General features: G+C 45.6%; 1 protein-coding gene across 1 annotated transcript; it reads right to left on the bottom strand.

The window, feature by feature from the left end:
* Positions 1–13,340: 13,340 nt before the first annotated feature.
* On the bottom strand, positions 13,341–40,455 carry LOC137525817 (intelectin-1-like). The gene is made up of 8 exons (XM_068247026.1): positions 40,421–40,455; positions 40,275–40,338; positions 33,964–34,125; positions 28,138–28,385; positions 20,581–20,745; positions 16,678–16,798; positions 16,421–16,524; positions 13,341–13,717 (listed from the first exon to the last, which is right to left on the bottom strand). The coding sequence occupies exons 2-8, from the start codon at positions 40,333–40,335 to the stop codon at positions 13,565–13,567; spliced, it is 1,014 nt and encodes a 337-aa protein (XP_068103127.1). The 5' UTR covers positions 40,336–40,338; positions 40,421–40,455; the 3' UTR covers positions 13,341–13,564.
* Between the last annotated feature and the right edge of the window lie 30,448 nt (positions 40,456–70,903).

The following is a 70,903-nucleotide window of genomic DNA, read 5'->3' as shown; positions in this document are numbered from 1 at the left end:
GATGTAATTAATGCACTGGTGAATTGATAAGGGGGGGGTCAGAGGGCAATCTGAGCGTGTGGGCGGGTGATTGGGTGCCCGCAAGGGGCAGATTAGGGTCTGATCTGATAGGTAAAAGTGACAGGTGGTGATAGGGGGTGATTGATGGGTGATTGATGGGTAATTAGTGGGTGTTTAGAGGAGAGAATAGATGTAAACAATGGATTTGGGAGGTGATCTGATGTCGGATCTGCGGGCGATCTATTGGTGTGGGGGGGGGGGTGATCAGATTGCCCGCAAGGGGCAGGTTAGGGGCTGGCTGATGGGTGGCAGTGACAGGGGGTGATTGACGGGTGATTGATGGGTGATTGACAGGTGATTGACAGGTGATTGACAGGTGATCAGGGGGATAGATGCATACAGTAAACAGGGGGGGTGGTCTGGGGGGGGGTCTGGGGAGAATCTGAGGGGTGGGGGGTGATCAGGAGGGGGCAGGGAGCAGGGTGGGGGATAAAAAAAAAATAGCGTTGACAGATAGTGACAGGGAGTGATTGATGGGTGATTAGGGGGGTGATTGGGTGCAAACAGGGGTCTGGGGGGTGGGCAGGGGGGGGTCTGATGGGTGCTGTGGGCGATCTGGGGCAGGGGGGGAGAAATCAGTGTGCTTTGGTGCAGACTAGGGTGGCTGCAGCCTGCCCTGGTGGTCCCTCGGACACTGGGACCACCAGGGCAGGAGGCAGCCTGTATAATACACTTTGTAAACATTACAAAGTGTATTATACACTTTGTATGCGGCGATCGCGGGGTTAACATCCCGCCGGCGCTTCCGTATAGCCGGCGGGATGTTGCGGCGGGTGAGCTGCGCCAGGCGGAGGCGGAGGATCGCGTCACGGATGACGCGATCGCTCCGCCCATGCCCATACAAGGACCGCCGCCAATTGTCAATACGGCGGTCCTTGCGGCGTCCACTTCCCGGCCGCCAATTGTATATACGGCGGTCGGGAAGTGGTTAAATAAAACAATATTTTTTTCTAAAATATTAAGCTCAGTCCTAATACCTTTATTTTCTCTTGCTTTCCTATTTAAATATTTTTTTTGCTTGTGTTACCCACCAGCAAATCCTGTATCTTTTATCTTCTAACAATTTAAAATTGTTGGGTTTTTACAACCAATTAAGTTGATAATTCTTAGATCAGGTCTTAATTTGTTTCAAGTAAACCATCCTTGATTATTAGCAGGGGTAATTTGTCGTTGTTTCCAAGCATGACTAGTGGAGAAATGCCTGTTCTTTAATTAAAATAGTCTACAGTTTGGGCCAGTGTTTTCAATGTGTATTTAGCCAGAGGGTGACAGGAATCCTTATATAATTTCCAGATGTTTTTGGGGATCCAGGAAAAGACCATATCCAAATTAACTTCCTCACTTTCTAAAATTGCTCATAATCGTCCTGAGTATTTTTGTGTTTCTAGCATTTGCCATTCCATAACCCTGGTGAGGTTTATACGAGGTTTGTAATGTGTACACAGGTTAGGAGGAGCAGCCAATCCTCCATTTCTTTTCCCTCTACTGAGGGTGCTATATTTAATTCTCCTTTTGGATCTTTAATCAAATAGGTAGCACTGGGAATAGTAAGTATTTAATTATATAAGTCTTTAATAAATCTCATAAAAGGTATATAAATACAATTACAGACACCAAAGCTGATTCAGCATAAAATCGTGTACATATTGATAATTTTAGCAACCATAATAAAACTCATATCACTCAGCATTAGTACATTCCTGTGGTTATTAAACACAACATTCAATCAACCATGCAATAGATCATCCTGCGTGTCCCTAAAAAAGAATATATCCACTGAAAAAGTATATAAATTAATAAAAATAAAAGTTAGCAAAAAAAACGGAAAAGACACAAGATGTCTGCTCCCATGGCTATTGTCCAAACAAGAAGACCTTGTAAAGTTATACTATATTGACCCACCACATCCAACACCCCTGAAATAGTAGGGTGTTGGGGGATAAGACCTCCACTAGCATTAATGAAGCTAATTTATACTTATGAGGACTCCGCAGAGGCGTTTTACATATACCCCTTTCCAAACATTGTTTTTTATACAAACAAGTTATTCACTTGTATATACTTACCTATAGGGCTTGTCTGTACAAAACCAACAGGTGGCAGACAGGATTTCCCTGTACATCATATCCAGCATATACATTCAGCCATGCTCGGTGTGCATAATGAACAGTTTATGGATAATGGCTTGGTATCTCACCCAATCCATTGCAGCTAGTCTCTGTGGTGCCTCACCAGATGTACTCACAGTGTCGCTTGTTCAAGCAAGATCAGTTACATTAGAGCGCAATTTGCCCACTATGTGTGGATGCTCCAGCTGGGGATACGGAGAATGCTGAGACCAGCGAGATGGTGATACTGTCTTGCCAGCCACCGAACGGGTGGCAGATGGTACGTGTTTCAGCGAGCTGTCTCCGTGTTGTGCTGGAATGTGGCGGTGTGGCGTCCTATGAAAGAGAGTGGCTCCCTACCACAGTTTCGCTGGCTTCCAGCTTCGTCAGAGGGGCGTTCCAATGACGTCACCACCCTCTTAGCATCTTCTATCTAGGTATAGGGAGAACAGGCAGGCACTCGGGGTTCACTGGATTAATAAATACTGTGCTTCACCATCCAGGTATGAGAACTATGTGCTCAAGACTAAAGCAAAACATTGCGATAAAGTCCATAGGAGGGAAAGAAGGAAGTCTGGCACTATAGTTTATTACAGCAGATTAAAATGCGGAGACTTATACAAAACATTGCTGTGCAAAAAAACAATATGCAATGCAAACTGGCGTACATAGGAGAATCATATATAAAATAGATCCAATTGCTGTACCTGGGTGGTGGGAGGTGGCAGCTGTGGGTGCCGCTGGTGCACGGCCTTACGACCATTTCGCTAGGCTAAATGCCAAGCTTCTTCTGAGGTGGGGTGTGCACATCGTGACTAGAACGGCGGCGGGATTAAATGCAGACCGGTGGCTGCTCTTCCGGGTCGCCGCAAGAGGGAACGCCCCTCCCAGATGGTTGGCCCAAAGTGTCAAATCCTGTGTTAGGAGTGGGGGAGTGCGTGGCCGGCCAGAAAGGTCATCCGAGCGCGTCATTAATGACGCTACGATCAGATGATCTCCGGCCGAGTTCCCGCCCCCAACGTCTACGTAGTAGGTTCTATTGTAAGGTTGCCATATCAACCCAGGAAAGCTCCGTGCAGTGAAATAAATATACACGCACAGAGCAATGAGAACCTCTTGAACGTGGAGATATTCTCACACGGGTTGGCAAATTCGCCTAGAGTTAATGTATTAGTAACACGGGCATTGACAAAGGGGAGAGGGGGGCGGGGGCGGAGGGGAGGGGAGGTGTTAGTGTGACCCAAGTGAAAAGGAGAGGTGAAAGTGGGAAAAGTGGCTGGGAAAGAAAAAGTGAGGAAAAAAGGGGGAGAGTGGCAGGGACGGATCTAGACCAAGTTGCCCCAAGTTGCGCCTGGGGCAAGGTCAGGTTTTGGCGCCTAAACTGCCATTCCCCATCCACATTTTGCCGCCTTTTTAAGAATTCAACAAACTGCGCCTGGGGCAAGAGACCCGCTTGCCTCCCCCTAGATCCGTCCCTGGAGAGTGGATGAAATTGGGTACTCCAACCAAGATATGCAAAAGAAAATAGTGATGGAATCTAAAAGGAAACCCTCACCGTACAAGAAGAGAGGTATTAGAAAAAGATATTCATCTGGTTCTCCCTATGGCAGGAACAAAAATGTCTTAAAGAGACGTGCAGATAATGTTATGTAATAGCTTTATTAGAAGAATATACATAAAATAGTTCCTATAGGAAAAAAAAAATCACTTTCATAGGAAAGAGGTCCTTATAAAAAAGAAGAAATCCTGCCAGAATGGGGGCCAGAAGAAGAGGGGCAACAGCCGGTAACCAAAGGGAGAAAGGGAAGAGAAGCCAGGAGTTGCTAGGGATCTAAGAAACAAGCAAGATCGATATAATCGTTGAGACCCAAAGCACCCATCGCGTTAGTGCGTTAGATCCAATGTGCTTCCTGTCTGAGTAGGAGTTTCTTCCTATCACCCCCGCGTCGGGGGGTATTACAGATGTCAATGCATGCAAATGAAAACAGGTTAGGGTCACTCTGGTGGACTGTGGACATGTGTTCGACTATCCGTGGGCAACCTTTGCCCTTGGGCAGTAGACGCACATGCTCGAGAATACGTTCTTTGATCATTCTTGTCGTCTTGCCAATGTAAAACCTTTGGCAAGGACACCAGAGCGCATACACGACGTACTTGGTTCTACAAGTGGCAAAAAACATTGTGTTGCGCGATATAGGACCAAGTTGAAAAAGCCTACCTGTTTTCATTAAATGACAGGCTTTGCAAAAGCCACAGCGATGATTACCAGTGGAGAAAAACTTACTCAACCAGGTGCGCTGTGGGCTTTCACGGAAATCACTGTGTACCAAAGAATCACCAATAGTGGGTGCTCAACTCTAGGCGAATTCGCCAACCCGTGTGAGAATATCTCCACGTTCAAGAGGTTCTCATTGCTCTGTGCGTGTATATTTATTTCACTGCACGGAGCTTTCCTGGGTTGATATGGCAACCTTACAATAGAACCTACTACGTAGACGTTGGGGGCGGGAACTCGGCCGGAGATCATCTGATCGTAGCGTCATTAATGACGCGCTCGGATGACCTTTCTGGCCGGCCACGCACTCCCCCACTCCTAACACAGGATTTGACACTTTGGGCCAACCATCTGGGAGGGGCGTTCCCTCTTGCGGCGACCCGGAAGTGCAGCCACCGGTCTGCATTTAATCCCGCCGCCGTTCTAGTCACGATGTGCACACCCCACCTCAGAAGAAGCTTGGCATTTAGCCTAGCGAAACGGTCGTAAGGCCGTGCACCAGCGGCGCCCACAGCTGCCACCTCCCACCACCCAGGTACAGCAATTGGATCTATTTTATATATGATTCTCCTATGCACGCCAGTTTGCATTGCATATTGTTTTTTTGCACAGCAATGTTTTGTATAAGCCTCCGCATTTTAATCTGCTGTAATAAACTATAGTGCCAGACTTCCTTCTTTCCCTCCTATGGACTTTATCACATCTTCTATCTACCAGGCTGCCGCTGTATTGCGGATAAACGGCTGCAGTTCCAGTAGGCTTTGTGCAACGGGGTGTGCTGGGCTGACGTGTTTCAGAGGGCACAGCCGCCTTCATCAAAGCCTTTAGACTGCTTTGGATTCTTTTGGATTTTGATCATCTAAAATTCTGGAACGTCTTGTGGAAATTAGAAAACCATGTGTTTGGTAACCTGATTGGTAAACATTGCATCATGAAGATTATCTTGGGGAGAATAGCCATTTTGATTATGGCAATCCTGCCCATTTGATTAAAAATCGGACGATCCCAGTTATTCAACTTTTTCTTACATTCTGTAAACACTGATTTAAAGTTAGTTATGAAAAGTTTTCCTGGATCCCGACAGAGGTTGATCCCCAAATATTTTATTGAATTTCTCCACAAATATCCACATGCTGATGTGATTTCTTCTTTTGTGTTCGCCGAGCACCACAAATCCAGAATATCAGTTTTAGAATCACTAAAGAAATACTGTAGGGGTCGGGGGAAAATGAGTTGAACTTACCCGGAGCTTCTAATAGTCCCCTGCAAATGTCCCGTGCCCGTGCAACCACTCACCGATGCTCCAGGACCCGCCTCCGGTTCACTTTTGGAATTTCAGACTTTAAAGTCTGAAAACCACTGCACCTGCGTTGCCATGTCCTCGCTCCCACTGATGTCACCAAGAGCGTACTGCGCAGACACAGACCATACTGGGCCTGCGCAGTACGCTTCTGGTGACATCAGCGGGAGTGAGGACATGGCAACACAGGCACAGTGGTTTTCAGACTTTAAAGTCTGAAATTCTAGAAGTGAACCGGAGGCGGGGCCGGAGCATCGGTGAGTGGCTGTGCGGGCACAGGATGTCTGCAGGGGACCATTAGAAGCCCCGGGTAAGTTCAATTCATTTTCCCCCGGCCCCCCTACAGTATTCCTTTAACTTTAAAATTGAAACTCTAAATTTCTTCATTATCTCTCTGCAACTATTTTAAAGTGGACCCAAACCAAACATTTTTTAAATTCAAAATATTTAGTTGCACCACTCTTACACATACAAAGATAAATAAACACTCCTTTAAGCCTATGAGCATTTCAGTGTATGCTTTTCACCCTTCTCTTTTCATAACGAGGGTTATACAGGTGGCAGCCATTACTTCTGAGCTTAGTAGGAGGTTTTAGATCATGGGTGTGTTTGTCATCAGCTACCCTCCCTCACAGGGGCATCGTCTATATGAAATCTCACACAAGCTGAGATCACCTTCTCTGTGACATTATCAGTAGCAGCCTGTGTTTTGTTTTTGGTTTTTATCTCCTCCACCAGTTTGCCGGAAAAATCCCGGCAATTTGAAAGGAAGGGAGGGGTTCTTCCAATAAATGTAAAATATTTTATATTTGTCATCATGCAGCTGAAAAAATGCTGCTATTTATCATTATAATTTAGAAAATAGATTTTATTTCTGAAATCTTGTATTTTTGATTTGGGTCCACTTTAAGTGTTTTTAGGATATGCTAAGGTTAACAGCAGATCATCTGCATATGCCATAATTTTAAGGAAAATTCCTCTAGACTGAATGCCCCTGACCCTCTCCAAACTCTGTATAGCAATAATAAATGTCTCTATGTATAAATTAAATAGAATCGGTGATAAGGGGCAACCCTGTCAGACCCCATTAGATATAGAATTTTTTTCAGCCATTGTTCCATTGACCATCACCTGGGCTGTTTGATTTTTGTCATCATCATCATTGGCCACCACATCTTTTTCAGATGATTGTTACTACGTCTGTGGGTATCATTTGTTCGTATTGCCACATCTTCGCTTGTGGCAAATCAAGCCGATAGCAGCACAGCATTTCTTGCCACATTTGTCACAGATAAAATGTGAATCAGCTAGTGCGACCGAAGGGATGCAAAGTCTTTTCTGCTTTAGATTTTCGACCCAGACTTCTTCATGTCATTTAGTGCCGGTACTTAGGTCTTGGCGCCATAAGGATCTAATTTTAGCACGTTTCTCCCAACCTCTGGTATTAATGCCAAAGCAATCCATATCACGCTTGCAAGAGTCTTTGATTCAAAGCATAGGTCGTCTCATTGGTTTTTTTGCATGTGCATTATGACTCAACAGAACTTGTCGAGGTAATCTTTCCGGGTCCATTCTACATACGTGACCCATCCAGCGGAGTCTTCTCTGTTTGAGGATTGCCATGATACTGGTACCGTATGTCTTCGAGAGAACAGCCTCATTGCTCATTTTGTCCTTCCATGTGACTCCCAAAATAGATCTTAGACAGCACATGTGGAAAGCATTTAGTTGGTGTTCTTGTTTGGCGTATGTTGTCCACATCAGGGCCAGGGCGTCGCTAGCCCTATTTTGGCGGGGCACGTGCCCCCAATCTGTCCTGGGGTGCCACGGATCTCCGCCCGGCCGCCCCCTCTGGCAGCGGCTCCCTCCAGCCGCCGCCGCCACCACGTCACTCAGACCTCAGGATCAGGCGGCGAGCCGGCGAACAATCGTGCGGGCGCTAGGACCCAGCGCCCGCACTGATATGCGGAAGTGACATCACTTCCGCATATCGAGCGGGTGCGTACGGCGCCCGCTCTTACTGGTCGGGTCGCCGCTGATCCTGAGGTCTGCTACGAGGTAAGGGGGGTGGGGGAGCGGAGGCGGATGGAGGGGGGGCCTCCCTGGCACTCACTCACTCCCTAAAGGGGCTCCCTGGCACTCACTCACTCCCTAAAGGGGCTCCCTGGCACTCACTCACTCCCTAAAGGGGCTCCCTGGCACTCACTCACTCCCTAAAGGGGCTCCCCCTGGCACTCACTCCCTAAAGGGGCTCCCTGGCACTCACTCACTCCCTAAAGGGGCTCCCTGGCACTCACTCCCTAAAGGGGCTCCCTGGCACTCACTCACTCCCTAAAGGGGCTCCCCCTGGCACTCACTCACTCCCTAAAGGGGCTCCCTGGCACTCACTCACTCCCTAAAGGGGCTCCCTGGCACTCACTCACTCCCTAAAGGGGCTCCCTGGCACTCACTCACTCCCTAAAGGGGCTCCCTGGCACTCACTCACTCCCTAAAGGGGCTCCCTGGCACTCACTCACTCCCTAAAGGGGCTCCCTGGCACTCACCCCCTAAAGGGGCTCCCTGGCACTCACCCCCTAAAGGGCCTCCCTGTCACTCACTCACTCACTCACTCACTCACTCCCTAAAGGGGCTCCCTGTCACTCACTCACTGCCTAAGGAGCTCCCTGTCACTCACTCACTGCCTAAAGGGGCTCCCTGGCACTCACTCACTACCTAAAGGGCCTCCCTGTCACTCACTCACTGCCTGAAGGGGCTCCCTGGCACTCACTCACTGCCTGAAGGGGCTCCCTGGCACTTACTCACTGCCTAAAGGGGCTCCCTGGCACTCACTCACTGCCTGAAGGGGCTCCCTGGCACTCACTCACTGCCTGAAGGGGCTCCCTGGCACTCACTCACTGCCTAAAGGGGCTCCCTGGCACTCACTCACTGCCTAAAGGGGCTCCCTGGCACTCACTCACTGCCTGAAGGGGCTCCCTGGCACTCACTTACTGCCTGAAGGGGCTCCCTGGCACTCACTCACTACCTAAAGGGGCTCCCTGGCACTCATTCACTACCTAAAGGGGCTCCCTGGCACTCACTCACTACCTAAAGGGGCTCCCTGTCACTCACTATCGGGGTCCCTGTCACTCACTACCTAACTGGAGGCGCCTGTCACTCACTAGCTAACCTGGGGTTCCCTGTCACTCACTACCTAACTTGGGGGGGCTACCATATTAAGGGGGCATTCTGTCTATTTATGTGAAATGCTGTCTATTTATGTGCCGCATGACTGCTGAATTTGTCTTGTTGGGAGCCTTATGATTTGTTGGGGGCCTCAAGATTGCTGAATTTGTCTTGTTGGGGGTCTCATGATTTGTTGGGGGTCTCATGATTGCTGAATTTGTCTTGTTGGGAGCCTCATGATTTGGTGGAGGCCTCATGATTGCTGAATTTGTCTTGTTGGGGGCCTCATGATCTGTTGGGGGCCTCATGATTGCTGAATTTGTCTTGTTGGGGGTCACATGATTGCTAACTGCGAATCTATGGGAAAAGCTGAATCCTTATCATATGAGACAATAGCATTAAACCTACTTTTTTAGCTTTTTAAAACAGAAAATAAAACTGGGAGGTTCTAAAAAATTGAATACATTTTTCAGGAGTAGGATGGATGAAATTGTTTATCTTCACAGTTTATTTTCAACTTGGATTTTCCATAATGTTCATGTATGAGTTAAAACGTTTGTACAGTATTTAGTTTAAATTGCGGTTGCCACTTTGCGATAGATAAGTGACTTTTGGATTGCAGTTTGGGCACTCGGCCTCCAAAAGGTTCGCCACCACTGTCATAATCTAATGTCCCACCATTGCTAGGTTCATGTAAATTTGTCTCCACCCGGCCGTTACCACACCTATATTCTGGTCCATAGCCCACCCATTTTTCGATGCGGCACGATAAGCACGCCGCACAACGTGATCCTCATATTTTTGGCACGCTAGCTGCAGTGTGCTGAATTCTGCTGCCTACAGTATGTACAGTATACGCTGTTCTCTAGTGCCTGCACTGTGTGCTGATTTACCTCCAGTGTGTACAGTGTAAGGTGTTACTCTGTGCCTTTACTTATTGTAAACCAGCTATATTGTATGCTGATCCCTGCTACTTTCAGTATATACAATATTAGCTGTAAAGCCTGGTACACACATACAATTTTGATTAGCCAATTTTAGCTCTGTTCATAAAATTCATTGTCTGTTGGCCCACTTACTGCACGGGGGTGGTAAAATTGGGGGTCAGTGATTGACCAATCAAAATTGTATGTGCGTATACATCTTTGATCTATGCCTATACTGATTGTAAATTATCCAAATAAAGGACAGGGGGCTCCATCCACTATTTCGATGGGCAGGCCCGTTATCTGTAGCTTACACCGCTGCTAAGTTCATGTACATTTGGCCCCACCCATGACCACGCCCACTCACCGCATGGCCACGCCCATTTTTTTTGCCGCGCGCCGCATTTACCTCCCCGCCTGGTGCCCACAGGTGCCCCCGATCTCCAAGGACCCTAGAAACGCCCCTGGTCCACATCTTTGATGCATACAAAAGAGTGCTCAGGATGCAAGTCTGGTACACAAGGACTTTGCTGGCAATGGTAAGTTTTTTGTTTCTCCAAACGCAAGCATAAAGCCTTCCAAAGGTTGTTGATGCTTTGCTTAATCTCTTTATTCTATTTAGTATTTGTTCTCCCATTGTTAGTATTATTCTATTTAGTATTTGTTCTCCCATGTTAAAATGTTTAGTTGTATCAAATAAGAAGGATCTGGCTATTCTATCAAATGCTTTTTCGGCGTTGATCATAACCAATATTGCCTCTTTTTTATTTTTATTACAGTTGTTTATAAAATGTATAGCCGTACATACAGTATATTATCGTTAACTTGTCTATTTTGCCTAAAACTACTTTTATCCAGAGGAAAGTGAAAAACCCTTACAAGGCATGGTCCAATTAGCCCCAAAAGAGAAAAAAATCCTTCCCTACTCCAGATGGCAATCAGATAAAATCCCTGGATCAACACCACTGGGCATTACCTAGTAATTATAGCCATGGATGTCTTTCAATGCAAGGAAAGCATCTAAGCCTCCTTTAAAGAGAACCAAAGAGGAATAAAATAACATATTTATACATACCTGGGGCTTCCTCCAGCCCCATCAGCCTGGATCGCTCCCACGCCGCCTTTCTCTGCTGCCTCTGTCCGCTGGTACCAGGTCCCGTCATTTCGGCCAGTCGAGCAAGTTGACGCAAGCGCAGTGCGCTCCCTCCGAAACTGCACAGGCACATGCGTACAGAGCCAGAGGGAGTCCCTGTGCATGCGGAAGACTGTTCGCATCCGGTGGAAGTGACGGGACCCGGTACCGGCTATAGAGGCAGAGAAGGACGGCGGTGTGGGAGCCATCCAAGCTTATGGGGTTGGAGGAAGCCCCAGGTATGTATAACATCTTTTTTTTCATTTTTGGAATACGTTCATCTCTGGTTCCCTTTAAATGCAGATATAGAATTTGCCATAGCTACTTCCTGTGGCAATGCATTCCACATCTTAATCACTCCTACTGTAAAGAACACTATCCTAAATAAACGGCTAAAACGTTTTTCCTCCATGTGCAGATCATGTCCTCTAGCCCTTTGTGAAAGCCTAAGGAAAAAAAAGCTCATCCGCCAAACCTTTATATTGCCCTCTGATGTATTTATACATGTTAATTAGATCCCCTCTAAGACGTCTTTTTTCTAGACTAAATAAACCCAATTTATCTAACCTTTCTTGGTAAGTGAGACCTTCCATCCCTCGTATCAATTTTGCTGCTTGTCTTTGCACCTGCTCTAAAACTGCAATATCTTTCCTGTAATGTGTTGCCCATATTCCAAGTGTGGCCTTGCAAGAGAGTTAAACAGTGGCAATATTATGCTAGCATCTCGAGTTTTTTTTTTGCTATTATTGCATCCCAAAATAGGATTATTTAATTTGTTGTGGATGAGTACGCCTAAGTCCTTCTAAAAGTATAATATCCCTATCTGTATCCAGTTTATTTTGTATGGTGCTAGACCAGGCATGGGCAAACTTGGCTCTCCAGCTGTTGAGGAACTACAAGTCCCACAATGCATTGCAGGAGTCTGACAGCCACAATCATGACTCAAAAAGGCAAATGCATTGTGGGATTTGTAGTTCTTTAACAGCCCTATCCATGCACACAGACTCTTCCCCAGTCCTTGCATCCTTAACTTTTGCACCAGACTTTTGTGGGGAACAGCGTCGAAGGCCTTTGCTAAGTCCAAGTATATCACATCTACAGCATTCCCAGTATCCACATCAGCGTTCACTACCTCATAAAAACTAAGCATGTTAGTCAAACAGGACCTGTCTTTAGTAAACCCATGTTGTTGCTGAGATACAAGGTTATTTTCTACTATGAAGTCTTGTATAGAATCTCTTAGTAACCCCTCAAATAGTTTGCACACAACTGATGTTAAGTTTACAGGTCTATCATTTCCTGGATCAGATTTTTTGCCCTTCTTAAATAATGGGAAAACGTGGGCTGTACGCCAATCTGCTGGAACTCTGCCACTTAATTTATCAGATATTTTTTTCTAATCTTGTGGCTAGTATCCTTGCATAAATTTTGACATCGTTATCAATCAGAGAGATTGGCTTGAAATGTGAACATTCTGTAGCCTCTTTTTTAGCCTTTGGAATCATGGTAATTACTGCATTGTTATTATCATTGGAAAAGGTGGTCTCTCCTTCTCCATTCACTAGTTTACAAACTAAATGGGTAAGTTCTTTTCAGAATGCCTTGTAAAATTCTATTCCATATTCATCTGGTCCGGGACATTTCCCCCTCCCCCCCGCATGCCTCTCCTCCCTCCATCATGTGTCTCTGCCCCTCCCCCGTCTAAACAGCAGCTTACCTCATCCATCATGCCCGCAGCAACTGAAGACATCCGGCTTCTATGTGCGGTGTCCTCTTGTGTCAGCTTCTAATGACGCATCATTAGGAGCTGCCCCTAGAGGACGCTGCACATAGAAGTCGGATGTCTTCAATCGCCGCGGACATGATGGATGAGGTAAGCCGCTGCTTCTGATCACACGGGAGGCACAGAAATACATGGGGGAGAGAGGAGAGGCATGCGGCGGGAAGCCAGGTACAGCAGGGGACAAGGCAGGGAATCCCCGATGGCAGAAGGGTCAGCGGTTCGTATCGGCAGGCGCTCAGAAGTCGGGGATTCCCTGCCTTTGCCGTATAAGACGCAGGAACTTTTTCTCCCCATTTTTCTCCCCAAAAGTGCATCTTATACGGCAAAAAATACGGTACTGATATTGAACTATTGGGCACTGGCAAATACCAACAGTAGAATATTGGTCATTTTTACACTCAAGTCTGACTGGATTAGCTGCATGCTTGTTTCATGAGTGAAATTCAGACACTATTGACCGGAATGATCAGCAGGACAGCCAAGCAACCGGTAATGTAGCAGAAAATAAATAAGGCTTCCTCCATATGTTTCTCATTTCAGGTTTCTTGTAACTTTAGTAGCAAAAACTACAAGATCTTTTTTAAAACATGTCAATGTTGCACTGCATCAACCAGGTTTTCTATAGATTTCATGGTGAAATCTATTGAAAATCTATGTACAGTGAGTGAAGAGATTCATTTTGCTGTCGCTGTTCCCGCAACCCTCATTGATGAATATTTATGTCCGATTGATAATTTTGAACAATAATAAACAATTAATGTCTGATTTTGACAAAAAACAACAACGTGTGCTTTAGAATACTAAAAACTTTGGACAGGTCAGCGGTAAAACAACAACACGGCAGATTCTGTAATGTCTTTGCTGGTGCTCGACCCCCAGTGTGTTCCATAACCATTATAGTCAAAACTAGTAAAATCTCCGCATTGTTTGGGATCTTCTTCAGGGAAAAAGCCTCCTCCTCCAATGCAATGCTAGAAGGAAAGAATACAGAAAATGAGTAATCTTATTCTTGTTCACAATAGTCTGATTTAAAAAAATAAAAATAAAACAGCTACAACCAATCTTTTGTTTAAGGCCATGTCCATATTGCCCAACTTAACTCAAAGTTGGCTAACTATTCTGAGGGAGACACATCGGCTACCTTTACTGAGAGGGGTAACGAGTAATGACTATTACTGGGGAGACATCTGGCTACCTATACTGGGAGGGCATCTCTTGCTACCGGTACTGGGAGGCACCTATAGCTAGTAGCTACCTAATAGTTGGGGGAATATTTAATTATCCAACAAAGCCAACAGTGAGCCCCTGAATAAATGAAGAGGGCCCTATGTGAGTGGCCATGGTCATTACTGATCATGGATCCAAATAATTTAGATAACATAAAAGTTCATGAACCTAGGCCATATTCTGTAGGCACTGTATTAATGTAGCACACATTTTATACTTGTATGACTGGACCACAGATAAATATCACTGTTCCTCTTGGGTCAAAGAGAGAAATAGATGGAAAAGAGCCTAGAGCAGGCTTTCTCAACCAGGAACCCCAGGGTTCCTTGGGTACTCTGCAGATGTCCCTTGGCATTTTTCCCAATCGTGGGAGTGCACAATATGATAGGGAGTACTGTAAAAAGAAGCACCAAATTGGTGGTCAAAATATTAATAAACACATTTATAATAAGCACTAGAATTAAGAGACATTATATCATGCCACCTGCAAAATAAATATAGGGGTTCCTTGAGATCTAAAATTTACTTGCAAGGGTTCCTTGAGATCTAAAAAGTATTTGTAGGGTTTCCCCAGGGTAAAAAGGTTGAGAAAGGCTGGCCTAGAGGATAATCAGGTCCTAACTGTGGTGCAGAGGCATGGATCCAAAAGGACACTGGGCCCCTGTGCAGCTGCATGTTTTGCACGGGCCTATGTCTGCCTCTGCTACCTAATATTAATTAGGGACACATCCACCAAATACTACATCATCCCTCTTCTCCTCTCAATTGTAACAGAACACTTTGCTAGCATGCATCTGTACAGCATTGGTCCCCAAACTGTTCCTTCAGGAATGGGTGTGTATGCACCTTTACTTTTCCACATTTTTGACAGCAGACCGCTGTACACATGTGGGGTGGGGCAGAGTCTTTATGGACTTATGGGCAAATGTGTAAGTTGTCTAAGCAGCTTCTATGCAAAAAAGGATTGAGAAAATTTGGGTGCCTAGTAATACTGATAGTAGAACATTGTTAATGTTACCAATATTTTACTGAAGCCCTCCCAAACCTATCTCTCAAATTTACCCTCCTCTACCAAAGTCTAACACTAACCCCCTAACTCCAAACTCTGTGCACCAAAAACTGAACCCCTCTTCCAATATCCTGGCACCCAAATGCCTGCTTCCTTCTCAGCAGACCCCTAGGCCGAGGCATGATTGCTTATCTGATTGCTCCTATTTTGAGACCTCTTATAATCAGACATCCCAACAGGGCAGGGGGTCTTTAACAAGCTCCTCAAGCCTCTTTAACAGTTGTTTGTAGGATTTGACTGTATTCTTGTAAGTAGCCAAATGTCCCACATAAACGAATTAAGTAGTAATGTGCCCCCCAATGAGATTACAGGATTTAGTAGCCAGGTGCTCCAAGATACAAATAATAAGAGGTCATGTGCTCTGCTCTGGATACAAAAATGAAATTGCCATGCACTCCTTTGCCTACTCTTTATTCCACTTTCCTCTAAAGACATGGGTTCAGTCGAAATGTGTATATGACAAAAGGGTGCCTGGGAATTTGGGTGCCCAGAGAAGCTGATAGTGGAATATTGGTAAATGTACCAATATTCTACAGTTAGAGTGCAAATTACCATAGTAAATTATTGGCAATAAATACCATTATTTTACTACTGCTAAACTCTGCCAATGCTTACAGGGAACCTTAACTGTATTTTAAAAAAAAGTTTCACTTACCTGGGGCTTCCCCAAGCACCTCTGAAGCCTTCCTGTGCCCTCGCTGGTCCTCTATGATCCTCCGTTCTCCCGCCGCGGGTTAGATTAGTTTTTGGCCTGTCCACACGCCGTTTTGTTCGCATTCTCACCATCAAGCAAGTCCTGCGCAGGTGCAGTACGAGTCTTACTGCACCTGCGCAGGACTCGCTTGACGATGGGAACGCGTACAAGCAGACGTGTGGACAGGGGCTGACTCTTAGTCGGCCAAAAACAAAACTAAGCCGCGGCAGGGGAAAAGAGGATTATAGAGGATCGGCGAGGGCACAGGATGGATTCAGGGGACTTGGGGAAGCAGCAGGAAACTTTTTTTTTAAGTACAGTTAAGGTTCCCTTTAACGATAACCATCCTTCCCACGGCTAAACGTAACCACCCCCAGCTAACTTTAACAAATCCCCCCTTTCCCCCCATTTGGAAAAAAACCATCACATTTTCAGGCACTGACATAGGCTCCCATAGAAATATTGGCAATGGGGGAAATCTTGGCGCCTGCTTCCAACACTAGTGGGCATCCAAATGTTCTGCTTCTGTTGCAATTGTAATGCCTGCAACCCCTCTTTCTACACAAGTGGGTTTTTTCTCCCCTGAATGAGAAAAAAATCCTAAACCACTAGCTAATACTAATACTATATACTGTAAATCTAATCCTATCTTAATATTTAATTTTAGTTGAGTAAACACATTACATGTTCTGTATTGCAGCGCTTCACTTGTACTCCAGGGCACAGAGCCATTGCAGCTTTTTCATAATTGAAGACACGGAACTGAACAAATCCAGCTTCAAATTCACCTGTGGAATAATAGATGGCCAATACAATAATAATAACAATGAAATATACAACACCTAAAATAGGCAAGATGCATAAAGAGAAAAAAAAAGTGAAACGTAAAAGGTAAAATTGTTAAAAAAAAGTGAACTACTGTAACAAAGAAAACAAGTTACCTCTTCCATTAGGTGAGTAATAGTTTGCGGTCTTCACTGCATTTCCAAAATCATAAACAATTGGTATTGCAGGTCCATTGTTTGCTGGGCAGCTGCCACCATTGTAGACAACTGGATATTTCTATAGGTAAGAATGAGGTGTAATTTATACCAAGGAATGAATGGTTTAATATAATGCAGCCCAAACCAATCCTCCAATAAGCTCACAAGGCAGACTAAGAAATAGTCACAAGCTTTACAAGAGTTATCATTTGGTATGGTTTTCCTTGACTAATTGTCATTTTTAGCTAGGAAAATCTTCAAACATAAGATAGATTAAACTAGTAAGAGGCAGTCTGTCATTTGGGGCCATTTCAGAATAAAATCTAGTGTGTAAACAGCAACCCCGATATGTCCACACCTTCCAACCTGTCCATACCTCCCTTTATAAAAGGGACTATCCGCTTTCAGGATGCCAACTGTCCCTCGTTCTTCATTAGTCCCTATTTCAGGACTGATTACACATCCATGCAAACATATATTTTTGTTACTGAAAAATGTATGCAGTCGACGCTAAACTTGATTGATTAAGGGCAATAGAAGAAGAGGATGACAGAGGCTAAGATGGATAGACTGCATATGTAAGGCTATGAACATGCCTATGCAACAGCTGAAAGAGGAAGTCATTGACAGACACATCGGGCTTGCAAAAGTTCTTATAGTCAGTCAGAGTCAACTAAATGAATGAGGAGGAGGAGGAGGGGAAAATTTGATTGACATATTTCTTGTTTTCAAATGTTAGTGTGAAAATAACAATTGAGGATGGTAAGGAAGGATCAGGATTATAAAATTGTATTTTGCTATATGGTATTAGTGATGTTGGGTGTGGCAGGGGTGTGATTAGAGGTGTGGCAGGGCATCCATCTGAAAATGGCGCCTGCGAATAATGGCGCACGGTGTTGCCGCTAATCCGTTTGCTGCTTATCGCTATTTAACATTAAAGCCTTATTGTTATTTAACGTTAAAGCCTTATTGTTATTTACCGTTAACACAGAACCCTCTCTGTACCTATCCCTAACCCCTAAACCCCCCTGGTGGTGCCTAACCCTAAGACCCCCCTGGTGGTGCCTAACCCTAAGACCCCCCTGGTGGTGCCTAACCCTAAAACCCCCCTGGTGTTGCCTAACCCTAAGACCCCCCTGGTGTTGCCTAACCCTAAGACCCCCCTGGTGTTGCCTAACCCTAAGACCCCCCTGGTGGTGCCTAACCCTAAGACCCCCCTGGTGGTGCCTAACCCTAAGACCCCCCTCGTGGTGCCTAACCTTAAGACCCCCCCCAGTGGTGCCTAACCCTAACCTTGACAGTGTTGCATTAAATCCATTCCCCGTTTTGCAGTTAAATAACATCTGCAGTTTGGCTTATGTAGGGCGCTATTGATAAATAACGTTAGTGTGTGCCACTATTGATAAATAACGTTAGTGTGTGCCACTATTGATAAATAACGTTAGTGTGTGCCGTTTTTCTTCTTTTTTCCCTGTGCGCCATTATTATGCAGTACTAACGATAAATAGCGATAAGCGTATCTTTTTAATGCGGCGCCATTTTTATGCATAGGCGCTGTGCGCCATTATTCACTGATCCCGTGGCGCGAGCATCTTTCTTATCTCATCTTCTCTCAAAAAGTTGGGAGGTATGTATGTGTCTTGAAGTTCTGGGAAGCCAGCATTGGGATGGCATCTCTCCGCAGGCTCTTTTGGTGGTTGCAATTCTCACAACCCACCTTTGTATTGATTATGGGGTGTATACAATAAACTGTGTTAAGTAGAATAGTGTGTGTAAAATCTTACCGTATGATGAGTAAAGCATAATGTATTGCTTTCTGCACTACTCTTCATGTAGTAAGACTGTACGCATGTCATTCTGTTAAAAAGGAACCCGTGATGTGAGAACCTTGGAAGCTGACATATTTATTTTCTTTTAAACAATACTAGTTGCCTGGCAGTCCTGCTGATCTTTCTGGTCAGGTATAAATGGCACACTTGAAACACACATACATTTAATCTCATCAGATTTGTCATAGACATCTGATTGTCTTGCTTGATCAGGGTCTATGGCTAAAAGTATTAAGGTGCACATACACTCATCGAATTTCTCATTCAATTGCTTGCAGATTTGATTAATCTGCTGGTAATCAATTTGCCAAAGTTTGAAAGAAAGGGGGAGAACCGAGAGCCCAATATGGTGTAGTATGTTAATGAGGTGATGTCTGATGCAAACACACACAATGGTTATACTCACAAGGACGGGTCGCCTCCAAGGCAACCACTGGATAAGCAGGTGGGGAGAATTGTAACCTGACCCCGCTCAGGGTTAAGAAGTCGCTCTCTGTAGATAGAAGGTAATGGGGATACACCCCTCCACCAAGGGTGGACTAAACAGTTATGTGGTATAATAACAGAGGCGCCAAGTAGAGTGAAATTAGTTAAAATTGTTAAAAAGGGGGAAGTGGGTGGACTCACCTCCCTTCTGAAAAAATGGCCAGACAACGGGCAGGTTACTTCAAGTTTAAAGTAACATTTATTATGAGCTCCAAAAGTGCAACGTGTTTCACGGGTAACAGTCCCGCTTCTTAAGGCAAATAATTTTTGGAGGGAGCAAAGTCGGGTCAAGAGCCAGATATAGCGCCTCTGTCACATATATCTGGCTCTTGACCCGACTTTGCTCCCTCCAAAAATTGTTTGACTGAAGAAGCGGGACTGTTACCCGTGAAAAGCGTTGCACTTTTGGAGCTCATAATAAATGTTACTTTAAACTTGAAGTAACCTGCCCGTTGTCTGGCCATTTTTTCAGAAGGGAGGTGAGTCCACCCACTTCCCCCTTTTTAACAATTTTAACAAATTTTACTCTACTTGGCGCCTCTGTTGTTATAACAATTTGCCAAAGTGTCAGATCAATTTATTTTTTTTTTATTGATTTTGGCTAAAAATCGATTGAAAGTAGCCATTGACACGATGGAGAATGTAAAACAATGTATTGAAAATTGATTTACAGTGTATGGTTGGAATCTATTCTTTTCAGAAAGAAATCAATCGTTTTGGGAACATTGGGAAGAAATCTATAACTGTATGGCCAACTTTAGAGGCAGAGGATCAGCAGGATAGCCAAGCAATGTACATTGTTTAAAAGGAAATAAACATGTCAGCCTCCATATCCCACTCAACTCGGATTCCCTTTAACACACTTTATTGCATACAGTCCTATGTAACTATATCATTGTTTGTAGTCCCTTTGATCAAACATACGGCACCATTTGGCCCCTGATCCTCTATTGTTTCCCAGTGGTTCCTTAAAGAGACACTGAAGCGGAAAAAAATGATGATATGATTTGTATGTGTAGTACAGCTAAGAAATAAAACATTAAGATCAGATACATCAGTCTAACTGTTTCCAGTACAGGAAGAGTTAAGAAACTCCAGTTGTTATCTCTATGCAAAAAAGCCATTAATCTCTACGACTTTCAAAGTCGTGGAGAGGGCTGTTTTCTGACTTTTATTATCTCAACTGTAAGTGAACTGTTTACTTTTTCTCTGCTAGAAGAGAGATCATTACTTCATAGACTGCTCTGAAATACTCATTTTGAATGCTGAGTGTTGTGTAATCTGCACATATTATAGAATGATGCAATGTTAGAAAACACACTATATACCTGAAAATAAAAATACGAGAATATTTTCTTTGCTGCTAATCTTCTAGTAATTATTCATAGTACACAACCAATTCACTATATCATATATTTTTTTTCGCTTCAGTGTCTCTTTAAGGTTTGGAAATACCAGGAAGCACCATCTCTCAATAATACAGGGAAGTGCCTGGCAACACAATACTGATTACAGGATGCGATTATTGCTCTGTTCTTAAATTTACCTTATACAGGTTGAAGAGGTTTCCCCATTCAGCACCAGTAGACAGGAAGCCATTATTAGTGCGATATCTCAGGAGAGCTGCTTCCCTCCAGCTTTTTACTGGCTTCTTGTTTGGCACGTGCCAAATCTCTAAATCACTAGCTCTTATATCATAATATCCAGGATTCTGTTGACAGAAAGGAAAGTTTAATTTTCCCTTAGACAGTGAGGTTAATTTAACAGACTTCTTTGGTGCCATGAGGGCCGGGCTGAGGTAGAGGCGAGAGAAGCTCCAGCCTCAGGGCACAGTGTAGGAGGGGGCACACAACTCACTCAGCTATCATTCCCCCATTATGTTTGAAGCAGAGAGAAATAAGAAAAGAAAAGGGGATACATGGCAGTGACTGAAAGCCAGATAACTACAGATTAAGGTGTTGGGGAGGTTGGCGACCCTGGGGCGCCTCTTAGTCTAATAGCAATCAGTGTGTGACGGCTGGGGTGGGAGCGATGGAGGGGCGCACTATGATATCTCAGCCTAGGGTGCTGGAGGACCTTGTTCCGGCTCTAGGGGCCATTAACACCCATGTTAACTATTGTTTAATGCAGCGATGATCGTAATCAGCAAAATTACAATTTCGCAAAATTTCGCGTACATTTTCACAATTACGCCTATACGTAATTACGATTTGCAAACTAAATTGATTTCGTAGTCATTCATAATTTCGCATAAAAATGTGTGTAATTTTCGTGAAATTTTGCGTAATTTTGTGCCGACTTTGGAGGTTAATAGCAAAGCCCCCATACATGCTAGTGACACCAAAATTGCTACTTATGTTAAAGGGAATAGTGGGTACAAGGGAAAAAAAAGAATTTTCCAAAAAGACCTTATAGTTTTTGAGAAAACCTATTTAAATAATGCAAAGAAAAATGTTATTTAAACTTAGAAAAATAACTGTTTAACCACTTCCCGACCGCCGTATTGACAATTGGCGGCCGGGAAGTGGACCCCGCAAGGACCGCCGTATTGACAAATGGCGGCGGTCCTTGTAGGGGCATGGGCGGAGCGATCGCGTCATCCGTGACGCGATCCTCCGCCGCCACCTGGCTCCGCTCACCCGCCGCAACATCCCACCGGCCATACGAAGCGCCGGCGGGATGTTAACCTGACGATCGCCACATACAAAGTGTATAATACACTTTGTAATGTTTACAAAGTGTATTATACAGGCTGCCTCCTGCCCTGGTGGTCCCAGTGTCCGAGGGACCACCAGGGCAGGCTGCAGCCACCCTAGTCTGCACCAAGCACACTGATTTCCCCCCCTGCCCCCTGATCGCCCACAGCACCCCTCAGACCCACCCCCCAGACCCATGTTTACACCCAATCACCCCCCTAATCACCCATCAATCACTCCCTGTCACTATCTGTCAACGCTATTTTTTTTATCCCCCCCCTGCCCCCTGCTCCCTCCTGATCACCCCCCCACCCCTCAGATTCTCCCCAGACCCCCCCCCCCCATGTACTGTATGCATCTATCCCCCCTGATCACCTGTCAATCACCTGTCAATCACCCATCAATCACCCCCTGTCACTGCCACCCATCAATCAGCCCCTAACCTGCCCCTTGCGGGCAATCTGATCACCCACCCACACCAATAGATCGCCCGCAGATCTGACATCAGATCACCACCCAAGCGCAAAGTTTACATCTATTCTCTCCTCTAAACACCCACTAATTACCCATCAATCACCCATCAATCACCCCCTATCACCACCTGTCACTGTTATCCATCAGATCAGACCCTAATCTGCCCCTTGCGGGCACCCAATCACCCGCCTACACGCTCAGATTGCCCTCAGACCCCCCTCCCCCCTTATCAATTCGCCAGGGCATTATTTACAACTGTCCTTCCCTGAAATAACCCACTGATCACCTGTCAATCACCTGTCAATCACCCATCAATCACCCCCTGTCACTGCCACCCATCAATCACCCCGTCACTGCCACCCATCAATCAGCATCTAACCTGCCCCTTGCGGGCAATCTGATCACCCACCCACACCAATAGATCGCCCGCAGATCCGACATCAGATCACCACCCAAGCGCAGTGTTTACATCTCTTCTCTCCTCTAAACACCCACTAATTACCCATCAATCACCCCCTATCACCACCTGTCACTGTTACCCATCAGATCAGACCCTAATCTGCCCCTTGCGGGCACCCAATCACCCGCCTACACGCTCAGATTGCCCTCAGAACCCCCTTATCAATTCACCAAGGCATTATTTACATCTGTCCTTCCCTGTAATAACCCACTGATCACCCATCAATCACCCCCTGTCACTGCCACCCATCAATCACCCCCTGTCACTGCCACCCATCAATCAGCCCCTAACCTGCCCCTTGCGGGCAATCTGATCACCCACCCACACCAATAGATTGCCCGCAGATCCGACATCAGATCAACTCTCAAGTGCAGTGTTTACATCTGTTCTCTCCTCCAAACACCCACTAATTACCCATCAATCACCCCCTGTCACTGCTACCCATCAGATTAGACCCCTATCTGCCCCTAGGGCACTCAATTACCCGCCCATACCCTCAGAACGCCCTCAGACCCCAGCCCTGATCACCTCGCCAGTGCATTGCTTGCATCTATTCCCCCCTCTAATCACACCTTGAGACACCCATCAATCACCTCCTGTCACCCCCTAGCACACCTACCCATCAGATCAGGCCCTAATTTGCCCCGTGTGGGCTCCTGATCACTCGGCCAAACCCTCAGATCCCCCTCAGACCCCCTTCCGATCACCTCCCCAGTGCATTGATTGCATCTATTTTCCCCTCTAACCACCCCCTGAGACACCCATCAATCACCTCCTGTCACCCCCTAGCACTCCTATCCATCAGATCAGGCCCAATACAACCTGTCATCTAAAAGGCCACCCTGCTTATGACCGGTTCCACAAAATTCGCCCCCTCATAGACCACCTGTCATCAAAATTTTCAGATGCTTATACCCCTGAACAGTCATTTTGAGACATTTGGTTTCCAGACTACTCACGGTTTTGGGCCCGTAAAATGCCAGGGCGGTATAGGAACCCCACAAGTGACCCCATTTTAGAACTTGTGACAAAAAATAAAATCTTCTATGAACTCACCATACACCTAACAGAATACCTTGGGGTGTCTTCTTTCTAAAATGGGGTCACTTGTGGGGTTCCTATACTGCCCTGGCATTTTAGGGGCCCTAAACCGTGAGGAGTAGTCTAGAAAACAAATGCCTCAAAATGACCTGTGAATAGGACGTTGGGCCCCTTAGCGCACCTAGGCTGCAAAAAAGTGTCACACATGTGGTATCGCCGTACTCTGGAGAAGTAGTATAATGTGTTTTGTGGTGTATTTTTACACATAAATATCTGATTCCAAGAAGAAAGCAAAGAGCATGCACCTTCCGTCTAAATAGTGCTGTTTAATGGCAGTGAAGACAACCTGTAAATTCGTGCAGGCATTTCATATCGATACAGTATGGCATAAAGTATGCTTGTCAGACATCTCTTACGTGACCGGCAAAGAAACCTTCGGTGGCTGGTGCTGGAGGTGGGTGCCCGGCTAAGAGTGGGGAGGCGACGGCCGTTTCGCGTCTATGCGACGCTTGGTCACGCGTTCCACTGTGAACAGCGGAAGCAATCGTCCCGGCCTATAGCGGGAAGAAAATCCCGCCCCTTCCGGTGACGTCACTTCCTAGTGACGATGTGTGGAGCGCAAATGCTCGGTGGCACGCAGTATGTCATAGGTGCTTGAAAATGGGAAAATTCACTTTTTGCACCATAGTTTGTAAATGCTATAACTTTTACCCAAACCAATAAATATAGGCTGAATGTTTTTTTTTTCATCAAAAACATGTTTGTCCACATTTTTCGCGCTGCATGTATACAGAAATTTTACTTTATTTGAAAAATGTCAGCACAGAAAGTTAAAAAAAATCATTTTTTTGCCAAAATTCATGTCTTTTTTGATGAATATAATAAAAAGTAAAAATCGCAGCAGCAATCAAATAGCGCCAAAAGAAAGCTTTATTAGTGACAAGAAAAGGAGCCAAAATTCATTTAGGTGGTAGGTTGTATGAGCGAGCAATAAACCGTGAAAGCTGCAGTGGTCTGAATGGAAAAAAAGTGCCTGGTCCTTAAGGGGGTTAAAGCCCACGGTTCTCAAGTGGTTAAAAACCCTTTTTCTTTGCATTTTTAAAATTGATTTTCTCAAAAACTACAAGGTCTTTTTAAAAAATTATTTTTTTGTCTTGTACCCACTAATTTGCTTAACATATGAAGCAATTTTGGTAGCAATAGCACGTATGGAGAATCAATTACGATTTTCCCTAGAATTTCGCATAAGATAAAAATGCAAATTTTGATGCAAAATTTTGCATATGCGAAATGTCGGCCCATCACTGGTTTAATGATTTGGTTGCGGCCGTTCCATGTCAGTTCATGGAGGGTGTCTCCGTGAACAGCCTGCAAGCCTCCGATCACGGCTCACAGGCTAATTGTAAACATGCGGGGAAGAAATTCACGCTGTTTACATCATACGGCGCTGCTGCGCAGCAGCGCCGTAAAGGAGATAGGCGATCCCCAGCCTCTGTTTGGCCGGGGATCGCTGGCATCTGATAGGCCTGTGCCACCCATAGCGAAAGGGAGAGGGAGGAAAGGAGAGGGAGGGCGGAAATCGCTGTGGAGGGGGGCTTTGAGAAGCCCCCCCCCCCGCTACACACAGCAAGCCAGCGGCGATCAGACCCCCTCCCAGAAGGACATCCCCCTAGTGGGGAAAAAAGAGGGGAAGTCTGGTCGCCCTGGCTCAATCATGATCTGTGCTCTGGCCAGGAGACACAGATCAGGCAAAACACCCCTGGTCCTTAACCTTCCTGGCGGTAACCCCAAACGTAGTTCGGGGTAAGCCGCGCAGGAGGTTTTCTCCGGCCCTGCTCGGCGGATTTTCTTAATTTTGTTTTGCTGGACGCAGCTAGCACTTTGCTAGCTGCACCAGCACACCGATCACCGCCGCCCCGCGCCCGATCGCCGCTATCCATTGCGGCGCGCGCCCCCCCCCCCCCCCAGACCTCGAGCGCTGCCTGGCCAATCAGTGCCAGGCAGCGCCGAGGGGTGGATCGGGACTCCCAATCATGTCACGACGTTATTATGCTATTGGCCTGAGGAAGCGGGCTCAGACCCGTGAAACGCGTTGCCTGTGCTACCAATAAAATCTTTTGTCCCTACAAAGATTTGTCGTCCTTGAGGTAAGCAACCTCAAACCTTTCTTGGTTTTAAACTGCTTTTAAACGCTTTTATATACCACCAGGGCGCCTCTTTAAACCATTTAGTGCATCCCTAACCCCCATACGATACCCGTGTGAGGGGTGGAGGCAGAACATATGTGGTTTACACCACGGTGGACATCTGCCTCCCTTCTTTTTTCCAAGGAGAGCGACCGCATCCAGGTCCTTAGTGACCTCCCCGAGTGGAGTCGGGTTAATTGTCTCCACCTGCTTCCTGTGGTCGGTTGCCCCCTTGCAACCCACTCTTGTGAGTAGATTCTTATCTTCTACATTGACAATTTTGACTAAACATATTACACTATTGGGCTCCCGTGTTTTTTGTTTCCTGTGCCTTTTCCCCAGAAGGTGTCCTGACACCAATTATCCACTAATGTCATGACGTCGCTGACGTCGGTCACGTCATCCCGCCCCGTCGCCATGGCGACGGGGGAAGCCCTCCAGGAAATCCCGTTCTTTGAACGGGATTTCCTGATCGGAGATCGCTGAAGGCGATCGAAGCGGGCGGGGGGATGCCGCTGAGCAGCAGCTATCATGTAGCGAGCCCTGGGCTCGCTACATGATTTAACAAAAAAAAGAAATGATGGTCCCCCCATATGGAACTGGGGTCTGAAATGTGCACCGGTAAACAGTTGTATGTACACTGCGTTCCAAATTATTATGCAAATTATATTTTTCTCTGATTTTCCTAAATAGTGGATGCAAGTGGTAGCATAATTTTTGAGTCATCCACTATTAGGGCCTGAGCCCACTGATGCATTTGTGTCTGCTTTTCAGTTACACATCAATGTTAGAGATGCTGAAAAGCGGACAGAAGCGGATACAACTGCATCAGTGAGCTCAGGCCCTTAGAGTATACCGGTAATTTAAATCTTACTGAACAATGTATGATAATGTAATGATTTCAGTATATTTTTCAAAAATAAAAAACTTAAAATGCACTGTTCCAAATGATTACGCACAATGGATTTTCAAAACATTGTATAGGTTGTAAAGAACTGAAAATGGTCATTTGTTGAATTTGCAGCATTAGGATGTTTACCGGCCCCCCACACTCACAATGTATTACTTATAGATGCGGTCAGCTACATCTTTAAATATTGGTAGTCCACATATAGAATAGCAGTGCTGGCACCACCCATCCACATGGAAGCCAGAAAGCAGTAATTCACTGGTTTCCGGTCAAATTCCACATCAGGTCGATGACACTGCTGTCCAATTGGACTGCAGGTTGTCACCTGGGTATATGCTTCACTATCTGGCCCGCAAAGTCTTCTACATCATTTTATGTATACTCCGGCCCCCCAGCAGTCTGAAGTATGTTGACACGGCCCTCGACCCAAAACGTTTGGGGACCCCTGCTCTAGACTTTCCACTGACGCGATCTCCCTTCAGTCAGGGGCCCCTCTAGATACTTAATACTGAGGTTCCTCTAGCTGCCTAATACTAAGGGGCGCTCCTCTAGCTACTTAATACTGATGCTACTTCTGGCTACCTATTAGTAAGGGGCCCCTATAGCTACCTATGAGGGGCACGGGAAGTAAGGGAGAAGTGACAGCTGGGACAGCCAGCACACTTGCGGTGCGGATTCATGGATGGTTTGTAGGTTCATGGAGGGCAAAGCCTAGGCTGCCAGGACATCTGTGCCTATAGGCTGATAGGCTCCTGTGAGGTAAATCCAGGCCTGTATTTAGGTAAACTGACATAAGGCCAAACTATAGCTTGTTTGTGTATGTCTGCTGTAGGAACATTCGTTTTTAGGTTCCTTTGGAGACAGGAACAGACTTGTTTCTGTTGACTCTGTAAAGGTTGCTTAAAGTGAATCTTCAGTTTAAAGAAAAAACATGATTTTAACTTACCTGGGGCTTCTTGCAGCCCCCTGGAGTCTTCCTGTGCCCATGACGCCAGTCCAAGTCCCTCCGGCCAGCAGCCGTCTCCTCATCGCGCATGCACAGAGTGCTCCTGACCACGGGAGGACAATGAGGGTGCGTGTGGCTCGGAGCGACACATGCACAGTAGCCGCTGACTGGTGGCAACAGGCCAGCTTTGCGGGGGTCGTCCCTGCTGGCTGGAGGAACTTGGACTGGCATTGTGGCCACAGGAGGACTCCAGGGGGCTGCAAAAAGCCCCAGGTAAGTTAAAATCATTTTTTTTGTTTGACTTAAGTGTCCTTGTAATGTATTTATACTATGTGTATACTGTATACAGGATAAAAATAAACAAGACAACATAGCTTAGGTAATTGTTACCTTGTAGTCATCACTTGTGGCTCCATGTGGTGAGCCAAACGTGGCATAATTTGCCCAGTTACCATCACCTTCTGCGTTACTGGCATTATTCCCCTGTTGGCTGCTCCAGCGATCTCCAGTGGTACACTTTCCATTCATGTTGTTCTCATGAATACTGGCCACCAGTGTCCATCCTCCCCCACTTGTGGTCATGTCACAGAATGTCTGATAAGACAATCCATCCTCTGTGATGAGAGTGTAGATTCCATCTGTGAAATAGACATTTTTTTTAGTTAATAAAGATGAATTTTACTTAAAGTGGATCCGAGGTGAACTTTTACTCATTGCATAATTGTGTTCCTTTCCTATTGTTTATAGGGCATTTTGTTTTTTGTTTTTGTTTTATTACTCTAATTCCCTATAAACTAAATAAACCACACCCACAGGTTTTCAGAGAGCCTTGGCAGTAGCAAGGGCTCATGGGAGCTCAGTCTAGGCAGGAGGAGGAGGTGTTACTAGCCATTGATTTCAGAGGAAGAGGAGAGGAGGGAGGAGGGGGGATTAGGTTTTATTCACAGGCTTAGTGATCAAGATACAGATAAGTCTGCCTCTGTGTAATGTTTACAAACAACATGGCTGCTGTCATTGTATCACAGGAAGAAATAATAATTTTCTATTAAAGCTGTTTGCAGCTATATTTGCTGTGTAAACTATCTAAACTTTAGATAAGATATATAGACAAGTTACTTGTTATAGTTAGTTTTTCATCTCGGATCCGCTTTAAGCCCACTTGTTGGGTGGGGACAGTGTTAATGAGCGGGCTATGTAGGTGTGGATTCCATCTATGAAATAGCCACTTTGTTTAGCAATTAAAGAAGAACTTAATCAAAGCCCACATGTTGGGAATCGTGTAAGTGAGTAAGGGTATGTGCTGTAGGTCTTAAAGTACACCTGAAGTAAGAGGTATATGGATGCTGCCATATTTATTTCTATTTCCACAATGGTAAAAAGAGTGGCACTCACTTCCAAGGGATAGCGTGCCCAAGCCTCAACGGACCTCCGCACCACTTGCTCCACACAGTAGATAAAGATTGGATGGAGGCTGGCACTGCAGTAATATATGCTCTTGTATTGAAGCCGCATAGCCCTATGATTTTATTGTTTTTTTCAATAAAAGAGCATATATTACTGCAGTGCCAGCCTCCTTCCAATCTTTATATTTATTTCTATTTAAATGATATCTGTTGCCTGGCAGTCCTACTGATCTTCTTGGCTTCAGTAGTATTTGAATCACACACACCCGAAACAAGCATGTGACTAACCAAGTCAGACTTCAGTAAGAAACACCTGATCTGCTTGTTCAGGGTCTGTGGCTAAAAGGATTAGAGGCAGAGGCTCAGCAGGACAGCCAGTGAATCTGCATTGTTTAACTACCTAACGACCGGGACCGCGGCGGCAGCTCCAGGACAGCCTAATGCCAATTGGCATCAAGTCCTGGAGCTGTGGTCTCCCAGGGAACGATTGTGTATGCGCAATCGTTCCCTGACGGTTGACGGAGCTCCGCTCAGTCATCAGCCTGCTAGCCGCCGATCGCCGTACAGCGCTGCGGTCTCCAGCAGCTCTGTACGAGATCGGCGATCCCCGGCCTCTGATTGGCCAGGGATCGCCATCCTCATATAGGCTGATGCCTATGAGAGGTGGAGAATAGGACGGATCGCTGTCCTGTTCAATCCTGTAGGCGAAGAGGAGGGAGGAAGGAGAGGGAGGGGGACGGAGGGAGAGAGAGCCTCTATGAGGCAAAAAAGATCAGACACCTCCGGCGGCATGTCCCCTTAGGGACAAAAATAGGAGGAGAGTCCGCTCACCATGCTTCTTAGCTGGGCTATGCAGGAGGCTGAAAAACCTGCACAGCCCAGTGCAGCAAAAAAGGGCCAGGTCGTTAGGGGGTTTAGGGCCTAGGTCCTTAAGTGGTTAAAAGGAAATAAATATGTCAGCTTCCATATCCCTCTCACTTCAGGTGCCCTTTAAGGATGAACTGTAGTGAAAATAATGTAATAAATTACATTTCTTATTTTATTTACCATATTCATTTACAAAAATATTTACTCAGTGTTTGACGATTATAAAATCTTTTCTATCCCGGATTTACAGTCTGAAGTTTATCACTGGTGGGGACTTCTTTAATCCTGCTAGAAGATCTCTGTGCAATGTTTGTTTACAGAGCGTTCTCTGCACAGAGGGAGATACTGCTTGCTTTGCAGTTGGAAAAAAGCTGTTATTTCCCACAGTGCAACAAGGTTCACAGACTGGAAACTGCCTGTGCCATGGCCCTGCCATCACACTGTGGGAGGGGTTTCACCACAATATCAGCCACACTGATGTCCCTGGTGAGCTATTTAAGAAAATGTAAAGATTTATCATGGGATATCAGCTACTGATTGGAATGAAGTTCAATCCTGGGTTAAATTTCCTTTTTAATAATGTAATAGGGGCCTCTTTACAAAGCTGGTGATCTGCAGATTACCAGAAAAGTGCAATACTTAAAATAATAGCCACTTTTATAAGGGATCGCCGTTTCCTACAATTGCCACTTTAATAATATGGTGATCATTGCATATTAGTGGAAATTACCATATTATAAACATGTAATTAGCCTGAGCATAATTCTGTGGTTGCAAGAGTTTCATTTCAGGTAAAACAGCTATTTGGTTTTATCTGTCGCATATTTAATTTGCATATGTCAGGTTAACCTCTTCCCTGAGCAGTATTAACATGAAGCCCTCCCTCAATTCCAATGAATAGTAGAGGAGGAGTATGATGCTACTACAACAAAGGCAATGGAAACCTCATGAAAAGATGTACTGTATTAAATGCTCAAGAAAATGATCAACAAATACACGTGCATGAAGAAAGGGGGCAGCGAAAAAAGGGTCCGAGTTAATAACGAAATGTCAACGGTTATTAACGAAATCTGATAACGATAAACATCGTTGTCAAGCTTTGTTAACCGATGAATACCGTTGTAAAAACAGATGAGAAATAATAACAAAGAGATATTAATGTTAAATATCGTTACGTAATTCGACAATACAGCTTAACCCAACCCTACCCTCACACAGAACCCTCCCCTGGTGGTGCCTAAAACTAACCACTCCCCTGGTGGTGCCTAACCCTAACCCCCCCCGGGGGTGCCTAACCCTAACCACCCCCCTGGTGGTGCCTAACCCAAACCACCTCCCCCTCCCCGGTGTTGTCTAAAACTAACAGCCACCCGGGTGGTGCCTAACCCTAACCACTCCCCCTGGTGGTGCCTAATCCTAACCACTCCCCCTGGCGGTGCCTAACCCTAACCACTCCCTCTGCAGAAACACCCTTTTACACATAGTAACAATAATATCTTTGATAACATAAAATTTGTAAATATAAACAAAATAATATGACAAAAACTATAATGTTGCAAGCTTCTAAAATGATAACATACTTCAAAAACTATAATGTTCTAATGTTAACGAAATTTATCACGGCGCCCTTTTTTCTGCTTTTTTCGTCGTATTAACGATAATTGCATTAATGTCTATGGTGCGCGCTTTTCGTCCACCCTCAGCACCCTCAGCCGGCGCCCTTTTTTTTTACTACCACAAATACTTTTTTTCTCAGCATGTCATTAATAAAAAGGAATGACTTTGTACTAAAAGACCGCAGCTTTAAAAATAAATTAGTGACCCTGTTCCCTATACCTACAGAATGCTGTCCCATAAAAGCACTGACAGTGTCAGACCGTGGAAAAGCCCACTGATTCACAGGGGATGCCACACTGTAAAGAAAGGTGTGACAAAATCCAATTACTGGTCCCCACCACACTCTGAAAGCCACGTGGACACAGCAAGACAGCCAGCTTGCTTTGCTGTTCATAAATGCTGAAATGTGCTGCATTCAATCGGAGGGCTCTGCTTGCTGTGAACAGAAGAGTGAGCTGGCTATCTTGCTGTGGCCGCATGGCTTGCAGAGTGCAGTGGGGACAGTAATATTTTCTAATAGCATAACGGGAATTATGCTTTAAAGAGACACTGAAGCGAAAAAAATATATGATATAGTGAATTGGTTGTGTACTATGAATAATTACTAGAAGATTAGCAGCAAAGAAAATATTCTCTTACTTTTATTTTCAGGTATATAGTGTTTTTTCTAACATTGCATCATTCTATAATATGTGCAGATTACACAACACTCAGCATTCAAAATGATTCTTTCAAAGCAGTCTGTGAAGCAATGACCTCTCCTCTGGCAGAGAAAAAGTAAATAGTCCAGGAACAGTTGAGATAATAAAAGTCAGATAACAGCCCTCTCCACGACTAACTTAGTCAGAGAGCTTAATGGCTTGGTTGCATAGAGATAACAACTGGAGTTTCTCAACTCTTCCTGTACTGGAAACAATTACACTGATGTATCTGATCTTAATGTTTTATTTCTTAGCTGTGCTACACATACAAATCATAATATCATCATTTTTTTTTCGCTTCAGTGTCTCTTTAAATAAAGTGTACCCTGGAAAAACGTTAAAAAGAAGGAAAACAAGGGTCCAACTGGGAGCAGGAAATTTGGGTGCATGAGGCAAGTGGATAAAAAGGGTGCCGCCATTGACTCTCATGTTAAATATCATTTGATGGGCGCCCAATGGGAAATTTGGGCGCCCGGTGAATAATGTTTTCAATGGGTGCCTGGTGAATAATAACATTTACAAACATACTTACCATATAATATTATTTACAAACATACTTACTATAGTTATTGTTTCTATCTGCGTAACGTTTCATAACTAAAACAATATTTAGTGGAGTGGTGGAAAATATAAAATTCCTCAAATAACTAAATATATGGATTTAAAAAATAATTTGATAAATTATATGGGAGTTTTAGGGTTAGGCACTACTAGGGGAGTTTATAACTAAATATATTGATTTAAAAATAATTTCATAAACGATATGGGAGTTTTAGGGCTAGGCACTACTAGAGGGGTCTTAGGGTTAGGCACCACCAGTGGGTCTTAGGGATAGGCACCACTAGGGGGGGATTCAGGGTTAGGCACCACCGGGGGGGTCTTAGAGTTAGGTTTAGATAGAGGGAGGGTTCTGTGGAAGAGAAGGGTTAGATTTAGTTGTAGTAAAATATTAGTAATATTTACTAATGATTTACTACAGTTATTACAAAGGTACTTATATTTTTTTCATTGTTATAAACAATATTTTCAGATTTTATTTGATAAATGAAAGTTATACACAATAGTATACAATTATAATGATCATACATACAGTATATTATCGTTTTCGGTGTTATAAACAATATTTTCAGATTTATTACATGAAGAAACGATAAAAGAAGGGTATACACAATATTATACAATTATACATATATTATCGTTTTCAGTTTTATAAACAATATTTTCAGATTTTTTTTCAAGAAACAATAAAATATGGTTATTGGCAAAGTCATTAAATTTCAGCTACACCACGCACCCTTTTTTCCAGGCGTCCTTTTTTGATGTACGTGGTGCAACTAAGATTCTGGTTCCATAGTGTGTTTGTGTGTTGATTCATTACCTTGAAAAACAGTTGTGTGCATATGTTGGGATCTACTCATCCCAACATTGCTCCCATTTGTAAAACCTGCCCTTGCCAACTTTTTATGTAAGCAGGTGCCTCACTATTGGCTACTAATGCACCCCATTGATGTCCAGGACTATAGTTGATGAAATAAGCATAAAAGCTACATGGCATAAATAAGCATGCCTATTCAATGTTTACTTTTCCTTTTAATTATAAAATAAATTGTACTGTCCCATCAACTCACCTATAGTCTCTGGCTTTGAATTCTTAATTTCATGGCAGCTCCTGTACCTGCAGTTATTGCTTCTACTGGAATCCGGTATCTTTGTGCAACTGTTGTCATCCTTCCAGCAGGATAGCACCTGATTGAGGGCTCTCAGCTTCTTCTCATGAAGGCATGGCTTACCTATTACAAAATAATTATACTACATTTAGGCTGACTGATGATTTGTTAAATGCTAAAGGTAGTTCTGTATTTGTACATGTTTAGGAAGAAACACCTAGAAATACCAATAGACAAACTATACCATCTTTTGGTGATGTTCACTTGGTGCAGTTTTTTTTTTTTTTTGGGGGGGGGGGGGGGGGGGAAGATCTATGATGCTGTAAGAGGCCAATAGAGTATATTGCTTTTTCTCCATGCTGTTGCTAATTGACCATTTATTATGCCTGTTGGCCAATTCATTTTTTAAATCAAAGGCCCAGTCACACAGAGGATTAAAATGGACATTCATTGAGGCTTTTTGCCCCTGACAGCGCTGCCCCCCATCCATATGCACGATATTACATTACATGTTGGGTAGCAACAGCCATGCATTCCAGTCTTTGGCCTCACTTTACCTGGCGTACGCACGTACCCATCACCGGTGAGTTGGGCACCAGGAGAGCTGAATGACGGCTCTCCCTGCTGCCGCAAAACTCCCCGACAGCGGCTATGTGCGCCGAAACCACCTGTTTTATCTGCCTGCTGGGCACTGGTGGAAAGCTACTGAGAAAAGGATTTGCAGCTACATCCATTCCACAGTGATTATGAACCTAGAGGCATAACTATGGGGGGAGCAGCCTTTGCAGCTGTAGATTTTGATGGGGTTTGGTAAGCAGTGGCGTAGCTAAGGAGCTTTGGGCCCCGATGCACATTTTACATTGGGGCCCCCCAAGCACTCTATACATAATAATTGATACTGTGCACCAAACCTGCCAGTGGCAACTACAGTGTCAGAGGTGCAAGAAGGGGATGGGTAGCAGTTTGTTAATGAATACCACTATTCAAAGTATCTGTAGAAGTGATTATTATGCACACAGGACTAATAGAAAGCTAATTCTGCAGTTGAGAGAGCCCCCTCTCAAGTGACAGGCAGCCTATTGGACCAATCAAAGTGTGGGGGTCTCGTCCTACAAAGTCACTGGATTTGACAAGGCCCAGAGTGGGCCCAGAGTGGGACAACTGGAGCAGCCATTCGTTTTGGGGTAGCGCGAGTAAGTTAGTAGTGCATGCTACAGTAGTAGCGTGCCTACTTTGAACATTTTATTTGCGCTGCCACACTAAGCTGTGCTGCTTGAGCGGTGTAGCTTAGTGAATAAACCCCCTATGTGAGCCAGATGTAGCCATTAAAAGAGCCACATCTGGCTCCCGAGCCATAGGTTCCCTACCCCTGATATAGGGGGTCAAATGGAGGACACAGGGGGACACAAAGGGGCAGAGAGGAGGACACAAGGGGAACACAAATGGACATAGAGGAGGACACAAAGAGGACAGAGGCTGACACATGGGGACACAGGAGGAGACAAGCGGGACAGAGGAGGACACAGGGCAACACGAGATACAAGGGTGCATGATGTACAAAGGGGGCATAATCCACAAGATGCCCCTTCACCATGGATGCACCAGGTTTATTATTTTTTGTTTCCCCTGGTTTTGTCCTCTACACCTAGGTGCGTCTTATGGTCGTGAGCATCTTATAGTCTGAAAAATACAATAAAAAAAAGTTTCACTTACTATTGTTACGCAGATGACACACAACTGTATTTGTCCTTCAGGTTTTCCTACTAAATTAAATTCCTGCCCAGGTACACTATCTACATGGAGATTGTAATCCCTACATGTGTTCTGTCACTTTTCCCTGTGGACTCTCATTTCCCCCCACACCCCCAAAACATACTGACAGATTCATTGGCTTCTCTGCAGAAATGGTCTGACATAGACAGGGGGATTTGTTTTTTCCATAAATTGTCCCTACAATGAGGCTGTGATGCTAGACTATAACTAGAGCAGTTTACTGTTTATGTCCCAAGCTATTGCTGCTTGCTTCAGCTACTCAAAGCATTAAGGATTGGTTCACACTTGGGCACTTTTCAGTGCTTTGCTGATCGTCCAGTCGGCGCAGGCGCAGTACGGCCGTGCGCGCTCCTTCCTCATCACACTCCTGTGACTGGGAGCATTCTGCACCTGCGCAGTAGTACTGTGCAGGCCCAGAACTCTCCCGGCGATAGGAGCGCGAAGGGAGCATGCGGCTGGGCCGCACGAGCGCTAAGGGAGCATGCGACTGGGCCGCACATGCACAGTGAGCCTCAACAGTTACCAGGCCAGATTGCTAAAAAGGGACGGACTGGGGTGAAGGGGGCTAGATGAAGCCCCTTAGTCTCTGGCAGTGGTGCTCAGATACCCCTTTTCAAAATCCAGATTGACCCGGATCCGGATACCCAGATATCCAAACCGGGTCGGATATCCGATTTCAAAAATTTCCAATCCGAATCCGAATCGGATATCCAACCTCAGTATCCGGGATATCCGGCAAATTTGTATATCCGGATAGAAAAACCAGAAGTGGCCTTTAAATTGCTTAAAAAACTTTTTTTTAGGGTATATGAGGCATGTAGCATCATTATTTTGTAAAGGGGAACACTAAGTGATGATGTGGGGACTTAAAATTCCCCTCCCCCCCCAAAAAAAATGGCTGTCAATTAACATTAGGCCTAGGTTCTAGACAGCGGTCATGCAGCCCACATTGTGTCCAAAGTCTAACCGCACAACTGGGACATGACATTTTTCAGCCAAGACACCTCCAAAAAATTATGCAGCAATTGTGTTTTGGGTTAAATATAGGTGGTATCAGTGGCCTGTGGCACCCTGGCCTGGCGGTGGGAGCTGCACAGGCAGCAGGAGCAGGGCAATGCAGCAGCAGCAGGTGTAATGTGTGCCAGGACTCAGGAACATGCCGGACGTGGCAATTGGCACTTTAGCACGTGTCACTTGGCATGTGTCACGTGACACTTGGCACGTGTCACGTGTCACTTGCCACGTGTCATGTGGCACGTATAACTTGCCACATGTCATGTGGCACATGTCACGTGGCATTTGGCACGTGTCACTTGCCACGTGTCACTTGGCACTTGCCACGTGACACGTAGCAAGTGCCATGAGACACGTGGGAAGTGCAAAGTGCTACGTGGCAAGTGCCCCGTGACAAGTGACACATGACAAAGTGCCACGTGACATGTGCCAAGTGCCACATAACACGTGACACATGCCAAGTGACACGTGCCAAGTGCCCCATGACACGTGCCAAGTGCCGAGTGACAGTCAGACAGCAGAGGAGAAGACACTACTGCACACAACTGTCACACTGGCACTGCTCACAGCACAGCAGTTCTGTAGAAAGCAAACACAGTAGTACTACTACTCTAACAACTACTAGCACTGACTGCAGTACTACAGTACTAACTACACAATAACACAATAATCCTATCCCCAATCTCTAACCTATACCTAAGGCTAATAGCTGGCCAGCAGGCAGCAGCTGGCCTGGTCTGTGCACAGCACACACACAGACACATAGCAGCTGCCTGCAGCGCACACTCTGACTGTCACACAAATGACATCAAGCTAACTAACAATTTAACAATAGTGTAACGATAGTGAAGGGGTTAATCACTGAACAGCTTTCGGTTTATCACTGTGTACAGCCCTTGCTAGGCCAGCAGCACTGGAGCACACACTCTGACTGTCACACTATGACATCAATCAAGCTAATTAACGATTTAACAATAGTGTAGTGATAGTAGTGAAGGGGTTAATCACTGAACAGCTTTCGGTTTATCACTGTGTACAGCCCTTGCTAGGCCAGCAGCACTGGAGCATGCAGTGACGTAGCTAGAAACCTCTGGGCCCCGATGCGGAATCTGGATGTGGGGCCCCCCCTCCTCCCGGCAACAACAGCCCCCCCCCCTCGCAACACCCGAAGCACACACATATCCAAATCCCCATAGCTGTGCATGGCATAGCTATATGAATTCCACTTTCCAGCAGACAGCATGGCTGCCACGTTCAATTTGCAAACATACGATAATAATTATTATGTGCACAGCATTCACCAGAAAATCGTTATGTGCGCAGCATTCACCAGAAAATATTAGTTATGTGCGCAGCATTCACCAGATAATAATTATGTGCGCAGCATTCACCAGAAAATAATAGTTATGTGCGCAGCATTCACCAGATAATAATTATGTGCGCAGCATTCACCAGAAAATGGTTATGTGCGCAGCATTCACCAGAAAATAATCGTTATGTGCGCAGCATTCACCAGATAATAATTATGTGCGCAGCATTCACCAGAAAATTGTTATGTGCGCAGCATTCACCAGAAAATATTAGTTATGTGCGCAGCATTCACCAGATAATAATTATGTGCGCAGCATTCACCAGAAAACTGTTATGTGCGCAGCATGCACCAGAAAATAATCATTATGTGCGCAGCATTCACCAGATAATAATTATGAACGCAGCATTCACCAGAAAATCGTTATGTGCGCAGCATTCACCAGAAAATAATCGTTATGTGCGCAGCATTCACCAGATAATAATTATGAACGCAGCATTCACCAGAAAATTGTTATGTGCGCAGCATTCACCAGAAAATAGTTATGTGCACAGCATTCACCAGATAATAAATATGTGCGGAGCATTCACCAGAAAATAAACGCAATGTGGGAGCATTCACCAGAAAATAAAAGCAATGTGGGAGCATTCACCAGAAAATAAACGCTATGTGGGAGCTTTCACCAGAAAATAAACACAATGTGGGAGTTTTCACCAGAAAATAAACGCAATGTGGGGGCATTCACCAGAAAATAAACGCAATGTGGGGGCATTCATCAGAAAATAAACGCAATGTGGGGGCATTCACCAGAAAATAATCGTTATGTGGGGACAGTCACCAGAAAATAATCGTTATGTGGGGGCAGTCATCAGAAAATAATCGTTATGTGGGGGCAGTCACCAGAAAATAATCGTTATGTGGGGGCAGTCACCAGAAAATAATCGTTATGTGGGGAGCAGTCACCAGAAAATAATCGTTATGTGGGGGCAGTCACCAGAAAATAATCTTTATGTGGGGGCAGTCACCAGAAAATAATCGTTATGTGGGGGCAGTCACCAGAAAATAATCTTTATGTGGGGGCAGTCACCAGAAAATAATCGTTATGTGGGGACAGTCACCAGAAAATAATCGTTATGTGGGGAGCAGTCACCAGAAAATAAACCTGTACAAATTAAAAAAAATCACTCACCTGGCCAGCCTCTGACGTGAGCTCCCCGACGTGCAACCAGCCTCCCTCGTGCAGCTCCTCTAGCGACGATCCTGCAGCGGAGCAGCCAGTTTCTCCCTCGCTGACAGGCAGAGTGCAGGGCTACGGCAAGATGGCGCCCGAAGCCCTGTACTGGAGACACAAATAGTCTCTAGTGCAGGGCTTCGGCAGCCATCTTGCCGTAGCACTGCTCTGCCTCCGGGAGAAACTGGCTGCTCTGCTGCAGATCCTGCTCTGCCTCCGGGAGCCAGATTTCAACACCTGGGGGGTCCAGGCCCCCGGGCCCCTCCCTTGCCTCTTTAGGAGGCAGGCCCGGTCGCCACGGCGACCCCTGCGACCGCGGGCCCTACGCCCATGGGAGCATGTCTCTTAGTGAGCATTCAGCAAGCTAAGACGATATGTCTCATCATGGCAGCCCTCCTTATTATACAGGGGGGCTGGCCAGTGTTCCTTTCTGTGATTGGGTGCCAGGGTTTAGGCTGGGAGCTCTCTGATTGGCTCAATGAGGTCAGGTGGGGCTGGCCAGGGTTCCCCTCTGTGATTGGTTGCTAGGGTTTCTGCTGGGAGCCCTCTGATTGGCTCCAGGACGTCATCTCCTTAGTTACAGTATTTCGGATCCGGATATCTGCAATATCTGCGGATATCCGCGTTATGCGCCCAAATATCAGCAGATAGCTATCCGGATTTTTTTTTAAATACGGAATCCGAATCCGAATCAGATAGCGGAAAAAAGTTCAGATATCCGGGTTACACGGATATCCAGAATCTGGATGAGCAGTGAGCACCCCTGGTCTCTGGTGCACTTTAAGTCTTATGAGAGAAAATGCTATATACATGTAAGTTTACCAGGTGATAGCAGACACATTTTTAACAATTCCAGTCCAGGTTTGCTGGTTCTCTGGAGATGCTTGTAGTTTCTCTGAAGATACCTTAGTAAATCTTGCCCACAGAGTGTGTGTTTTTACTCACCACATGACAGAAGAGATGTGACAAGTGGAACCAGCAGGCCCAGAAGATACAAGGCGATCATCTCCTAGATGAGAAAAACAACATCATCCTTTCTCATACAATTATAAGCAACATGTCTTTACTGAGCTGCATCATACAAAACTCACCTCCCTTTTCCTTTGTCCCCTGGAGTAACACTGGATGTGCTTATAGCAGAAGGCAATGCACAGGATTACACTGAGGATGATCTGAGGTAATGGTTAGAATTGGATGCCAGGATTGGTCAGACAATAGGAGATGTCCATAGACTTCTGCCCTAATCTGAGTCTACAGTAGAAATGTAGAACGTTTAAGTTTGCATTACCCCATTAGCTTATAGTGGACAGGATAAGCAATCTGCAAAGACAGCAGCTACTTTATTTCCCTTATTAAGAGGAAAGTATGTACATTTAAAGTACTTTGCCAGTAACTGTAGCAGAGCATTGTTTCAAATTTGTTTTGTTGCACAATCAGTTTAACCCCTTTAGTGACTGTGGCTGCTTTTTCTTTTTTATAGACTTGGAACCAGAGCCAGTTTATTTATTTATTTTAGTATTTATATAGCATCGACATATTATGCAACGCTGTATATAGTCTTGTCACTAACTGTCCCTCAGAGGGGCTCACAATCTAATCCCTACCATAGTCCTATGTCTATGTATGTATAGTGAAGTACATGTATCATAGTCTAGGGCCAATTTAGGGGGAAGCCAATTAACTTATCTGTATGTTTTGGGGTGTGGGAGGAAACCAGAGTGCCTGGATGAAACCCCACACAGACACAGGGAGAACATACAAACTCCTTGCAGATTTTGACCTGGCTGGGATTCTAGCTGGGGACCCAGCGCTGCAAGGCGAGAGCGTTAACCACTGCGCCACCGTGCTAAACAGGGCCCCAGGTAAGGTTTATTTAGCTTGAAATCCATCCAGAAATCAGCCTGTGGTGTATGGCAGGCATCAGAATTGTCTGAGATCTGCCTCTTAGTTTATCTGCCCATACATCCTCTGATGTATGGGGGGGGGGGGGGGGGGGCACCTTACCGTACACACACTGATCAAAGTTTTAATAGATTATACATTAGATTACATGTTAATATTAAATTCAGCTACTAAACATAAGTAAATTCCCAACTTATATAAAGTAGGTATGGATTGTTTACGTGATCCACCACAAATTTAAAGTTGTATGAAACTCAGCATTTCTTCTTTGCTCTAAAATAATATTTACAGCATAAAATCTACTACCACAAAATAAATTGTAGCAGAACAGAATTCAAACAGTTAAACACAGCACTTTGTTCTTCAGTGGAAAGCTCCTTTCTTTTTGGCTGCATCAGTTATCTTTTGCTTACATTCCTTTCTTAGACTCTTTCTCTTTTTAAGTTCTTTTGAAAATAAATAAATCCCTGAGAATCCCGTATGAACAGATGGACTAGTCCAAAACCTGTTGGTTCTGTCAGATTTCTGCTACCTGGTGCAAGTGACAGCAGCATAGGAAAAAAGTAAGTTATGGCTCATTTTACTCTGGAAAAACGTACTTCTTATTTGTTCTTGTTCTTTGCACATATTTTACATTTTACAATTTTTTGTCATAGTTCCTCTTTAAATGAAACAAATCTGATGAAGTCTGTGACTCCACCTCCTTTTCTGAATTTGAACCTCAGTCACCCAATGACTAACTGTACCAGGTTTGAGGCTTGTGCCATTAACAGTGCAAGAATGGCAGCAATTAAATATTCCCCTTGAAAATCAATAGGTGAATTTTGATTGACTTTTGTGGGCTTCACCCACTTTTCTGAATATTAAACCCAATCACCCAGTGACCAACAGTGCAAATTTTGAGAACCCTACAATGAACAGTGTAAGAATGGCTGCAGTTTACATATTTCCAGTGAAATTTGTATTTGTCTCCACCCACTGATGATCCGGCATTGCCTGGTTATGTATTTGGCTGGTGCCCACGTTTTCTAACCCTAACACACAATTACTCAATTACCAAGTGACCAAGTTTGTGAGCTTTGCAGTCTTTGGCATCAATAATTTGCATTGAAATGACACAAATCTGATTGGCTGTATGTGGCTCCACCCCCTTTTTTGAATTGAACTCCAGTCACCAAATGACCAAAAGTACCAGGTTTGAGGCTTGTGCCATTAACAGTGCAAGAACGGCAGCAATTAAATATTCCCCTGGAAAATCAATAGGTGAATTTTGATTGGCTTTTGTAGGCTCCACCCACTTTTCTGAATATTAACCACAGTCACCCAGTGACCAACTGTGCAAAGTTTGAGAACCTTACCCTACCATTAACAGTGTAAGAATGGCTGCGATTTACATTTTCCCATGGAAATTTTTATTTGTCTCTGCCCACTTTTTGGTTATAGTCATAAAAAGTATCCTATATGTTATTCAAGGTTATGTACTATATGTACTATATGTGAGCCAAATTTAATTTAAATCCATTCAGCCATTGTTATGTGATTTAATAACAAGGAGAAACGGATACCACATATGTTCCCGGTAGAGGAGATGACCAGGGGGACAGTTCAGAGGAGGATTCAGAGAGGACTAGGAGGAGACGACTCCATGATAGAAGCAGAGGGAGCTCGTCCTCAGAAACAGCTGGGGGCAGTGTCCGGCGCCATGTATCGCCCGCTATGGCCAGACAGCCAACATGCCCTTCAACGTCAGCTGCTGATGCCACCGTAGCGCCATCAGCCCAGGGGGGCTCAGCGGTTTGGAAATTTTTTAACGTGTGTGTCTCAGATCGGAGCAAAGCCATCTGTTGTCTCTGCCAGCAAAAATTGAGCCGTGGAAAGGCCAACTCTCACGTAGGGACAAGTGCCTTACGAAGGCACCTGGAGAGAAGGCACAAACAGCTATGGCAAGAACACCTGAGGAAAAATAGCACCCCTCAAAAGACAAGCCACCCTCCTTCTCCTCTTCCTCCTTCAGGTGTATCGTCTTCATCCACTTTCTCCCTTGCACCTTCACAGCCACCCTCCTCCACACCGCCTCTTCCCTTCAGCGGTTCCTTCTCCTCTGCCCACAGCAGTACCCAGCTGTCCATGAAGGAAGTATTTGAGCGTAAGAAGCAAATGTCTGCCAGTCACCCTCTTGCCCGGCGTCTGACAGCTGGCGTGGCGGAACTATTAGCTCGCCAGCTATTACCATACAAGCTGGTGGAGTCGGAGGCTTTCCGTAAGTTTGTGGCCATTGGTACACCGCAGTGGAAGATACCAGGCCGCAATTATTTTTCACAAAAGGCCATACCCAAACTGTACCGTGCAGTTGAGAGTCAAGTGGTGTCATCTCTGGCACACAGCGTTGGGTCAAGGGTCCACCTGACCACGGATGCCTGGTCTGCCAAGCACAGGCAGGGCCACTACATTACATACACAGCCCATTGGGTCAACCTGGTGACTGATGGCAGCAAGCAGGGAGTACGTGGCTGCGCAGAGGACCGACTTGTCACACCTCCATGGCTTGCAGGCAGGCCTCCAGCCACCTCCTCTCCACCTGCTATCACCGCTTCGCTGTCGTCATCCTCCTCCTCCTCCTCCTTGGCTGGTGCCGCCATCTCCTCTCCAGCTACACAGCCCTAGCACCCCAGGGCCTATGCTGCATGCCAGGTGCGACGGTGTCATGCAGTGTTAGACATGTCTTGCCTGAAAGCGGAGAGTCACACTGGAGCAGCTCTCCTGGCTGCTCTTAACAAACAGGTGGAGCAATGGCTGACCCCGCACAAGCTTGAGATCGGCAACGTGGTGTGTGACAACGGCAGCAATCACATTGCTGCGTTGAATTTGGGAAAGCTGACACACATACCCTGCATGGCACATGTGCTTAATCTGGTCATGCAAAGATTTGTGTCCAAGTACCCAGGCTTAGAGGACGTCCTGAAGCAGGCCAGGAAGTTGTGTGGGCATTTCAGGCACTCTTACAAGGCCATGGCACGCTTTGCGGAGATTCAGCATAGAATCAACTTGCCGGTGAGACGCCTGATTTGCGACAGCCCAACTCGCTGGAATTCCACCCTGCTGATGTTCTCTCGCCTGCTAGACCAGGAGAAAGCCGTCACCCAGTACCTGTATCATTACAGTACAAGGGCACAATCTGGGAGGATGGGGATGTTGTGGCCCAACAACTGGACACTGATGCGAAATGCATGCAGGGTCATGGAGCCCTTTGAGGAGGTGACCAAACTGGTGAGTCGCGATGAGGGCACCATCAGCGACTTGATCCCCGACGCCTACTTCCTGGAGCGTGCCTTGCGTAGAGTGGTGGATACAGCTGTGGAGGAGCGTGAACAAGAAGAGTTAGGGCAGCAGGAGTCGTGGGAGCCATTTACACACGAACCCGATGTTTCCACAACACCAGCGGCAGCACAGAGGGGGGAGGAGGAGGAAGAAGAGGAGTCGTGTGGGGAAGGAGAGGAGTCAGACTCTGATGATGGTGATGATGAGGAAGGTGTTTCTGGGGAGGAGGAAGAGGCGGCGGAAGGAGAACAACCGCGGCAGCCATCACAGGGGGCTTCCGCTGCTCCATGTTCCCGTGGTATTGTTCGTGGCTGGGAGGAGGAAGAGGAGTTGCGTCCCGTCACTGAGGAAGAGCAAGAGGAGATGGAGAGTAAGTCTGCATCCAGCTTTGTGCAGATTTCCTCTTTCATGTTGTCCAGCCTGTTGAGGGACCCCCGTATCAAAAAACTCAAGACGAATGACCTGTACCTGGGTGGCCACGCTACTAGACCCTCGGTACAGGCACAAAGTGGCGGACCTCTTAGCAACTCGACAAAAGGCGGAAAGGATGCAGCACTTGCAGAACAAGCTGTCGATGATACTTTACAATGCATTTAAGGGTGATGTGGCTGCACAACGCCATCAAGGTACCACTGGCAGTAACCCTCCACCTCCCAAGTCCACGCAGGCAAGAACAGGATGCTCCAGCGATCTCAGGGTGATGTCGGACATGCGGACGTTAGTCCAACTCCTCGCCATAGTCCTTCCGGATCCACCCTCCACCAACGCCTGGACCGGCAGGTAGCCGACTACCTGGCCTTGAGTGTGGATGTAGACTCTGCGAAAAGTGACGATGAACCCTTGGACTACTGGTTGCGCAGGCTTGACCTGTGGCCAGAGCTGTCCCAATTTGCCATACAACTTCTCTCTTGCCCTGCCGCAAGCGTCCTGTCAGAAAGGACCTTCAGTGCAGCTGGAGGCATAGTTACTGAGAAGAGAAGACGCCTAAGTCACGACAGTGTTCAGTACCTGACCTTTATCAAAATGAATGAGGAATGGATCACGGAGGGCTACTGCACGACCGAAGACTAAGTCAGTCCCCACACACAGCATCTCTGCCTGCAGGCCGCTTGACTGCCTTCTCCGCCACTACCAACAGGGTCCAGGACTCTAGGCGGATTCCTGAATTTTTAAGGCCGCTGCTAGAAGCGGCCGCTACACTAATTTTTCTGGTGCGTGTACATGTGCCCATCCCCCTTCGTGATCATTACCTTGCCGCGGTGAAGGGGCTTGCGCATCACAATGAAGCAATGACCGCCGGCTATTTGAGTGTCTCGGGTGGGGGTGGCACACAAAAGATAATAAGGTCATTGCTTCATTGTGGTCAGACCAAATTTGATCAGCTGGACAGTCACTGTTCTGTCATTCAGCTACATCAGCCGATCAGCTACATCAGCCGATCAGGCGAGCATATGGGGTGAAAAGCCACCATCACCTGCACTCTCGTCATGGTGCGCACCAGTCCAGCACGGCCGTCACTACACAAACGGCTGTTTGCAGTCACTGCATACCTTTCACTGCATCTGTGACTGCACATTATACCTGGCAGTCAGTGCGTAACTTGCACTTGAATGGATACACTTTTAAACAATTTAAAAATACAACCATCTAAACTTTCAAACAATTTAAAAATACAACCATCTATCATTTTCAAAAAATTAAAAAAAAAGGGCAAAAAAACCTGCCCTCCGTAAAACATTCTTGGCAAATGCTTTCGACTTGGTTTGTCTTCCGCTGGCTCAAGGGTCCATCTGACCACAGATGCCTGGGTCTCAGCAGGCTCCCACTTCGGGCCGGAATCCAACCTTCATTCCCCGCGGTGACAATGGCAGACTTGCCCTCCATAACGGATTCCCGTTAAAGGATTTAAAGTTAATTCATTTCAATTAGGGCTGCAAAAGGTCCTCCTGAGTCCTGTATTGTTATTTTTGGTCACTACCTCGGGGCGGGCGTGCATGCCTGCCTGCCTCCCTCCTTGCCTGGATGTGTGGTGGTAGACGTTGATCAGGCTCCAACTCCGGAACGCAATACAAGAGGGAGCTCGTCCTCAGAAACAGCTGGGGGCAGTGTCCGGCGCCATGTATCGCCCGCTATGGCCAGACAGCCAACATGCCCTTCAACGTCAGCTGCTGATGCCACCATAGCGCCATCAGCCCAGGGGGGCTCAGCGGTTTGGACATTTTTTAACGTGTGTGTCTCAGATCGGAGCAAAGCCATCTGTTGTCTCTGCCAGCAAAAATTGACCCGTGGAAAGGCCAACTGTCACGTAGGGACAAGTGCTTTACGAAGGCACCTGGAGAGAAGGCACAAACAGCTATGGCAAGAACACCTGAGGAAAAGCAGCACCCCTCAAAAGACAAGCCGCGGAGAACAACCGCGGCAGCCGTCACAGGGGGCTTCTGCTGCTCCACGTTCCCATGGTATTGTTCGTGGCTGGGGGGATGAAGAATGGATACACTTTTAAACAATTTAAAAATACAACCATCTAAACTTTCAAACAATTTAAAAATACAACCATCTAAACTTTCAAACAATTTAAAAATACAACCATCTATCATTTTCAAAAAATTTAAAAAAAGGGCAAAAAAACTTGCCCTCCGTAAAACATTCTTGGCAAATGCTTTCGACTTGGTTTGTCTTTCGCTGGCTTAAGGGTCCATCTGACCACAGATGCCTGGTCTGCAAAACACGGTCAGGGCAGCTACAGCATGGGTCTCAGCAGGCTCCCACTTCGGGCTGGAATCCAACCTTCATTCCCCGCGGTGACAATGGCAGACTTGCCCTCCATAACGGATTCCCGTTAAAGGATTTAAAGTTAATTAATTTCAAATACACAGCAGGGCCTCGAAAGTCCGCCTCCTGTATTGTTATTTTTGGTCACTACCTCGGGGCGGGCGTGCATGCCTGCCTGCTGCCCTCCTTGGATGTGTAGTGGTAGCCGTTTCTCAGGCTGCACACCGGATTCCATCCCTCATTCCCCGACCATTACCCGGGGTCACAAATGGCAGACTTGCCCGCCTCCATATGATTCTCGTGAAAGGAATGTGGTGTCATCTTTGCCCGCCATAACTGGTTCTCGTTAAAGGATTTAAAGTACATTAATTTCAAATACACAGCAGGGTCTCGAAAGTCCTCCTCCTGTATTGTTATTTTTGGTCACTACCTCGGGGCGGGCGTGCATGCCTGCCCGCTGCCCTCCTTGGATGTGTAGTGGTAGCCGTTGCTCAGGCTCCACACCGGATTCAAACCCCTCATTCCCCGGCCATTAACCGGGGTCACAATGGCAGACTTGCCCGCCTCCACAGGATTCTCATTGTAGCGGTACTGAACAAGTACACAGCAAGTAGAAAATGTAATTTAAAAACAAAACATAAGCTTTTTAACAATGCCATGGAAAGTTGAGAAGGAAGTCACATATTACCTGACATCACTGAGAGAGGAAGAGCAATCTCGCCATGTTGCGCAGTAGTCCAGCATGGCCGTCACTACACAAACAGCTGTTTGCGGTGCGTTACACAGTGAGTTTGGTGTGTCAGTGTGAAGCAGTACTCTAATTACACTCCCTGATTGATGTATACACATGCAAGATGTTTGAAAGCACGTTAGGCCTGCAATTCAGCATTCAATGTGATTTCTGCCCTTAAAACGCTGCTTTGCGTCACATCCAGATTTTTCCCCGGGACTTTTGGCATGTATCCCACTCCGCCATGCCCCCCTCCAGGTGTTAGACCCCTTGAAACATCTTTTCCATCACTTTTGTGGCCAGCATAATTTTTTCTATTTTTTAAAGTTCGCCTCCCCATTGAAGTCTATTGCGGTTTGCGAACTTTTCCGCGAACCGAACCTTCCGCGGAAGTTCGCGAACCCGGTTCGCGAACCGAAAGTCGGAGGTTCGCGACATCTCTAGCTGTAATTAGGAAGCAGCCGCTTGCAGATCGTAAGAGGCACGGGCGGGGAGGACTCACCTTATCCACGTTCCATCGTGCGCTCCACTAACATCACTTACTGCATCGCCGTCCACTTACAATACAGTGGGCGGCGATGCAGGAAGTGACGTCAGTGGAGCGCTCGCTGGAACGCGGAAAAGGTGAGTCCTCCCCGCCCGTGCCTCTTACGATCTGCAAGCGGCTGCTTCCTAATTACAGCTAGAGATGTCGCGAACCTCCGATTTTCGGTTTTCGCGAACCGGGTTCGCGAACTTCCGCAGTGGTTAACTAGTTAATAGATTATAGAAGAAAATCAATTCTATCACGGGCGGTAGTAATGTAATTAATAAGCTTACTGCTCAGACCAGAATGTAATGAAATCATGGCGGAGTTGGGGTTAAAGAGGCACTGTAATGACATAGTAGAACTCAATAGTATACTATACTATACAGGCTACCCACTTTTACGGTAATTTTCCTGGTTTCAGCATCAAACACACTTCCTACATCTATAACTGTATATTAGTGTGTAGCCCTACCCTTCCAGTGAGGTCAAGCTTCAGGCTGGTTTCACACCAGGACGTTGTGTTTTAGGGGACGTTATGGTCGCATAACGTGCCCCTAACGCAACGCCTGGTGCTCCCTGCTTTGGACGTCAGAGTGAGCCGCGTTGTGCAGCTCACTCTGGCGTCCGTGATGCCGTGATGCGTACTCTTGTGCGCATGCGGCATCACGTGGTCCCGCCGGCCAATCGCTGCACAGAGCGGCCGCTCCAGGAAGTAAACACTGCACGTCACTGAGTGCAGTGAATATTAATTAGCCATGTGCCTGGCCGCTCTCCGCTCCTCCCCAACGTTACTGAGCATGTGCAAGCAGTCTAGGGCGGCTCTGCCGCTTAGAAAGTACTGCATGCAGTACGTTGTCTGGTGGCGCAGCGTTACTATGTAACGCAACGTGGGCACTGTGAACAGCCCATTGATTTTTCATTGCTGTGAGGTGGGGTGCGTTACAGGCTGCTCTAACGTGCGCCTGTAACGTCCCACTGTGAAACCAGCCTAAGCCTAGTCAGTAAGCTAGTACCTATCCAGTAAGGAGTCATTGGACAAAACTCCCAACACTGCAACTGCCTACTGAGAGCGCTCTAGTGGTTGCAGCTCTCAAACGCTTTCAGTCCAACAGGAGAAAAGCGCTATACAAATATTGGAATTATTATATTAGGCTAATTAGCTAGGCACCCTTCTTCTCCCAGTGCAGTCTGGGAGACCAGGTGTTTTTTTCTATTCAGCTCAGAAGAAACAGTACCCAACCATTTCTCAGCCATGTACCTTGTGGCGCACAGGTAAGTGCACAGGGGGTGCAGTAAAGATGTCCCCATCTGTGATACATTTCAGAATGAAAATCAGGGAGAGGAAAGATTTTACAATGGACAAACGCTGACTAAATCATTTCTAAATTAATATTATAAAAAAGAAGCAATTTTATTCATAACATTATTTTCACTACAGTTCCTCATCAAAGTTTCCGAGTTAAGAAAGAACTGAGTTCTTTGCAGAACTTTGCAGTCTTTTTGAGATCAGAAAGAGGGACACTTTAAGACACACCCCGACACACCCTAACCACACCCAGCCACACCCCTAGTCACTGATACCAGAAAAAATACAGAAGCAAAAGACAAAGTTTTAAAATTCAGACCACACTAGTCCTTTCTATCATCATTAGTTCTCCTTCATTTTAACATTTAAAAATAAGAAATATATCAATTTAATTGATGGGAATCAAGTTTAGAGTATATTAAACACAATTTCAAAAGAAAAATACATATATTTACATAGATCTGTATATGAGTCCTGAAAAAGGGACAAAAGAGGGAGAAAGAGAGACAGAGTGTAATGCTTGGGGGTTATGCTTTAACCACCCAGAGCAATAAGGCTGAATGTAATGCTTGGGGGTTATACTTTGACCACCCAGAGCAACAAGGCTGAATGTAATGCTGAATAAATGGAAGAGGCTACACAGGTTACCCAGGTTACCCAAGAGCAACTGCAGCTCTGGGCTTCCGATATCGCTACAAATAAGACACAATGGCAGCGCAGTGCGACGTTGCGCTGCCTATGGTCTGAGTAAACAAGACAAAGAACGAACAGACAGAATGCTTGCAAGACTAAGCGCTGCCCTAGCGATAGCAAGCATTTAGACAGGTACAAGACAGGACTATAAATTGGAGCGTAACTAGTAGCAACCGCAGCTCACAGTCACGTCCACAGAAGCTAGAGTAGCAGGAATACTACCAGTCACTAACGTGGTGATGGCAGAATCCAAGCTATCAGGATAGTGGACTTCACTGACCCATCGCGGATTCAGTGAACATCCATCAGGCAAGGAAACAAGGCAATAAACAATAATACAGAAAAATAACAAATGGCTCAACTAACGGACAAATATATATTAGCAAGTCTGCATATATATTTATCAAGAAACTAGCTAAAGCACAAATAATAAGGTCACATTGAACTACAATAACAGATCTATAACAGAGTATCAAGATGCCCAGAAGACCAGCGTACTGACCGCTATGATGGGCAAGGTCTAAAAGGGAATACAGACTTTTATGCCGGCATCGACCAATGGATGCAAGCATGCAAATTTCCACACAGCTGAATGGTAATCACTGAACCCTGAGCTGGCTTAATTACAATTCGCTAGCCGATTGTGAATGCAAAGGACTCCCATAAGAAACACATGCAGTACTATGTAACAACATGCCTGCAGAAAATCCAGGGCCATCTGGCCACAGCTCAGCTGCAGCAAGCAACTGGTGGAATGATGCTAGCATCTTGAGCTGCCCAGAACTGCAGAGCGATTGCAAACGACAATGTGACTCATTGCGAATGCACAACCGAATGCAAGCAAACAAGCCAGAACTGTCTGTTTGCAGCTCAACTGCAACGGACAGAACACGCTACAGGAGGAATCCTTACACAGAGGGATTTAGTTCCCAAAGAGGGATTGTCCCTCCAAAAATGGGTCAGTTGGGAGATGTATACAGTGCATCTCATCTAGAGTATATTAAGAGTGAACACATTCTGATATTTTCTGTTATCTGCTAAACATCTCCCTGGTAATGCTGATAACAAGTAGAAACTTCTTCATTTGCCTTCTGTTTAATTCTTCTTTTGTAATCTGGAGTTTCAGGAAATGAGTTATTTCCAAATTTCTGAATCATGCTTACTGGATGTTTCAGTGACAATTTGCAGAGCAGTATAATAATATACAGGTTCTAGGTGGACCTGCTATAGATGGATGGTCTTCTGCCCTGTTGCAAGAATATGCCACCCAGTGATGAGTTAAAACTGATGTATTAACCCTCCTGACGGTCTAATAAATTCCGCCAGGAGGCAGCGCAGCAGTTTTTTTAAAAAAAAATCATGTAGCGAGCCCAGGGCTCGCTACATGATAGCCGCTGCTCAGCGGCATCCCCCCGCCCGCTTTGATCGCCTTCGGCGATCTCCGATCAGGAAATCCCGTTCAAAGCACGGGATTTCCTGGAGGGCTTCCCCTGTCGCCATGGTGACGGGGCGAGATGACATCACCGACGTCAGCACCATCGTGACGTCATTGGGAGTCCCGATCCACCCCTCAGCGCTGCCTGGCACTGATTGGCCAGGCAGCGCACGGGGTCTGGGGGGGTGGTGGCGCAGCGCGACGGATAGCGGCGATCGAGCGTGGGGCGGCGGCGATCGGTGTGCTGACGCAGCTAGCAAAGTGCTAGCTGCGTGCAGCAAAAAAAAAAATTAAGCAAATCGGCCCAGCAGGGCCTGAGAAAACCTCCTGCGCGGTAACCGGGGTTACCTCCAGGAAGGTTAAAATCTGATATGATAGTTTCCGCTTTTTTGTACATTCCACTAATCTGGTACCTGTTTCCAATGTATTGTAACAAACTACATGTATTTCTCACTACAGCACAGGTGTCAAATTGCTTCTTTCCAGATGTTCCCTCCAATAAGAATTTCTAAAGAAAGAAAAACAGCCTTAGGGCCTGTTCAGACTATATGCGTTCCTAGCCGTTTTCAGGGAACGCGTACTGGTACCAAAAACGCATAGAAACGGCTCGTAATGCTTTTTAATGGGGTAGTTCACATGTATGCGTATGAGACGCATACGTTTCTCATCCGCATTGCTGCACGCAGTTCTGTGCGATACGCATAGAAACGGACGCAATGAAAGTCTATGGACGCGTATCAAAAACGCGTACTATTGCGTTTTTAGCGTCCGTTTTCCTCTGCGGTTCCCATAATTCTTTTTTTCCCCCTGGGTCACGTGTTTGTGCAAAACGCAATAGAAAACGCATTCAAACGCAAGAAAAACGCATGCGTTTTTCAACTTGCGTTTCTTTAAATTTATACGCGTTCTACAAACGCAGCAAGTATGAACAGGCCCTAGGGCCCTGCACATTGCAAATATTTCCATTATATTTTCAAAGCGCATGTGTTTTACAATCAATGGGCAGCGTGATTAAAATAGTTATTGTAGTGCCCTTTTCTTACAGATGCAATTCAATTCTTAGGCAAATATAGGTGTGCAATATTTTTTCTGCATTTAGTTTAGGTCCATGGAATCGCAAGATCGCCCAGCTGCATGATAATCGCTTTCAAATGTGCATGGCGTGAATAGAGTAATGCTGGGCATACACGGATAAGATTATGCGCCGGATCATCTCCGCTCGTCCCCGCCGGTGCCTGCATCGATCACCGCTTGTCTCGCCGGGCACTCCTTATCTTCCGTTCGATTCCCCGCTATTGTCCGCCCGCGGGGATCGAGCGGGGAATCTATCCGGCAGGTTATCGGACCTGTCGGATATTATCAATCGAGCCATCAGCGGCTCGATTGATAAGGAGCAAACGCTCCGTGTATGCCCAGCATTAGTCGCAATCACATGCAAGGGGATTTCAGGGGCAAAAATGACTCATTCTGCCATGGGGATGCAGCAAAACAACTTGGCTTTTAATGTTAAAGATGGCTGCACAATAAAAAAAAGAGGTAAAAAAATCCGCATCAGACTCTCTTTAAAGAAAACCTGAACTGAAAATTAAAAGTCAAAATAAACATACACAAGTCATACTTACCTCCTGTGTAGTCTACTCCTCAATCTCTCTCTCCTTTCCTGCGTCCTGTTTGTCCTTTGTGATCAATGGAATTCTCCGTCCTCCATTTTGAAAATAGCCATTACCCCATAACAGCTTCCTGGTCAACACACTGTTAAACTGTAACATCGCCCACTTGAGCCATAGGGAAACATGGACACACCAGTTTTCCTCTCAGCTGTAACTGACAGCAACTGATAAATAACTGACAGCAACTGATATATTTCAGTTCTGACAAAATGTTGTCAGAACTGGAAGGGATCATTGTCAGAAGAAAATGGTGAGCTTCTGAGAGGAACTGATGGCAAGGTAACTATGTAATGTTAATTTAAAGTTACCTTATGTGTTTATTTTAAATAATTTTACTCAGTACAGGTTCTCCCTTAAGTTGAAGGCACCTCTAGCTACTTAAATCTGAGGGTAACTCTGGCTACCTAATGCTAAGGGACACCTGTAGCCAGGGCCGGCCTTAGGTTTCACAGCGCCCTGAGCGAAACCTGATTTTTGTGCCCCCCCCCCTGACCATTTGCACCACACGCAGTGCTCCCCCCCCCAAAAAAAAAAACGCCCTCAGACTCAGTAAAGATAGGTTGCCAAGCATAGGTGCCCCCAGTATAGGAAGTCAGTTGAAGGTCTCCATCCCCTCATAGGTAGCCAGGTGTAGGTAAATAGTAGTTTAGGGAGCCTCTATTAATCAAATTATGATTAATAGAGGCTCCCTATACTACTATTTTCTTGAAGTTATAATTTCAGGTAAGACTCTATAAAACTATAAACTATAAACCACTATAAAAATATGTTTATAGACAGGCGCAGGTGCCTCCAGTATAGGTAGCCAGGTGTTGGAGCCCTCAGTAAAGGTAGCCAGGTGTTGGAGCCCTCAGTAAAGGTAGCCAGGTGTTGGAGCCCTCAGTAAAGCTATAGGTGCCCTCAGTATAGGAAATCAGGTGTAGGTGCCCTCAGTATAGGTAACCAGCTATAGGCACCCCCTTGGAAGCTGGCGCCCTGAGCGACCGCTCCGGTCGCTCATATCAAAGGCCGGCTATGCCTGTAGCTACCTATGATGGGCAAGGGAAGTAAGGGAGAAGTGACAGCTGGGCCAGCCAGCGCACTTGCAGTGCAGTGTGGCAGGGATTTGTAGGTTCATGGAGAGCTAAGTCTAGGGTGCCAGGACATGTGTGCCTAAAGACTCCTGTGATTTAAATCCTTGCCTGGCATACGTGCAGATTGTTGCATATGTTTGGCCAACCATATTTGCTGCATTGATGAGATTGGCTAGTGTTGGCTCTGCCCACTTTTTCTAATCCTAACACACAATTACTCAATTACTCAATGACCTGGTTTGTGAGCTTTGCGGTCTTTGGCATCATTGATTTGCATTGAAATGAAATAAATCTAATTGGCTGTAGTTCCACCTCCTTTTCTGATTTTAAACCCCAGTCACCAAAAAGCCAACTGTACCAGGTTTGATGCTTGTGCCATTAACAGTGCAAGAATGGCAGCAATTAAATATTACCCTTGAAAATCAATAGGTACATTTTGATTGGCTTTTGTAGGCTCCACCCACTTTTCTGAATATTAATCCCAGTTAACCAGTGACCAACTGTGCAATACTTGAGAACCCCACCATTAAAAGTGTAAGAATGGCTGCAGTTTACATATTTCCAGTGAAATTTGTATTTGTCTCTGTCCACTGATCACCCGGCGTTGCCCGGTTATGTATTTGGCTGGTGTTCGCTATGACTCTTTTTTCTAACCCTAACACACAATTACTTAATGACCAAGTTTGTAAGCTTTGCAGTCTTTGTCATCAATAATTTTCATTGAAATGAAACAAATCTGATTGGCTGTTTGTGGCTCCACCCCCTTTTCTGAATTTGAACCCCAGTCAGTCACCCAAAGACCAACTGTACCAGGTTTGAGACTTGTGCCAATTAACAGTGCAAAATGACAGCAATTAAGTATTTCCCTTGAAAATGAATAGGTGAATTTTGATTGACTTATGTAGACTCCACCCACTTTTCAAAATATTAATCCCAGTCACTCAGTGACCAACTGTGCAAAGTTTGAGAACCCTAGCATTAACCTGCTGGGCGTTTCAATTCGGTCGCGGGAGGGTTTTTTTTCCCGATTTTTTTTCCTATCATGTAGCTAGCCTAGTGCTAGCTACATGATTCTCCCCTTCCTCCTTTCTCCCTCACACCCTTCTGATCGCCGCCGGCGATCACGCCCATAAGGAAATCCTGTTCTGAACGGGATTTCCTTTAGGGCTTCCCCCGTCACCATGGCGATGACCGGAGTGACGTCAGACGTTGTGACGTCACTGGGACTCGTGATCCACCCCAAAGCGCAGCCTGGCGGTGATTGGCCAGGCTGTGCATGGGGTCTGCGGGGGGGGCCTCTTTCGCGTCGGGTAGCGGCGGATCGGCGGCAAGCGGCAGCGATCGGGACAAACACGCAGCTAGCAAAGTGCTAGCTGCGTGTTTGAAAAAAAAAATTATCAAAATCGGCCAAGCGGGGCCTGAGCGGTGCCCTCTAGCGTCTCTGGACGAGCACAGCTCGTCCAGAACGCTAGGGAGGTTAACAGTGTAAGAATGGCTGCTTTTTACATTTCCCAGTGAAATTTGTATTTGTCTCCGCCCACTTTTTAGTTATGGGAATAAAAAGTATCCTATATGTTATTCCAGGTAGTGTACTATGTGTGTGCCAAATTTCATTCAAATCCGTTCAGCCATTTTTGCGTGATCGAGTAACAAACATACAAACATCCAAACATCCGAACTTTCCCATTTATAATACTAGCTGGTCGCCCGGCGTTGCCCGGGTATGTAATTGGCTAGTGTTACCTCTGCCCACTTTTTCTAATCCTAACACACAATTACTCAAGTATGACCTAGTTTGTGAGCTTTGCTGTTTTTGGCATCAATAATTGGCATTGAAATGAAAAAAATCTAATTGGCTGTGGCTCCACTCCTTTGAAAATCGATAGGTGAATTTTGATTAGCTTTTGTAGGCTTCACCCACTTTTCTGAATATTAATCCCAGTCACCCAGTGACCAACTGCGCAAAGTTTAAGAAACCTGCCTGCCATTGACAGAGTAAGAAAAACAAAAGTTTGCTTTCTTAAAACAGAAAGAATTTGGGATAATTCAGGTTAGAGTGAGCTTAAAATGTCTCCCAGTGCATCACTGTTGAATATATGCAAATTAACCATCGTTACCCTTAAAAGCTAAACACACCTCCAGAACCGCTGGAATGCAATGATGTGTCAGATTGTTAATTTGTACAGAGCCATAACAATCCAACATGCATACAGACTGTTTTGGATTGTTTGATCCTCATCAGTGCATGGCATAGAATAATTTGGCTCTATGCAGTAGGGCTTGTAACACCGAGAGGTACAGACTAACCAGCAAGCTCACGGTGAACCAGAACTCATTGGAGTGTGTAAGGGACTACAATGGTCCTAAAAGCCCCCTTACTAAGATGTTAAGAAAAACAAAAGTTTGCTTTCTTAAAACAGAAAGAATTTGCGATAATTCAGGTTGGAGTGAGCTTGAGATGTCTCTCAGTGCAACACTGCTGAATATATGCAAATTAACCATTCTACCCTTAGAAGCTAAACACACCTCCAGTGTAACAGTGTAAGAATGGCTGCAGTTTACATTTTCCAGTGAAATTTGTATTTGTCTTTTAGGTTATGGGAATAAAAAGTATCCTATACTTTATTCCAGGTAATGTACTATGTGTGTGCCAAATTTCAGTTTACATTGTAGCAGTGAAATTTGTATTTTTCTTCACCCACTGATGCCCTAATGTTTCCCGGGTATGTATTTGGCTGCTGTTGGCTGTGGCCACTTTTTCTAACCCTAACAATTGTCAATAGTCAATGCCCAAGTTTGTGAGATTTGTGGTCTTTGGCATGAATAATTTTCATTGAAATTAATTCGCTGTTTGTGGCCCCACCCCTTTTCTAAATATTTAACCCGTCACCCAATGATCAATTGTACCAGGTTTGAGGCTTGTGCCATTAACAGTGCAAGAATGGCAGCAATGAAATATTCCCCTGAAAAATCAATAGGTAATTTTTGATTGTTTTTTGTAGGCTCCACCCACTTTTCTGAATATTAATCCCAGTCACCCAGTAACCAACTATGCAAAGTTTGAGAACCCTACCATTAACAGTGTAAGAATGGCTGCTGTTTACATTTTCCCAGTAAAATTTGTATTTGTCTCCGCCCACTTATGACCCTGCGTTGCCCACTTATGTATTTGGCTGGTGTTGGCTGTGCCTACTTTCCTAACCCTAACACACAATTAATCAATTACTCAATTACCAAGTTTGTGAGCTTTGCGGTGTTTGGCAACAATAATTTGCATTGTAATGAAACAAATCTGATTGGCTATTTGTGGCTCCACCCCTTTCTGAAATTGAACCCCAGTCACCCAATGATCAACTATACCAGGTTTGAGGCTTGTGCCATTAACAGTGCAAGAATGGCAGGTTTGAGGCTTGTGCCATTAACAGTGCAAGAATGGCAGAAATATTCCCCTTGAAAATCGACCAACTGTGCAAAGTTTAAGAACCCTACCATTAACAGTGTAAGAAAAACAAAAGTTTGCTTTCTTAAAACAGAAAGAATTTGCGATAATTCAGGTTGGAGTGAGCTTAAAATGTCTCCCAGTGCATCACTGTTGAATATATGCAAATTAACCATTGTTACCCTAAAAGCTAAACACCCCTCCAGAACTGCTGGAATGCAATGATGTGTCAGCTTGTTAATTTGTACAGAGCCATAATAATCCAACATGCATACAGACTGTTTTGGATTGTTTGCCCCTCATCAGTGCATGGCATGGATTAATTTGGCTCTATGCAGTAGCACTTGTAACACAGAGAGGTACAGACTAACCAGCAAGCTCATGGTGACCCAGAACTCATTGGAGTATGTAAGGGACTACAATGGTCCTAAAAGCCCCCTTACTAAGATGTTAAGAAAAACAAAAGTTTGCTTTCTTAAAACAGAAAGAATTTGCGATAATTCAGGTTGGAGTGAGCTTGAGATGTCTCCCAGGCACCACTGCTGAATATATGCAAATTAACCATTGTACCCTTAGAAGCTAAACACACCTCCAGTGTAACAGTGTAAGAATGGCTGCAGTTTACATTTTCCAGTGAAATTTGTATTTGTCTCTTTTTGGTTATGAGAATAAAAAGTATCCTATACTTTATTCCAGGTAATGTTCTATGTGTGTGCCAAATTTCATTCAAATCCGTTCAGCCGTTTTTGCGTGATCGAGTAACAAACATCCAAACATCCGAACTTTCCCATTTATTATATTAGTAGGATTAGTAGGAATTGCTTGGTACTCTGTATGACCTTTACAGTCATTGTGGGTTTACTTTGTCACAAGGATTACTGAGTTTAGCAGCCTTTACAGAGACATACTGTTTGTATATATACACTTGATTTAATCTTTGTCATTTAATACTGTATACACAAGGTATTATATGTGTGTGGCAATATCTTGTATGTACAGTAATACACTTTATTGCAAATCCTACTAGGTATGCATATCATATCATATCATATTTTTATTTAATCTTCTACACTATGCCAGCACCAGTCTAACAAGTCCAGACAAGCATCCAGAAAATGTGTAGAGAAACCGAGAGCCCAATTTTGTGTAGTATGTTAAGCATAAATTAAGTAAAGGTTATCGTGAGAAAATTATACTCACAAACGTGGGTTACCACAGAGGCAACCACTGTATAGGCAGGTGAGGAGATTAGACCTGTCCTCACTCAGGGATAAGAAGTCGCTGTCTGTAGATGCGAAAGGGGGTAGATTACCCCTCCACCAGGGGTGGACACGGTATAGCAGTAGAAGAACAGAGGCGCCAGCAGGATAAAAGTGGATAAAAACTTTAAAATTTGCTGGGAGGAAGCGGTGGACTTACCTCCATAAAGCAGACACGAAAGACTGTCTGGATAGTAGTCACATTTATTAATTAGTACCCCAAAACAGTGCAACGCGTTTCACAGGCCCAGCCCGCTTCATCAGGCAATAAACATGGGGACAAGACAGAATTTCAGCAATAGCCAGTGTAGCGCCTCAGAAAATGTAGCTATTATCAGGCCAAGAATTGAAGGCCTGCCTGGCACTAATTTAACAAAGACTTTAGCCGTTAGCACTAGGTTGGCACTGCCAGACCAAGCCAGGGCTAGGTCAGCAATGCCAGGTCAGCAGCAGACAAGCATGAAGCATAGTGAGCTGAGACAGACCAAGCTAGTACCCAAAAAGATCCAGGAGCCTGCAGGAAAACCAGTTTACCTGGCAGTGGGTGAAGCCTAGGCCTGTTTGGTGGCTAGTTAAGACTGGTGGTGGGTTTTAAAATGCATGAGGCAGGCAGGCAGCTGTGGCTCAGCTAGAGGGGCAGCAGTACTGCAAGTACTAATCTGCCATGGCTGTAGCTGAGCAATGCAGCAGCAATGATCGTGAGCAAGGGCGTAGGGATAACCATAGCAGGCATATCGTTGCTATGGGGCCCACCACCTGTAGCTACAACAGGGGGGCCCGCCTGTCCTACTGCCTGTTTGTACCTTTTGTCTTATGTATTCATGGGCCCAGTGCCCAGGCGTGGTTGCCAGCAAGTGACCCTGCTCCTCTGGACCAAGTAAAGAAAGAACTGAGTTCCTTGCAGAACTTTGCAGTCTTTTTGAGATCAAAAAGAGGCGCACTTTAAGACACACCCCTAATCACACCCCTAATCACACCCAGCCACACCCCTAGTCACTGATACCAGAAATAATACAGGAGCAAAAGACGAAGTTTTAAAATTCAGACCACACTAGTCCTTTCTATCAACATTAGTTCTTGTTAATTTTTGGGCATCTGGCATAGTGGTTAGCACTCTCGCCTTGCAAGCACTGGGTCCCCGGTTCGAATCCCAGCCAGGTCAACATCTGCAAGGAGTTTATATGTTCTCCCCGTGTCTGCGTGGGTTTCCTTCCCAAAACATACAGATAAGTTAATTGGCTCCCCCCCAAAAAATTGGCCCTAGACCATACATGCACTACACGATACATACATATGACTATGGTAGGGACTAGATTGTGAGCCCCTCTGATGGACAGTTAGTGACAAGACAATATACTCTGTACAGCGCTGCGTAATATGTTGGCGCTATATACATACTTAAATAAATAAATTTTAATATTTAAAAATAAGAAATCTATCAATTTAATTGATGGGAATCAAGTTTAAAGTCTATTAAACACATTTTCAATAGAAAAATACATATATTTACATAGATCTGTACATGAGTCCTGAAAGAGGGACAAAAAGAGGAGGAAAGAGGGACAGAGGGATTTAGTTCCCAAAGAGGGACTGTCCCTCCGAAAAAGGGTCAGTTAGGAGATGTATACACAGTAGTACGTCTCATCTACAGTATATTAAGAGCGAACACGTTCTGATATTTTCTGTTATCTGCTAAAGATGTCCCTGGTAATGCTGAAACAAGTAGAAACTTCTTCATTTGCCTTCTGTTTAATTCCTCTTCTGTAATCTGGAGTATCAGGAAATTAGTTATTTCCAAATTTCTGAATCATGCTTACTGGATGTTTCAGTGACAATTTGCAGTATAATAATATACAGGTTCTAGGTGGACCTGCTATAGATAGATGGTCTTCTGCCCTGTGGCGATAATATGCCACCCAGTGATTCGCTAAAGCTGATGTATTAATCTGATACGATAGCTTCTGCTTTTTTGTACATTCCACTAATCTGGTGCCTGTTTCCAATAAATTGTAACAATAAATTACATTTGTTTGTATATAGTAGATATTCTAGAGATCACTACAGCACAGGTGACAAATTGCTTCTTTACCCTCTGATCAGAATTTCTCAAGAGAGACAACAGCCGTAGGCCCTGCACATTGCTAATATTTCCATTCAATTTTTAAAGAGCATGCATTTTGCAATCAAAGGGCATTGTGATTAAACTAGTTATTGTAGTGCCCTTTTCTTACAGATGCAATTTGATTCTTAGGCAAATATAGGCGTGCAACATTTTCTCTGCATTTGCGTTTGGTTTAAGCAGGGGCGCCTCTATCCATTTTGTCACTCCAGGTGAGAAAACCTGTGGTGGCCCCTCCATGAAAATAATCGTAATGCCAGGAAATAGTTTCACCAGGATCACAATGCGGCAGTGTTTCACCAGAAATTACACTTATTGCGGCAGCGTTTCACCAGAAAATACATGTATATGCGGCAGTGTTTCACCAGAAAATACACGTAATGTGAGCAGCATTTCACCAGAAAATACACATAGGCAGAGCTCCTCTCCCTCACCTCCCTTCCCATTAGTTCCCCCTTATAGCCCTGATACCTACCTGCACCTATAAGAAAAAAGAACATTTACTCACCTGCAGAAGACTCCCTCCCGGTCTCCCTCCCGCGCAGCTACCCTGATGATCTTCGTGCAGCAATTCCAGCTGCAAAACTCCCGCACTGACAGGCAAAGCAAGACCCCCCATCCCCCCTGCGCACACAGTACTCGTGACCTCCTGGCCGGCCTGGTGGACCAGGCGCCTCTGCAAGAGGGTCAGAAGGAGGGGCACAAAGGGGGACACAAGGAGTCACAAAGGAGGACAGAAGGTGTCACAGGGGACAGAAGGAGGCACAAAGGGGGACAGAGGGAGGCACAGGGGGACTGAAGAAGGCACATGGGTAGGCACAGGGGGACAGAAGGAGACGCAAAGGTCAGAAGAAGTCACAAAGCGTTACAGAAGGAGGCACAAGGGGACAGAAGGAGGCACACAGGAGGACAGAATGAAGCACAATGGGGAACAAAAGGAGGCGCAATGGGGGACAGAATAAGACACAAAGGAGGACAGGAGGCACAGAAAGACAGAAGGAGGTATACAGAGGGGCAGCGAGAGGTACAGGGGACAGAAGAAGGCATGGGGGCCAGAAGGAGGCACAAAAGAGGACAGAAGGAGGCACAGGGGGACTGAAGGAGGCACACAGGGTGACAGAAGGAGACACAAAGTGGGGCCGGAGGTGGCACAATGGGGACAGATTGAGGCACAAAGGGGGACAAAAGGAGGCACAGGAGGAAAGAATGTGGCACAGGGGGACTGAAGGAGGTACACAGGGGACAGATGGAGGCACAAAGGGAACAGAAGGATGCACAATGGGGGACAGAAAAAAAGCACAAAGGGGGGGGGGGCAGAAGGAAACATAGGGAGACAGTAGGAGGCATAAAGGGGGAAAGAAGTATGCACAAAGGGGCACAGAAGGAGGCACAAAGGGGGCAGAAGATGACAGAGGGGGATGTAAGAAGGCACAGGGAGACATAAGGAGGCAGAGGGGGACAGAAAGAGCCACAGGGAGACAGAAGAAGGCACAAAGGTGCACAGAAGGAGGCACAGTGGGACAGAGGAAGGCACAGGGGACAGAGGTGGCACATGGAGACTAGGGATGCTCATTCTGATTCCACGGAAATACAATTTCCGAAATTCCGATCGGAAATTGCAATTCCGCATCGGAATGCGGAAATCTGTAATGCAAGTGCGTTAGGCGGATTTCCGCCGGAAATCGCTGAAATTTCCGCCGGAAATCGCGGAAATTCCGCCCGACTTTAACATCGATTTTCTCAAAAACTATAAGGTCTTTTTGAAAACTTTTTTTGCATCTTGTTCAGGAGATTCTGCTTAATAAACCCTGAAAATTTGATGTTTCTAGGACTTACGGGGGCTTTGCTATTAACTGCTAAATTTGGCGGATTTTTACTGTAATGTAATGATGATGGAAAGGCGGCTCACTCCCCTCCCCGAGCATGCAAAGTCCTGAGCAGAGTCCTGAGCAAAGTGTAAATGAAAGGTTACTCACCCAGCTCTTGGCTTTCCACTGACTAGTTCTCCCTTAAGTCGGAGGCACCTCTAGCTACTTAATTCTGAGCGTTACTCTGGCTACCTAATGCTAAGGGACACCTGTAGCTACCTATGATGGGCAAGGGAAGTAAGGGAGAAGTGAAAGCTGGGACAGAAAGCACACTTGCAGTGTGGCAGGGGTTTGTAGGTTCATGGAGGGCTAAGTCTTGAGTGCCAGGACGGGTTTGTGTCGAAACGTTGTTCTACCAGCAGTCACTGCATACCTTTCACTGCACCTGTGTGACTGCACATTGTTCTGCCAGCAGTCACTGCATACCTTTCACTGCATCTGTATGACTGCACATTTTATTATACCAGCAGTCAGTGTATACCTTTCACTGCATCTGTGTGACTGCACATTGCATTAGTCAAGTCAGTGCATACCTTTCACTTCATCACCCCCGAAATGGACAAAACAACAGGCAGAGGCAGAGCCAGAAGAAGGCCACCCGACAGATCTGTTTGAGGTTGTGCTGTCGTGATTTTGTGTGGCTCTCGACCAAAGTACAGTGTTCAGAAGAAGGCACGTGCCATCAACCCCCAATATTGTAAGGACGTTGTTGAACACACCATCTCCCTCACCTTCCACATGGAAGCGTGACATATCTTCCTCCTCCTGCTCTGATTCTGACATCAGGCGCGGAGCTAGGGGGGGTCGGGGTAGGTCAAGTGCCCCCGGGCGCCGGGTCCCTAAGGGCGCCCAGCTGAGCTGATTTTTTTTTTTTTTTCTGCGGAGGGGAGCAGCGCAGAGAAGAGAAGAGGGAGAGCTATGCGGACGGTGGAGAAGGGGGCCATCTCCCCCCCTTCTCTCACCTTAGGGCTCTCCCTCCCTCCATCGCTGTCCCCTCCGTTATTGTCCGGGTGCTGGCGCAGCGGGCGGGACTCACCTCCGTCTCGCTTCAGCGCCGGCCGGAAGTTCGGATCCCGCAGCCGCTGCTCTGGTCTGGACTAGACCAGAGTAGCGGCAGATCCATCCGCGCTGCGACGAGACGGAGGTAAGTTCCGCCCGCCGCTGCCAGCACCCGGACATTAATGGAGGGGACAGCGAGGGAGAGAGAGCAGCTCTTCTCTGCGCTGCTCCCCTCCTGCTGGGGAGGCAGGGAGGGGGACACCTGGCTACCTACTCTGGGCATATATACCCCTGGCTACATCTACTGGGCATATATACCCCCTGGCTACATCTACTGGGCATATATACCCCTGGCTACATCTACTGGGCATATATACCCCTGGCTACATCTACTGGGCACATATACCCCTGGCTAAATCTACTGGGCACATATACCCCTGGCTACATCTACTGGGCATATATACCCCTGGCTACATCTACTGGGCATATATACCCCTGGCTACATATACTGGGCATATATACCCCCTGGCTACATCTACTGGGCATATATACCCCTGGCTACATCTACTGGGCATATATACCCCTGGCTACATCTACTGGGCATATATACCCCTGGCTACATCTACTGGGCATATATACCCCTGGCTACATCTACTGGGCATATATACCCCTGGCTACATCTACTGGGCATATATACCCCTGGCTACATCTACTGGGCATATATACCCCTGGCTACATCTACTGGGCATATATACCCCTGGCTACATCTACTGGGCATATATACCCCCTGGCTACATCTACTGGGCATATATACCCCTGGCTACATCTACTGGGCATATATACCCCTGGCTACATCTACTGGGCATATATACCCCTGGCTACATCTACTGGGCATATATACCCCCTGGCTACATATACTGGGCATATATACCCCCTGGCTACATATACTGGGCATATATACCCCCTGGCTACATGGACTGGGCATATATACCCCTGGCTACATATACTGGGCACATATACGCCTGACTATATATACTGGGCACATATTATTCTCCTGGCTACATATACTGGGCATATATACCCCTGGCTACATATACTGGGCACATATACCTCTGGCTACATATACTGGGCACACATATCCCTGCCTACATATACTGGGTGGGCACATATACCCCTGGCTACCTGTTCTGTGGACATCTCTACCCCTGGCTACCTGTTCTGGGGACATCTATACCGCTGGCCACCTATTCTGGGGACATCTATACCGCTGGCCACCTATTCTGGGGACATCTATACTGCTGGCCACCTATTCTGGGGACAACTATAGACCTGGGGCTACCTATTTTTGGGGAACCACGTCAGATTGAGTGTATTTTGGAGAACTGCTGCCAGGTGAGAGGTGTCTACCATATTAAGGGGGCATTCTACCTATTTATGTGAAATGCTGTCTATTTATGTGACTCATGACTGCTGAATTTGTCTTGTTGGGGGCCTCATGGTTACTGAATTTGTCTTGTTGGGGGCCTCATGATTTGTTGGGGGCCTCAAGATCGCTGAATTTGTCTTGTTGGGGGCCTCATGATTGCTGAATTTGTCTTGTTGGGGGCCTCATGATTGCTAAATTTGTCTTGTTGGGGGCCTCATGATTGCTGAGTTGGTTATGTTGGGAGTCTCATGATTGCTGAATTTGTCTTGATGGGGGGGGCTCATGATTGCTGAATTTGTCTTGGAACATGCTGGAAGGTACATACTGAGGGAGGGTGGGTGAGCGTGAGCCTGCTAACCTCCATATACATTTGGCTCCACCCATAACCACGCCCACATTTATTATGTGACCACGCCCCTTTTTGGCGCGGCAACCTTGACTTTGGGGGGCGCATTAATAGTCTTTGTCCCCGGGCGCTGAAAACCCTAGCTACGCCTCTGTCTGACATCCCACTTAACACTCTGTTGGCAGCTGTCACAGGAGCCCTTTTTGGTCAGACCGCAATTGGCCTTCTAAACGGTGCCAGCGCACAGATCGTGCGAACTCTGGTCGCAGTCAATGCGCAGCAACCGTTAAGAATTAGCCGCAGACAAACCAGAAGGGAGCCCGTGAGATATGGGTAATTACAACTTTACACGATTTCAGGGTATCTGCCACCACCACGGGTAGGGGCCCGTGGACCCAACTGCCTGTCTGATCCTGCGAATAAAAACAGTTAAAACACGCTGTATTCTGTCTAGCCAAAAACAACCAATAGTAGCGTCTCTCCAGAGACTTGGGATCAGTTCCTGTGTTCGGCTGAAAAGCAGGGTAGCGGAACAGTGAATGACTTGGAGGAAGTCTTTTATTCACAGCAATATAAATAATGAATATATACAGACAATTATTAAAATCAACAATTATTAAAACAGTAAAAGCCAGTATGAAATAAAAAGGGAGAAAATACTTAGGGTTTGTGGAAATATGTCCTTTTGTGGGAAAATCATCAAGTCCAAGCAAACGGTTTCAAGTTCTTAAAGTTCTTTGTTCCAGAGATAGATTCAAAGTTCAGCAAGGTTTAAAATCCAAACAAAATGGAGGATGTCCTTTGTTTCAGCTCCGGCAAGATAGCCACCACTTGTTCCTCACAGTGGCCATGTGTTCATGAGATGTTAAAATGGAGGAATCCCTTGCCCATGCAGCTCATTCACTTTTAATGGAGCTGAGTTCAGAGGCGGGCTCCCAGGGTCGGCCCCCGGGCCAGACTATGGTAATCACATCTGGGGCAGGGGCTTCAGCAACCTCATAACCCTGACACTTCTCTAGACAGACCTACGCGGCCGGCACACAAATAATAATGACATATTCTCGATCCCTAGAACCTACCGATTAATATGATATCAAACTTGGGCATGTTTGCATGCCCGGTTAAAAAACGGTGGAATTCCCAGAGTTCTGGTTATGCCAGTGGCCCAAATTTAATATCAAAATACTCACAAGATCCGGACCAGCAGAATGATATAATTTTCACATTTCTCACCTGAACGGTATTGCTTAAACATGCTCAAAATCCTAAACTCCATGCTTTCTTATTGTGTCGTATATGGCTCCGGCCGGTCTGGGCAGAGCAGATTTTTGAATAGCCCCCTGCTGTGAGCTCATCCTGTCATCTCCCAAAAGGGCAGAGTGAGCTCTTTGCTAGCTAATTAACATCTAAATGTTACCCCTCTGGCTTAATCAGCAAGTCACAGGGCCAGTCTTCCTGCCAGCTGCTAACAGGGGGAAAAAAACTGCCTATTTAAAAAACAGGAATGTCAGTCTCTAATTGCTGGCCCGACTACAGTCAAGAGCAATCGATGCAATAAACCGATTGCGTTCTCGTTTCTCACGGCTGTTCCGTGACAGCAGCCATCACCAAAGTGCCATCATCGTAGGGCTCAGCAGTGTGGAAATGTTTGTGTGTGTCTGCCTCAGATGGGAGCGATGCCATCTATAATCTCTGCCACCGAAAATTGAGCTGTGGAAAGATCAAGACCCGTGTAGGGACAACTGCCTTACAAAGGCACATGATGCAAAAGCACAAACTGCAATGGGATGACCACCTGAGGAAAAGAAGCACACAAAAGCGAAGCCACACACCGCAGTGGAATATACCAGGCCACAATTATTTCTCAAGAAAGGCAATACCCAAACTTTACCGTGATGTTGAAAGGCAAATGATGTCATCTCTGGCACACAGCATTGGGTCAAGGGTCCATCTGACCACAGATGCCTGGTCTTCAAAGTACTGTCAGGCCTGCCCAAAGATTAAGTCATTCCCCACACACAGCATCTCTGCCTGCACGCCGTGTGACTGCCTGCCCGAAGACTAAGTCGGTCCTCACACAGCATCTCTGCCTGCAGGCCGCTTGACTGCCTTCTCCGCCACCACCAACAGGGTCCAGGACTCCAGGTGGGTTCCTGAATTTTTAAGGTCACTGCTAGCAGCAGCCGCTATAATAATTTTTCAAAAGGCATGTACATGTGTCAATTCCCCTTCATGATCATTACCTTGCCACGGTGAAGGGGCTTGCGTATCACAATGAAGCAATGACCGGCTATATGAGTGCGTTGGGGGGCACACCTGACCCAAGATAATAAGGTTGTTGCTTCATTGTGGGCAGACCAAATTCCATCAGCTGGACAGTAACTGTTGTTCTATCATTGAGCTACCTCAGGCCGACCATATGGACTTGAAAACCGCCATTTCCTGCACTCTCGCCATCGTGCGCACCAGTCCAGCACGGCCATCACTACACAAACAGCTGTTTGCAGTGCGTTACACAGTGAGTTTGGTCTGTCAGTGTGAAGCAGTACACTAATTACACTACCTGGTTGATGTATACACACGCAAGATGTTTAAAAGCACTTTATGCCTCCAATTTAGCAATGCAATGTGATTTCTGCCCTTAAAACCCTGCTGTGCGCCAAATCCGTAATTTTCCCCAGGACTTTTGGCGTGTATCCCACTCTGCCATGCCCCCCTCCAGGTGTTAGACCCCTCGAAACATCTTTTCCATCACTTTTGTGGCCAGAATTAGTGTTTGTAGTTTTGAAAGTTCGCCTCCCCATTAAAGTCTATTGTGGTTCACGAAGTTCGCGAGAACGCAAACTTTTGCGGAAGTTCGCATTCGAGGTTCGCAAACCTAAAATCAGAGGCTCCAGCCATCTCTAGTATTGACCTAGTCACAAGGATTACTGTGTTTAGCAGCCTTTACAGAGACATAATGTTTGTATATAGACCACTTGATTAAATTTTTGTCATTTAATACTGTATACACAAGATATTATATGTGTGGCAAATGGCAATATCTTGTATGTACAGTAATACACTTTATTGCAAACCCTACTAGGTAATGTATGCATATCAATTTTTAGTTAATCTTGTACACAATGCCAGAACCAGTCTAACAAGTCCAGACAAGCAACAAGAAAATTTAGCTATTATCAGGCCAGCAATTGAAGGCCTGCCTGGCACTAGTTCAACAAAGTCATTAGCATTTAGCACTAGGTTGGCACTGCCAGACCAAGTCAGGGCTAGGTCAGCAATGCCAGGACAGCAGCAGACAAGCATGGTAAGCCGAGATAGACCAAGCTAGTACAAGCCTGTAAAATTCAAGCCAGCAAGTTCAGGTCAGACAGGTAGTCTTTAATCACTTAACATCTCAGTCGTTTTCAGCTTATGCATCCGAGCAATGTTCACCTCCCATTCATTAGCCTATAACTTTATCACTACTTATCACAATGAACTGATCTATATCTTGTTTTTTCCGCCACCAATTAGGCTTTCTTTGGGGGGGTACATTTTGCTAAGAGCCACTTTACTGTAAATGCATTTTAACAGGAAGAATAAGAAAAAAAATGAAAAAATTCATTATTTGACAGTTTTCGGCCATTATAGTTTTAAAATAATACAAGTCTCCATAATTAAAACCCACGTATTGTAATTGCCCATTTGTCACGGTTATTTCACCATTTAAATTATGTCCCTATCACAATGTATTGCGACAATATTTTATTTGGAAATAAAAGAGCATTTTTTCCGTTTTGCATACATCACTATTTACAAGTTTATAAAAAAAAAATAGAGAGAAATATTTCATCTTTACATAGATATTTAAAAAGTTTAGACCCTTAGGTAAATATTTATGTGTTTGTTTTTTTTATAGTAATGTTTTTTGTTTTTTTTTATTAAATATTTTATGTGGGCATTTTTGGGAGGGTGGGAGATAAAAGTGTTTTATTTGGGGAAATATTTGTGTATTGTAATGTTTTTTTACTTTTATTTGTAGTTTTACTTTTTGGCCACAAGATGGCAATCTCGAGTTTGTTTACATGACGTCACTCTAAGCGTACAATGTACGCTTAGAGGGACACAGCTTCAGAAAGAGCGAAGCTTCCGAGAGAAGCTGTCACTTTTTCAGCGGGGGAGAGGAATCAGTGATCGGGCTCCATAGCCCGATACATTGATTCCGTGGCTACCGAATCCGCGGCCGGGAGTGCGCGTGCACGTGCGCAATCGGCCGCGGGAGCGCGCCTGTCCTCCTTGACGTTTTTATACGTCAAGGAGGACAAAGTGGTTAAGAGCAGACATACAGTAATGTAGAGTAAAACTGCCAGTCTGTTCTGTTGGGAGTATCAGAAACATGCAGCTTATTTGTGAACTTTTGGCTATTTGCTATGAGTACTTTATTTATGCTACTTTCTTTTTGTTATAAGGGTTTATGTGAAGTCTGAAAGGCTCGGTCTTATTTCTCAACTAGTAAAAAGGCCCGCCCATTAAAAAACGGGCGCTAAGTCACAGCCGCTACCCCCGCAATGCGCGCACATACGCGTCCTGCTTGCTCGTTTCCCCACCACTGTCTGAAGTATATGCACATAGGGAGCTGCTTGCTTGGCAGTTGGAAAAAGCTGTTATTTCCCACAATGCAATGAGAACCTCTGTGAACCACACACAG

The sequence above is a fragment of the Hyperolius riggenbachi genome, chromosome 7, assembly GCF_040937935.1.
Source record: "Hyperolius riggenbachi isolate aHypRig1 chromosome 7, aHypRig1.pri, whole genome shotgun sequence".
NCBI lineage: Eukaryota > Metazoa > Chordata > Amphibia > Anura > Hyperoliidae > Hyperolius > Hyperolius riggenbachi.
The sequence above is the reverse complement of the archived record's forward strand: the minus strand, read 5'-3'. Positions and strand labels throughout refer to the sequence as shown.

Bases quoted from the DNA above. Each gene is read 5' to 3' on its own strand.
- LOC137525817 (XM_068247026.1), bottom strand. From the start codon at position 40,335: ATGATCGCCTTGTATCTTCTGGGCCTGCTGGTTCCACTTGTCACATCT. The intron at 34,126-40,274 runs GTGAGTAAAAAC...ATTTTGTAATAG, and splicing joins CACATCTCTTCTGTCATGTG to GTAAGCCATGCCTTCATGAG. The intron at 16,525-16,677 runs GTAACTTGTTTT...ATTATTCCACAG, and splicing joins TTACTCACCTAATGGAAGAG to GTGAATTTGAAGCTGGATTT.